At 37.2% G+C, this 72,089-nt stretch overlaps 3 protein-coding genes across 3 annotated transcripts; 1 reads left to right on the forward strand and 2 right to left on the reverse strand.

Annotated features, from left to right (window-relative positions):
* Nucleotides 1-10,150: 10,150 nt before the first annotated feature.
* LOC138898098 (uncharacterized) lies at nucleotides 10,151-11,595 on the reverse strand. The gene is made up of 3 exons (XM_070184135.1): nucleotides 11,125-11,595; nucleotides 10,589-11,020; nucleotides 10,151-10,450 (listed from the first exon to the last, which is right to left on the reverse strand). The coding sequence occupies exons 1-3, from the start codon at nucleotides 11,593-11,595 to the stop codon at nucleotides 10,151-10,153; spliced, it is 1,203 nt and encodes a 400-aa protein (XP_070040236.1).
* Nucleotides 11,596-20,568: 8,973 nt separating this feature from the next.
* Nucleotides 20,569-35,330, forward strand: LOC104095299 (SNARE-interacting protein KEULE). Its single transcript, XM_009601400.4, has 21 exons — nucleotides 20,569-20,961; nucleotides 24,380-24,438; nucleotides 25,098-25,179; nucleotides 26,196-26,274; nucleotides 28,209-28,259; nucleotides 29,008-29,104; nucleotides 29,187-29,219; nucleotides 30,370-30,495; nucleotides 30,565-30,756; nucleotides 30,849-30,932; nucleotides 31,013-31,111; nucleotides 31,192-31,268; nucleotides 31,604-31,700; nucleotides 32,671-32,796; nucleotides 32,870-32,965; nucleotides 33,320-33,439; nucleotides 33,522-33,599; nucleotides 33,930-34,126; nucleotides 34,293-34,383; nucleotides 34,513-34,602; nucleotides 34,958-35,330. The coding sequence occupies exons 1-21, from the start codon at nucleotides 20,889-20,891 to the stop codon at nucleotides 35,009-35,011; spliced, it is 2,001 nt and encodes a 666-aa protein (XP_009599695.1). The 5' UTR covers nucleotides 20,569-20,888; the 3' UTR covers nucleotides 35,012-35,330.
* An 867-nt stretch (nucleotides 35,331-36,197) lies between these two features.
* Nucleotides 36,198-41,322, reverse strand: LOC104095301 (deoxyribodipyrimidine photo-lyase). The gene is made up of 9 exons (XM_009601401.4): nucleotides 40,905-41,322; nucleotides 39,936-40,276; nucleotides 39,614-39,854; nucleotides 38,702-38,859; nucleotides 38,459-38,495; nucleotides 38,142-38,200; nucleotides 37,298-37,379; nucleotides 37,158-37,229; nucleotides 36,198-36,785 (listed from the first exon to the last, which is right to left on the reverse strand). The coding sequence occupies exons 1-9, from the start codon at nucleotides 41,205-41,207 to the stop codon at nucleotides 36,612-36,614; spliced, it is 1,467 nt and encodes a 488-aa protein (XP_009599696.1). The 5' UTR covers nucleotides 41,208-41,322; the 3' UTR covers nucleotides 36,198-36,611.
* Nucleotides 41,323-72,089: the final 30,767 nt, after the last annotated feature.

Below are 72,089 nucleotides of genomic sequence, written 5' to 3' on the forward strand. Positions count from 1 at the left end.
TTGCAATTGTGATCGAAGAAAGGGTGGCTATTTTTGCAACTATGGCCCCTTCTTACTTTCAAGGATAACTTTAGGGCCGTGAGAAGGGCATTATGGTAAAAGTGATTCCCAATTGACAGACACGTCCGTTCTTGCGAGAATAACCCCTCAACAATTTTGAAGATGTTCTAAGGATATTCCGACAGGAACGATTTGGGATTAACCGAAGCTGGATCTGCTTATTTGTTTTTTTGATTAAAAAAAATACTAGACACATTTATTCTCTTTTTTTTTATAGTTATTTTATAAAAATGGGGCCGAACCCTATGAAGGTTGCCTACGTATCTCACATCCGGTGAGAATCAGACCCGCGTAGTTCGTAGATATTTCAGCAAAAGGATGACATTTATTTTTTTGAAAAATTCAGGCTCTTTTTTTTTTGTGGTAAATACTCAGATTTTCGAAAATCGGGTAAATTTTCTCCCTCATATTTTCTTCTTTATGGTTTTCCCTCAATATTTTTATATTTTTATTTTAGAAACCGGTCAACATGCACAAACCAAATCAAACATAATGCACAAGTAGCACATAAGATGCATCAGGATGGTCTTGTAATTTCGGGTACACCTGTCCTAGACGGACCCAACCCCTGTGTTGAGTCCCCAAAGTCAAATGCACATGATGCAAACAAACGTTCCTACTAGGGATCCGGCATGAGGCTATGTTATTCTAGGTTTAAATCCTAAGGAGAGTGTTTTAGACCTGGCTTACCCAAGCGAACAGCTCAAGCCGAGGTGAGGGTAACGTACCGGGAGCACGAAAGTCTACCCGGCCTAGTTACTGATCCAGCCTCGTTCTAATTGGTATAACTTCTAACAGAAAAGTGGGCCACGCGCACGTGTGCACCATAGATTCAGAAGACTCAGAAGGGAGGAGTAAGAAGATAGTTTAATACAATACAAATAATATCAAAGCGGTAAATAAGCGTCAATTAGCACATAAGGCCCAAACACAGTAATAACATCAAACCAATAAATCCAAGTATAGATCACATTACAAGCTCGAATTCTGAACTCTGAACCAAAAGTTCAGGGTTCTTTTCCCCAGCAGAGTCGCAAGAGCTGTCACACCTCCTTTTTCCCGGGGGAATGGTGCCAAAGGAGTTTTTTCAATTTAAGTGACATTAATCGAAATGAGATTATTTATTAGATTCAGAGTCGCCACTTGGGATAATTTCTGGTGTCCCAAGTCACCGGTTTATTTTAAATCCTAAATCGAGGAAATTTGACTCTGTTTTACGGTCCGCGAACACAGAAGACCGGGTAAGGAATTCCGTTAACCCGAGAGAAGGTGTGAGGCACTCTCGGATTCCGTAGTTTTAGCACGGTCGCTTTAATCATACCTGGCTTAATTAAATTATTTAATTACTCATTTTAGAACCTATGTACATTTACCATGTTACCGCTTTTAATTGCTTGATTATTCATAATTATGAAATTATCTTGAAACGAATCACGCGTACGTGTATTCATTTTGTTTGGTGTTTCAAGAATCATGTCATGCGTACGTATACACAATTAATAACATATTATCATTTTTAAGATTGTTTCGCCCAAAATTGCGCGAACGCATACTTTGGTATTAGTTTGGCAAATCATAACTATGTCACTCGGACGTGCACATAATCACGATAATGAATTGATTAACACGTGCCTAAAGCATACTAGCATATTCAGGGTATTTCATTTATTTATGTTTTTAGATCTGAGATATTTATTTGTATTATTACTAGTATAATTTTTTAATTAACGATAACTAAAAATCTAATGATCTTTGAATTTTTATTTTTTTTTAATCTATCACTACGATTGAACTATTTAATATTCTACTATCTCTATTATTTTCTAAATATCTAAAAGTAGAAATTAAGCAAAGAATTAAAATGAACTAACTAAATCATCTTAAAATTAAAACACATACAGAATATCTATTATATTAGAATGAAATCCAACACAAATATCTGCTAATTACTACTTCAACCTTTATTAATGCTTATAATTTGAACAAAAACAAAAAAAAGATCATGTGCAAAATTACATGAATTTCTACATTGAAGGTAAACCAGTTCTTTTATGATGCAAAATTGACCGTCTTTTATTAATCAATCTTACTAGGGCACAAAATTTAATGTCCTAAGTTTTCAAATTTTTTAATTCATCAACATAGAGTTAGACAAATGAAAAGTCTTTAAGAATCAAAGTCTAAAAAAATGACACTAAACTTTCATATACCTTAAGATAATCAACTGTACATTAAAGACAAAAGGCGAAATTGAATCAAAAGAAGACAATATGAACCAAAATATTATCACAAGCTAAACACTAAATAATATTCAAACATTCAAAAACTAAAGAACTGAAATTACAAAAAAAAATCCTTTAAATGGCTCAAGTTCATATTCAAAGTAGGACATATTAAAATATATAAAATAATGATTAGAAGAAAACCTGTAGAATGAAACTTCTTTGAGAATAATAGTAGAAAGCTGATATATGGTTTCAACTCTTAATCTCAAGCAAAGTGACAACAATGAATGTAGATAAAACCACGGTCAGAGCCGAAATCTCTAAAGAAAATCGGAACCCGAATCTCGAACTTAACCTCTACTCGTACTCCATATTTTCTGCCTGATAATTTTTATTGAAAAAAGGATGTAGAACCTTTTCCTTTTACAAAGAATTTCTGCTTTCTCTCAATATTTGTCACTTGGATATTCTTCAAATCCTTTTTTTTGTCCCCCCCTTTTGCTCAGTATCCGTTTTTCTCTTTATAGGGAAGAATATTAGTAGTTTTTTTGTTCCTCCATTTTGAGTAGGGGACGTGGGTTTTTGAAGTAAAGTTGAGGAGTTCAGTTTGTGTGCTAGTGTGGATATGGATATGTGAGGGAGTGGGGGTGAGACGTGTGTGAAGTGGTGTGTGTGTAGGTAGTGATTAGTTAGATTAGGTATAAGTTAATCTTTCGGTTTTTTTGTTTTTTTTTCTTCTTCTTTTTCTTTTTGTTTTTCTATAAAAGATAAAATATAAAGATAAGAAAAACTAACTACCTAATTTTTAGACTAAAATAATATAGGCAAACTAAATATTTACAATATAATTTAAATGAAACCCAAAATATACTAAAGCTAAGCTAACTTATTTATTATAAATCTGATTTAAAGAAATCATATATTTTTTGTAAATTTTCTTTTTCTCTTTAAAACTAGAAATAAAATTTATACTCTAAGAATGTGATTATATTTTGTAGTTTTCTTTTTAGTGAAACCTATTAAGAGTGAGATAAAAGTTTAAAATATTAAAATTAGACTTAAAAGAAATATTTACACTAAAATAGTATAGAATTTGGGTGCGGTCAAAAATTAGGTGTTCACACCGCCCCGAGAAATCACCCATATAATGGAGCCAGCTGTAGTAAGGTCAAATAAGCAAGAATCGAGGACTAATCCCGAAATTACTAAGATGTTCGAAGAACTGACCAAACGAATAGAGTAAGGAAAAAGGAGAATCAAGGTAAACGACAAAAAAGGTGGAAACATATAACTCCAGGGTTGATCAGATCCAGGGGACACCACCGATATTGAAGGGCTTAGATTCCAAAAAATTCGTACAAAAGCCTTTCCCCCCCAAGCGCGGCTCCTAAACCGATCCCAAAGAAATTCTGCATGCCCGAGATTCCTAAATATAATGGAACTACCGACCCCAACGAACACGTCACCTCTTATACATGTGTCATTAAAGGGAATGACCTAGAGGACGATGAAATCGAATTCGTATTATTAAAGAAATTCGGTGAAACCCTGTCAAAGGGAGCAATGATATGGTATCATAAATTACCATCTAATTCTATCGATTCTTTTTCTATGCTTGCAGATTCTTTCGTAAAAGCGCACACCGGGGCCATAAAGGTCGAGACCAGGAAGTCGGACCTGTTCAAGGTAAGACAAAAGGATAATGAGATGCTAAGGGAGTTCGTATCCCGTTTTTAAATGGAACGAATGGATCTGCCACCAGTTACAGACGATTGGGTTGTACATGCTTTCACTCAATGTTTGAACGAACGAAGTTCGACGGCTTCATGGCAGTTGAAGCATAACCTGATCGAGTATCCATCTATTACTTGGGCCGACGTGCATAATCGGTACCAGTCAAAAATTAGAGTCGAAGATGATTAGTCGGGTTCTGAACCCGCTACTAGAAGGGACATCAATCGAGAACAAGGTCTGATCAGGGACCGATACCGACCATATAGTGGAAACCACAGGATCAATGAATCGAGGCGTAACCCCGGACAAGACAATAAAAGGAGTGATCGAGGTCAAGGGTCTCAGGGGCTGATGAATAGAAATGGGTTCGACGGGCCTACCGGACCTAAGGAAGCACCACGGTTATCGGAGTATAACTTCAGCATCGATGCATCCGCCATCGTGTCGGCTATCGGATGCATCAAAGATGCTAAATGGCCTCGACCCATACAAACTGATCCAGCCCATAAGAACCCCAATCAAATGTGCGAATATCATGGCTCTCATGGCCACAGAACGGAAGATTGCAGGCAACTAAGAGAGGAGGTAGCCCGGTTATTCAATAAAGGGCACCTTCGAGAATTTTTAAGTGACATGGCCAAAAACCATTTCAAAAACAGGGATTTCGGTAAACAAAACGAATAGGAAGAACCACAACACATCATCCACATAATCATCGGTGGCGTCGATACCCCTCAGGGGTCAGTGCTTAAACGCATTAAGACATCGGTTATGAGTGAAAAGCGACCTCGAACACAAGATTACGCACCCATAGGAACCTTGTCCTTTAATGATGAAGATGCAGAAAGAATCATGCAACCTCACAACGATGCATTGGTAATATCCGTACTTATGAATAAAACTAAAGTTAAGCGTGTGTTAATTGAACCAGGTAGCTCGGCCAACATTATTAGATCGAAGGTTGTAGAACAGCTCGGTCTATAGGACCAGTCCGTACCCGCGACCCTGGTTCTAAATGGACCATCCAGGAAATGAAGTTTCACGTAATAAAAGGTGACATGAGGTATAACGCCTTTTTGGAAGGCCATGGATCCACAATATGAGAGTTATGCCTTCGAACCTCCACCAGGTTCTTAAATTCCCAACATCGGAGGGAGTCAAAACAGTGTACGGAGAACAACTGGCCGCGATAGAAATGTTTGCCGTCGAAGAAGAAATTCTGATATCCTCACATTCGTCAATAAATGGGTCGGACTCAATTCGGGAATGAGATGCCAAATAGCAATCACAAACGTCAGCTTCAACCCAACTAGAAAATTAGAAGATTAACGAAGATGATGATTAAAGGATCCCTCGATCCTTCGTGGTCCCCGATGATTCCGACGCTACCCAATCAACGATTGAAGAACTGGAGCAAGTCATACTAATCGAGCATTTGCCTGAACGAAAGGTATACATGGGAACAGGATTAACCCCCGAACTCAGGAAAAGGCTTATTCAATTTCTTATCGATAACATAGATTGTTTTGCTTGGTCCCATTTAGATATAGCAGGGATCCCACCGGATATAACGATGCATCGGCTTATCCTGGACCCTAGGTTCAAATCGGTGAAACAAAAGAGAAGACCCCAGTCCGAGGTAAAGCACATATTCATAAAGGACGATGTAACTAAACTTCTTAAAATAGGGTCCATTCGGGAGGTAAAATACCCCCAATGGTTAGCCAATGTAGTTGTAGTCCCTAAAAAAGGGAACAAACTTAGAATGTGTGTAGATTATAAGGATCTAAACAAGGCGTGCCCCAAAGATTCTTTTTCGCTGCCTAACATCGATCGCATGATCGATGCCACAGCCGACCACGAGATCCTTACTTTTCTTGATGCATATTTCGGGTATAATCAAATCCAAATGAACACGGAGGACCGATAAAAAACTTCATATATCACCAAGTATGGAACGTATTGTTATAATATAATGCCCTTCAGGCTAAAAAATGCAGGAGCTACTTACCAATGCCTTGTAAATAAAAGGTAAATCAATGGAAGTTTATATTGATGACATGCTAGTTAAGTCCATGCGCGCGGAGGACTATTTGGCACATTTGCAGGAAACGTTCGAGATTTTAAGGAAATACAGCATGAAACTCAACCCTGAGAAATGTGCTTTCGGGGTCGGTTCAGGCAAGTTCCTTGGCTTCATGGTATCAAATCGGGGGATCGAGATCAACCTTGATAAAATCAAGGCCATCGAAGACATCACCATCATAGAAAATGTAAAAGTCGTACAGAGGCTAACCGGAAGGATAGTTGCCTTAGGCCGATTCATTTCGAAGTCATCATATCGAAGCCACTGATTTTTCTCTCTACTAAAAAAGAAGAGCGATTTCGTGTGGACCCCGAAAACCAACAGGCATTAGAGGAATTGAAGCGATACATATCGAGCACACCGCTGCTTCATACTCCAATGGCAGATGAGAAACTTTATTTGTACTTGGCGGTATCGGAAATAACGGTAAGTGGTGTCCTAATTAGAGAATAGCAAGGTACACAATTTCCCGTTTATTATGTAAGTCGAACCTTAGGGGAAGCGGAAACTAGATATCCACACTTAGAGAAGTTGGCACTTACACTGATAAGCGCCTCTAGAGAGTTAAGACCATACTTTCAATGTCATCCCATATGCGTACTAACCACTTACCCACTTCATAATATTTTGCACAAGCCCAAACTATCAGGCCGATTGGCCAAATGGGTCGTCGAACTCAGTGTGAACGATATCGAATATCAACCCCCGGGTGGCCATCAAGTCTCAAATTTTAGCGGACTTCGTGGCCGATTTCACGCCAACCCTCGTACCCGAAGCTGAAAAGGAACTCATGTTAAAATTGGGTACATTATCGGGGGTATGGACCATTTTCACAGACGGGGCTTCGAACGTGAAGGGGTCCGGGCTAGGCATCGTTTTGAAGCCGCCCACAGGTAGCACTATTAGGCAATCTATCAAAACTACTAGGTTGACTACCAACGAGGCCGAGTATGAGGCCATGATTGCAGGTCTCGAGCTAGCTAAAAGCTTGGGAGCAGAAGTCATTGAAGCCAAGTGTGACTCTTTACTGGTGGTAAATCAAGTGAACAAAACCTTCGAAGTTCGAGATGATAGAATGCAAAAGTATTTGGACAAACTACAGGTAACTTTGCACCATTTCGAAGAATGGACTTTACAGCATGTACCTCGAGAACAAAACAATGAGGCCGATGTACTTGAAAATTTGGGGTCGTCGGTTGTTGAAGATGAGATCGGCTCGGGGTCTGTCGTTCAACTCTCGAGATCCGTGATCGAGGAAGGTCATGCCGAGATAAACTCTACAAGCTTAACATGGGATTGGAGGAATAAGTATATTGAATACTTGAAGAACGGAAAGCTCCCATCGGACCCTCAAAATTCGAGCGCCCTACGAGCCAAAGCTGCTTGATTCACATTGACTGCATATGGGACATTATACCGAAGGTTATTCGATGGACCATTGGCAGAGTGCTTAGGACCAGGAGACACCGACTACATCCTACGTGAGGTTCACGAGGGTACTTGTGGAAATTATTCCGGTGCCGATTCATTAGTCCAAAAAATAATCAGAGCATGATATTATTGGATCGATATGGACAAAGATGCAAAAGAATTTGTTCGAAAATATGTTAAATGTCAAAGGTTTACACCGATGATCCATCAGCCCGGAGAGCAACTTCACTCAGTCCTATCCCCATGGCCATTCATGAAATGGGGAATGGATATCGTCGGCCCCCTGCCATCGGCCCCAGGTAAAGCTAAGTTCATTTTATTTATGACTGATAATTTCTCTAAATGGATTGAAGCACAGGCATTCGAGAAAGTAAGAGAGAAAGAGATTATAGACTTCATCTGGGATCATATCGTATGTCGATTTGGGATACCCGCCGAAATAATGTGTGACAATGAGAAATAATTTATTGGCAGCAAAGTGACAAAATTCCTCGAATACCACAAAATAAAAAGGATATTATCGACACTGTATCACCCTAGTGGGAACGAACAGGCCGAATCAACGAACAAGACTATCATTCAAAACCTAAAGAAAAGGTTGAACGACGCTAAGGGAAAATGGAGAGAAATCCTACCCGAAGTTTTTTAGGCATATCGAACAACATCAAAATCCAGTACGAGGGCAACCCCGGTCTCCTTAGTATATGGCTCTGAAGCCTTGATTCCAGTCGAAGTCGGGGAACCTAGTGCCAAGTATCGCTATACAACAGAAGAGTCAAATCACGAGGCTATGAATGCTAGCCTCGAATTATATGATGAAAAACGAGAAGCTGCTCTCGTCCAATTGGCCGCCCAAAAGCAGTGGATCGAAAGATACTATAATCAAAGAACCAATCTTCACTATTTTAAAATTGGGGACTTAGTGCTAAGAAAAGTCACCCTCAGCACTCAAAATTCAAACGAAGGAAAGCTGGGTCCGAACTGGGAAGGACCGTATCAAGTACTCGAAAACGTCGGTAAAGGATCCTACAAACTCGGTATTATAAACGACGAACAACTACCAAGCAATTGGAACGTGTCACACCTAAAACGATACTACTGCTAAGGTACGACCCTCCTATGTTCGTTTATATTTCGAAACTAACCCTTGCAGGAGTTCAATCAAGAACAAGGATGGATCATTCAACATGAAGTCTTAGGTCTGAAAGCACGCATTGTACTCTTTTTCCCTTAGACCAATTTTATCCCAAATGGGTTTTTCGGCAAGGTTTTTAATGAGGCAACCATTGATCGTGCTAACTTAGAACAATTCAACAGTATTCGAGGCCTGTTTACAATCAACCTCGAATACTGGTAGGGCATTACCCTCAAATATATCAAGTTCGATGCAAGAAAGTTACTGCATAACAGCAAGATTCCGATAGGAAAAATTGTAAGAGCCAAATGGTCAAAACGAACCATGCTCATGTAGATCGCTCGATCCTTGGTACAAAATATAAACACATGTATAACGACATGAAAAGAAACTTCTTTACCCATATCTCATGTCTCACAACCCATCCTCTATTTCATGATCTATTACGCAAATAGGCTCAAGGGCCAATGATTACCCCACAAATCGGGGACTGCCACTCGACCATTAAGCCTACGGGCTACATTACTTCGAGTTCGAATCACTCATTCAACTAATAAAGCCTACGGGCTACATCACTTCGAGTTCGAGCAAGCACTCACTCGACTACTAAGCCTACATGCTAGTCTTATTTTGAGTTCGAGCAAATACTTACTCGACCCTTAAGCCTACGGGCTACATTACTTCGAGTTCGAATCACTCACTCGACTAATAAGCCTACGGGCTACATCACTTCGAGTTCTAGCAATCACTCACTCAACTACTAAGCCTACGGGCTACTCTTATTTCGAGTTCGAGCAAATACTCACTCGACCATTAAGCCTACGGGCTACATTACTTCGAGTTTGAATCACTCACTCGACTAATAAGCCTACGGGCTACATTACTTAGAGTTCGAGCAAGCACTCACTCGACTACTAAGCCTACGGGCTACTCTTATTTCGAGTTCGAGCAAATACTCACTCGACTATTAAGCCTACATGGCTACATTACTTTGAGTTCAAATCACTCACTCGACTAATAAAGCCTACGGGCTACATCACTTTGAGTTCGATCAAGTACCCACTCGACTACTAAGCCTACGGGCTACTCTTATTTCAAGTTCGAGCAAATACTCACTCGACCATTAAGCCTACGGGCTACTCTTATTTTAAGTTCGAGCAAATACTCACTCGACCATTAAGCCTACGGGCTACATTACTTCGAGTTCGAATCACTCACTCGACTAATAAGCCTACGGGCTATATTACTTCGAGTTCGAGCAATCACTCGCTCAGTTATAAAGGCTACAAGGTCCGAATACGATCAAATCTCCTAAAACCCTATGAAAATCTTCATAAGGCGTGAATGAAACAAAATCTTCACGAGGCAGAGAATAAAACAGAGGAAAGTCGTGAAAAGAAAAGATCTTTATATATATACAAGAATGTTTACAATGTTCAAAAAGGACCTTACACAAAAAACCAAAATGAAAACTAAGGGCTAAGTTTCTTGGTTATCTATGGGGGCGGTTTCTTCTCCATCGGGCTCCGCCCCACTCTCGGACCCACTCTTTCTCCCATCATCGCCATCATTATCATCATCATCATCACCATCATCATCATCAGAAGCCAAGTCTTCAACATCGACTTCGAGCTCTTTAACCGTTTTTATCTCTTCGGTGAGATCGAAACCTCGACCATGGATCTCCCCGAGGGTCTCCCTCCGAGATCGGCACTTATAAAGTTCAGCAACCCAATATGCTCGAGTGTTGGAGGTCTCAGCTACCTCTCTTGCTTGTACCTGAGCATCTTGAGCATCAGCCCGATAGAAGGCCACGAATGCATCCGCATCGGCCTTTGCCTTTTCGGCGTCAGATTTGGCCTTGGCAAGTTCAAAGGCCAACCGAGCCTCTAGCTCCTCTATTCTTCTTGCTTAAACCGAGCTTTTTTCCTTCATGCTTTGAAGTTGGTTTTTGGCTGATGATAATTGGGCTCGAGCAGTTTCTTTTTCAGCGGCAAGACGGTCCATGCTATCTTTCCATCCCAAGGTCTCTGCCCTTATCATATCGACCTCCTTACGAAGCTTCCCAATAAACTCAAGCTTCTGCTGCAACTGCGAGATCAAAATATTAGCCACCGCTCCAGAATCGAGCCCATGGGTTTTTAAGATTACCATTACCTGCTCGGTCAGGTCGGTCTGGTCTTGTTGAGCCTTTGCCAATTCGGCTCGGAGGTCCTTGATTTCTTCTTCCCTTTGTCCGAAGAGGAGTCTAAGGGCATTCCTCTCCTCCGTGACCCGTTGAAGATCGGCCTCATACCGACGCAGCTCAGTTCGAGATCGATAACACGCTTCTCGATGAACCGCTGCGGCCTACGAAGAAAGAAGAAAAGAAGTTAGAAAAGAATAGCAAACATGAAAGTGGTATCAACGAAGGGAGTTAGAGCTTACCCGATTTAGAGCTTGTTGCACTTCACAGAAAAGGCCTGGCACATCACTAGGGCAACATCCTCGACACCAGTAAACAAATCATAGAAGGGGTCCTCCCATTCATGAGATCGGTTTATCTCGAGGGCCCCCAAAGCTTGGGCTTCCCGAATTGCCCCTTCGGAAAAGGCAGGAAGATCGGGCGAGTTTCCGATTACTATTGCCCCAAGCGACACGTTTGGGGCGTTCTTCTCAGTTCGGAGAGCTTCAGGATCGGCCTCTTCCGATATACCTACCGTTTGTTGACTTTGGTGGGAAGCATGCTCGATCTCTAATGGTTCGGGGACGCTGCCCGAACCTTTCTCCGATATCTCCTCAGTCCGAGGTTGAGCTTTATAAATCACCATCGATGCAGCTGCCTTGGGGGCATCAATGTTTTTCTTCATTCGGGCCACCAGCACGGACCCATCGTTTTCTTCTTCTTCCTCGTCTTCATCCCTTAGACGCATAACTGATTCCATGGTTAAAGGGATGGTATTCTTTTTCGGCTTATGAGTTATCCTCGCCTTCGGTTTTGGATCTTCGGAAGTAGAGACCCCTTTTCTCTTTATTATCCTTCACCGATTTTAGAACAGAGATCGAAGCCTCTTCCTCGCCGGGCAGGGGCCTCAAAACCGCATCTTTCCCCACACCTACATATAGGAAAATTGATTTAAGTATATGGCAAGCATCTCGTTCGAACTACCAAAGATACTAGAAAAAGGCTTACCATGATTTTTGGCCTCCCATCGGCCCTTTGACAAATCATGCCATGAGCGCTCGGCATATGTGGAGGTCAAAGATAGATCCCGTACCCAATTCTTGAGATCGGGAACTGCACCGGGCATCCAAGGAACTGCTGTATCACAAAAAGGGGATATCGGTGAGAAAGAAAATAAAAGGGGCAAAATAGTAGGAGATAATAAAAGAATTACACTTACGCTTCATGTTCTACTCCTCGGGAAATGGCATCTTTTTATTCGGAAGCACGTTCGAAGTATTCACTCGAATGAACCTGCCCATCCAGCCTCGATCCATGTCCTCGTCTATGCTCGAGAACAGAACCTTGGTAACCTGGTGCTGAAGTTTTATTAACTCGCCTCGAAAAAGGCGAGGGAAGTACAATCGAATGAGATGGTCGAGGGTGAAAGGCATCCCCTCAATTTTGTTCACGAAGTAATGGATCAAAATAATGATCCGCCAAAAAGAAGGATGGATCTGGCCTAGGGTTATTTGGTATTAACGGTAGAAATCATTAATAACAGGGTCGAGGGGACCTAACATGAAAAAGTAAGTATATGCACTTAAAAAACCTTTCGGTTATCGAACACATATACCTCGATACTGGCTCACATCGGCCGGGAACCGACGAGCCTTTGTCGACTTTAAAATCAGAGGTAAGAACACACGCCCCAGGAATGCACTCTTCAGGCCGTGGCTCCACCGGTATTTTGTCGGCGACAGGTTGTGAAGAAGAAGCTTTTTCTTTCTGAGGAATTGTTTTTGATGTTTTCGCCATTTTTGGATTTAAAGATCGAAAATGGAAGGAGGTAACAAAGATTTGGTGTTTTTGAAGAGAGACTTTGCAGTGAAAAATCATAGATAAACTCGGAAGATGCAAGAAAGAACTTTATAAATTTGGAGATTAGAGACGCAAAAGTGGTAAATGGTAAAGAAATGGGCTATTTATAGATTAAGCAACGTCGGTTCAGTATCAACAGTGGCCGACCATCGTCTGACATGCATTAAATGCCTTGAAAAACTAAACCGACGGAACAGCTATCATGTGCGTCATGATCGAGCCCGATGTAAACGTCAACTTATATCTGATCGAGCCGTTGGGAAATCATATCGTTTCTCGCCACATCCTTCCCGAAAAATGAGTGGACTATATGTATATGGTCGAAACTGATTTCGGCCTTCGTACGTCTGATCGAGATGGGAACATAATGAACCGAAAAAAGTCTTCATAATAATGAGATGAGATCCGAAGAAGGCACAAACGAGCTTTAAGTTTCAGGGACAGGTCAAATACTGAGCTCGAACTCATTATCGAACTCAGGTCCAAATCGAACTATAATGAGATATGATGAAATCGAGCTTAATGGTCAGATGCCAAACAATACCGAGCCCAAGTCACTACCGAACCCCGAGTCGGTATCAAGCTCAAACCCGCATCGAGCTCTAAAACTGGAAAACGACCAATACTAAGTCCGATCAAGATCGAGCTCATAGACAAGAGCCGTTACAGCCGCACTAAGGGAGAGAATCTCAGCGAAAATTAGGGAAAACTGATTTATCATGGGTTTCCCACTATGTATTTTTAATTATATCTAAAGTAAGATCCCCCACTATAAAAGGGATGACTATATTTATGTAAAGCAAAAAAGTTTGGCATACATTGTAATTGAGATATCATACACTCCTATATTGAAGAGTTATCCTTTTTTTTATTCATCTTGCTTAATCCATAAATCATCTTCTTGTTGCGTTTTTTCTTTAAAGGGTGTGAATAGGAAATGGAAGAGGCACCTTTTGGATTGCACCTCTCCATCTCACCCTTCCTTTGTCTATAAATTTAGAGGTTTGGCCTCATTTTTAAAAAATGGAAAATCTGAAATCTTCTCCCCTCTTTTCTATATCGTTGCATTATTTTCTAAATAAATATAAGTGTCAAGTGTGATTTGCTATGTTTGTTGAGTTCGCTAAAGTTCTATGATTTGAAGTGCCGCTATCACATAATAGTTATTCCATTCTATCCTGGGAGGAATTAATCTGTATACCTTGGGCAACAATGAGGGAATTAAATTCCTTAAGGCCACACTGTGAATTCAGTGGGCTTGGATTTAATTTTGTTCTTCCTATGCATTTCTGTTTCTCTTTTACTTTACATGATTTTCTGATTTTGAACACAGATTACCAACAAGCTTAAGAAATTTAAACATTTATTTTCTGTGTTTGTCTTAACATTTGACTGTTGAAAACGAGAAAGAGAATTATTATTGCAAAAAGGTGTCTGATCGAGAGCAAAATTTAAGAAATATGTATGTCTACTTTGTCGAAACAAAGGAACGAGTTGGTCCAGAAAATATGGGACTCAGGTGTTAGGTGGTCATTATATTGTCTTGAATGATGGAGGCATCATCAAAGAAAGTTGGGAATTGCAAACAAGAAAATCTCGTCTGTTTCTCCCTTTGGTCTTTTGACTATTATGAAAATTAATATGAAGGAATCTACAACAGAGAGTGGCAACTGGCATGAAGCCAAAGAGAAATGTTCTACAAGGAGGTATGAGTTGGTTACTTTCCCATTAAGACTGAATGTTATTTACTGGAAATAGATAGTCTTGTGGCACGATCGAAGTAAATACAACAATCTGCGTATTTACAAAAGCAATTGCCCGATAATATGGTGAAAGAGTACGTTGTTCCAGAAGTACAAATAAAAGGGTGCATTTGCATAATTGCATCATTCGCTATTGTCACGATGTTTCAATGTGTTCGCTTCAGCGATGAATTAATATGAGCATGCAGTGGCATCAATATCGGGTTATATATTCTTTACCATATTCATTATTTAATTTACTATCCATTATGACTTATGAAATTAATTTTCTATAAATATTGGATAGATGTGCTTATATGATGATCTCAAAGTATATCCGGTTTGCATGCTAGGATTCGGAATAACATATTATTGAAAGAAAATTGTTATTCCGTTTTTCAAATAAAATTGATTTTCTGCATATACTATATAGTTGGTTAGCATGCATAAATTATGTAAAATATTAATTTCAATGTCGTAAGATATGAATTAGGCTTACTTTGATACTTGAAAGTATTCTTGAGATCTTGAATGTAATATATGTAAATATGTACATATATGTATTTGATTAGAGTAAGAGATCAAACTGTTTAAATATTATAATGGTTTAGTTGGAAAACCATTCGAAGAGATAAAATCCTCGTGATTTTCTACTCTTATTTTGGAAACCAAAATATTCGTTATTTTCTACTCCTGCTTCGAGTTAAAATGTGCGTGATTTTTTACTCGTTTGTTGAGATTAAAGTCTTCTTGACTTTCTACTCATTTGTCGAAAATTAAAGTCTAAATGACTTTATACTCGTTTTGGAGATTAAAATCTTAGTGATTTTCTACTCTGATTTATTATTCGGTTTGAAGATTAAAAACTTCACCGTTTATTAAATTTGATTGTGTCACATATACTCGGTTTGAAGATTAAAAAATTTCACCGTTTATTAGATCTAGTTGTATCAGATGTTACTCGATTTGAAGATTAAAAACTCCACCGTTTATTAATTTTGAATGTGTTAGATTGGTCTGAAGATTAAAAACTTCACCATTTATTAATTCTGGCACTGTCGTGACACAAACAACAGTTCTTGTGGTTGGCTCTACGACGTAATAGAGGCGGCGAATATGAATCTCATTTTGAAGAAATATGGTTGGAATATGGAATTATTCACCAAACGACAGCCCCTTAGTCACCGCAATATAATGAAATTGTGGAAAAAAAATAAATATAGAACATTAAATAAAATGATGAATGCTTTGTTGATAAGTTCTGGTTTACCCCATAACTTGTGGGGGGAAGGTTATTCTTACAGATAACCGCATACTCAGTCGAGTTTCCCTTTGCAAGACGCAATTCATTCCATATGAAAAATGGAATGGAAGGAAGCCCAACTTAAATATTTTAAAGTGTGGGGATGCTTAGCTAAAGTGCGAGTTCCTAAACCCAAAAAGATAAAGATCGGACCGAAAATTATTGATTGCGGTTTCATAGGATATGCAACAAATAGTAAGACATATCATTTTCTGGTTCATAAATAAGAAAATCCCAACATTCACATTAATACGGTAATCGAATCAGATAATGCTGAATTCTTTGAGAATATTTAGCCGTATAAAAAGGAATGTGAGTTGTCTAGTAAAATATCTAAGCGACCCTGGGAAGAAGAAAATGAAAGTACACCTAATGAGGTGAATCCAAGACGTAGTAAACGTCAAAAGACAACTATTTTCTTTTGACCAGATTTTCTGATATTCTTGTTGGAAAGTGAGCCTCAAACATTTAAAGAAGAAATGTCTTGCTCGAAAGCACAATGTTAGAAAGAAGTAGTGAATAGTAAGATAGAACTCATATTAAGTAATCATACTTGGGAATTGGTTGATCTTCCTCTAGGAAATAAATTTTTTGGTTCTAAATGGATTTTCAGAAGGAAAATGAAAGTTGATGGTACTATTGACAAATATAAGGCAAGATTGATTGCCAAAGGATTAAGACAACGAGAAGGTCTTGATTACTTTGACACATACTCACCCGTAACGAGAATTACATCTATTCGGATGGTAATAGCGTTAGCCACCATGTATGGCCTTGAAATCCATCAGATGGACGTAAAAGATAGCCTTCTTAAATAGAGATTTGGAGGAAGAAGTTTATATGGAACAACCTGAAGGGTTCGTGGTTCCTAGAAAAGAAAGAAGGTATGTCGACTTGTTAAGTCACTTTACAGACTAAAACAAATACTCAAACAATGGTATGCGAAATTTGACTAGAAAATATTGTCAAATGGTTTCAAACTAGTGTATTTACATTAAGAATACTCTAAATTATGTAGTCATTATTTATTTATATATGGATTATATGTTGATAGAAAAGGCACATGAAACATGTGAAATGTGGGGGCATTTAGCTTATGCATAACAAAAGCTAATGCTAGACGGGATGTATATATTATCTAGAAGAATTAGATGATATGATTCTTCGAACCCCACGAATCCTTAGGGATATTGATACGGTATCGATGAATTTATTAATTGTTCAGTCTTAGTGATGACTAGTAATGAAACTACAAATTCAAAAGTTGTTTACGTGCTATTCCAGAAATAATTTGTTCTTTCTTGAACATTTATAATGTTTAGCTCTTTATGAAAGGGAGTCACCTGAAAGGCTGTGACTTTTCATGAAAAGTGCATTTATATATTTTGTATAAACATGATCATTCATAAACGAATGTATTAATACGTTGGTCTATAATGAGGTTAACCAACTGATGAACATGACCAAAATCCATTGCAAGTTGGATTTGTTTCATGAATGGAGGTGCTATAATTTGCATATCATATAGGCATATGAATAAATAACATACAAATGCTTGAAAATGGATGAGTGATTGATAAATGTGTTATATATTAAACGGTTGTGGCCACAACTGATGCCAATCATTACAGTTGTTGTTATAATATACTATTATTACATTAAGTGTAGTTAATAATTTGATATGGAATCGAAAGTCGAGACGTATTAGTTTACGACATAAGAAAATTTACATTGAACTTTCATGTCAATGAAACGAGTTTTGAGGTATTTGAAATATATTCCAAATTATGCTTTGCACTACAATAAGTATCCCGCGATAATAGAGGGGCATAGTGATGCAAATTAGATCACCGGTTCAACCGATTCTAAACAGTCGGTAGAGAAGCAATGTCTTGGAAATCGTCCAAACAACTGTGTATTGACCGCTCTACAGTGGAGGCTAAGTTTATAGCCTTAGATAAGGCCGGTGAAGAAGCTGAATGGCTCCGGAATTTCTTGGAAGATATTTAATTTTGGCCCAAACCTTTGGCACCTATATGTATATATTGCGATAGTCAAGCGGCAATAGGCAGGGCAAGGAGCCTTATGTATAACGGAAAATCTCGTCACATTCGACGGAGACATAATACCGTTAGACAACTATTCTCTAGTGATGTTATCACGATTGACTACGGAAAGTTAAGAGATAACATGTCGGATCCACTTATAAAAGGCCTATTTAGAGAGACAGTTGAAAGATCATCGAAAGGAATGGGGCTAAGGCCTAAGACAAGTCATCATGGCGGTAACTCTACCTAGCAGACTGGAGATCCCAAGAGATAGGTTCAAAGAGATCAAACAAAGTTATGAATGACGGTTCAACATTGTCAAATAACTCAACACATTCTCGTGATGAAGACAATGTTCAGAAATCAAGGTAAAACATTAAGGCTTTTTGATGAGTCAATAAAGCTTAAAGCTTTTTAATGATTTGCTAAGTCTGGCAGGATATGACCAGGTAGTGTGTCTATAGGATTACACGTTTAGAAATCACCTATGTGAGTGTGAAGTGTAAGTCGCTTTAAGGGGAATGAAAGTAAAGGCCCATTCTTTAAGCACTCATAAAATCAGACGGTATTCATGGCTGAAACGAACACAACCGTGAGAACCAAAGACGATTAAGGATTGATTGTGTGACATATGGTTGTCTAGGTATACACCAAAGCTCGACGGTTCAAAGATATCAAATCTACCGATTGACCGAGTATATCCGACATAAGTTCACTACGGAAAGTTCAAAGGAAAACCTACTTATCCAGATGTGATTAATCCTTATTTGCAAATCACACAGTATTTTCATGCATGTTGTTTTCCCATATGTCCATTCCCCATTTATGTGGGGGATTGTTGCGTTTTTTCTTTAAAGGGTGTGAATGAGAAATGGAAGAGGCACCTTTTGGATTGCACCTCTCCATCTCACCCTTCCTTTGTCTATAAATTTAGATGTTTGGCCTCATTTTAAAAAAATGGAAAATCTGAAATCTTCTCCCCTCCTTTTAACATCGTTGCATTATTTTCTAAATAAATATAAGTGTCAAGTGTGATTTGCTCTGTTTGTTGAGTTCGCTGAAGTTTTGTGATTTGAAGTGCCTCTATCACAGAATAGTTATTCCGTTCTATCCTGGGAGGAATTAATCCGTATACCTTAGGCAACAGTGAGGGGATTAAATTCCTTAAGGACACACTGTGAATTCAGTGGGCTCGGATTTAATTTTGTTCTTCCTATGCATTTCTGTTTCTCTTTTACTTTACATGATTTTCTGATTTTGAATACAGATTACCAACACTTCTTTCCAACTTTGCTTATTTTTCGTTCTCTACGGTCAACACTCGATATTTTCTATTTACTCTTAAGATTTGTGTCAAGTTATACCACATACCCTTAGAACTACGTACAAATTCAACTTTATCCGTTTTTTTTGATAAACAAGTCTCTTTTTGGAAGTAAAGTTGGTGGCCAAATTATTACCCATTTTTTCTTTTTAAATGATTGTGTGATAAATCCCATACTAATCCTTAAGGAGTAGTTGATATAGTCGCGATCATGCATGGTGGTTTCACCAAATGTAATACATGAACTTCAATTTGTATTACTCGTCCTTCTAGGTTGTCGTTCGACCAACGTGCTTTTAAGCTCGTATCATTCGAAACGAAACTAGAATTTGAAGTTTATAGATTCGGAAATACAGTTCGTTTAAATAACCGATTTTTGAATTAACAATTCATATATATAGTGATTTCTTAAGACAAATAAAAGATTTAGATTAAAGTTACTGATTTTGTCGAATCTATAACTCAAATGCTAGCTCCATCCTTGCATATCATCCTTGAATATCATGAAGATTAATCAAAGATTTTTCGTATTAAAAGATACGATTTTAACAGCCTTCACCTCTAATATTGACATACACAAATGATTCTAATGTTCCAGAATTAGGAAGAAACTTAACCGCGTCTACAACTTAACCGCGTGCATAATTTTCTTAATATGGCATTGTTTCTGAAACAATCAAAGCCAGGTGTTTAACCGTAATTCTCCAGACTTTCCTAATCGGGTCTTAGCTACATATTCCTGGCAGTTTCCTTTGTGAACATCTTTTTTGTTCCCTATCAAAACAAAGCTCCGTATGACTTCCGCTGAAAGACATTTAAAAAATATAGTATATCTTTATAGATCATGTAAAAACTAATATGTCACATTTTCTTATAGTTAACCTTTTAAAAATAATACTCTAATATATTCGTTTAAATAGGAATAAACTTATTACTATTTGGAGAGTCAAAGAATATTTTATTTGATCATATTTTGTGTAAATAGTTTATAAATATTTTAAATTATTAATTATTATGATTTATAGTACTTTTTATATAGTTTTTAAATATATAAATTTTATTTTTAAAGAAACCTAAATAATTTATATCCGAATTTATGCTGAGAATTAGTCAATTTAACCTTGAAAAGGTTCAAACAAAGTGAAACAAAAGGACTAGTATAATAAAATTCCTTTGGTTCTTTAAATGGAAGTTTCACTTTATTTTTTTTTTTTATGATACTATTATTATTTTGGAGTCAAACATTATTTTTTTGATTTTTTTTAAACACTTGTTGAATTTGTCTATTCTAACAAATGAAGAATTTAAGTACTTATTATGTAATTTTCAAATATGTTAAAGATTAGGAAATAATTTGAGGTGAGACTACAAATTAGATAATTTGACCTCGTATTTTAATCCACTTAATTCTTTTCGAAACGGCGTGATAATATGGGTACGGACCTTTGGACGGCGGCTACATACCCGTTCCACCCGGTTCAACCTCCCGACAATGTGAAATTCGGGTCATAGTCATAGCGTCGGAGACAATTCAACTTTGGGGCTTTCAACAGTCAACGTTCGAAATTTACCTCATATTACGACTCAACCCCTTTCTCTCTCTCTCTCTCTCTCTCTCTCTCTTTCTTGATTGTTAAACCACTGAGAATTTCAAATTCGATCACAAGTCACAACGATCTGTTAAATTGATCAATTATTAAAGCTCACAAAGAGAGAGAGATACATACACATAATTGAAAACTTTTAATTGAAACTATTGTCGGTGAAAATTAAAAAATGTCGATGTCTGATTCCGATACATCGTCGCAGGGCAGCGATTACAAGTACTTCCGGCAAGTTTCCCGTGACAGTGAGTATTTTATTTTCATAATTTGCTTAATTTTAATTTGCTCAACTTTTTGCTTCCAAATGATATGATTTCAGCCTAATTTGGTGCTACTTTAAGGGTATTAATGATCAAAATTGTAGTTGAATAGAAATGCTTCATCTTGATCCAGTCTCGTAAATTGTGGTGTGAGGATTTTTAATTACTCCAGCTCCTGTTGAAATCTGTAACATATATTTGTGTAGCTACTAATGATTCTTTAAGACAAATTGTAATTATCCTTAAATTTTTAAGACAAATAATTTACCATTAGTGTAATGAAATGTGCTCGAATAAAGCGGAATGGACTAGTTCAGGATTGAGGCATAGTTTGTTGAATGATTGGATGCTTAATTTTTTATTAATTTGCTTACGTTCATTTGAGAATTAGTGTTTGGTGATCTAATTAAAGAAGTCATTGATTCTTTTTTCGTTTTGTGGAAGATAAAATGTATAAGATGGATTGGAGTGAAAATGAGTCCTCAGGATAGTATGTTATATTCATTATTAGTGACCTAAAATTAGGCTCATCTCATTATTCTCATGTGTTTAAACCCAGCAGCAGACAAAAGCTTTCTATTTAAGTGGAGAAGGGTAGAGGGTAGGGCCTATTATCCACCGAGTTTCGAATTGTGCATCACTATAAGAAAAAGTTAGAATCTTTGTTATTATCTAACATGATTGCCTTGAAGTTTTGTGGTGATGTAAGATTTTCTTACTGCTTCTAGGTGGTAGTATAATAAAATTGGTGGCAGAGGTTTATGGTGTTGGATTTGAGTGCTGCAGCTTATTGAAAATAAATTGTTGCATAATATTGTGGGAAGCATATGAACCTCAGGATATTTGGTGCTGAGTCTCCCTTTCTGGCAAATGGTTAAGAGTTTTCTTCTTCATGTGTAAATTCCCTTAAATGACTAGACAACTGTTGCGGCTTTTATCTTCCACTATGTCGAGCATCATATACTGTAGCTTACTTGGTTGTTTACCGTACTAACAACGTGAGAATGAAATTATACTCTCTGTTCTAGTGTAAACTCAGAAAATAAGGCTTTTATCTTCCACTATGTCGAGCATCATCTACTGTAGCTTACTTGGTTGTTTACTGTACTAACAACGTGAGAATGAAATTATACCCTCTGTTCTAGTGTAAACTCAGAAAATATTCTGGTGGGAGGTGGCAGGTATCGCGTGGAATTAGTCGAGGTGCACGCAAGCTGGCCCAGACACCACGGTTATTAGAAAAAAAAAGAATATCAAACTTTGACTATTGACTCAAAGAGTCAGGAAAAATCCAAAAACTGTTACATACTATCCTAATGTGTTTCCTTTGCATCAGAAGTAAAAGTTCTGTAAGCATTTAAACTTGACAAAAGAAATGTTCTTACCCTTCCCTTCAACACACCTCCTGCTTGTTTCAAGCCACACAGTCTAGATGATACACATGGGAATAGTCTTCCAAATCTATTTGCATCTGCTATCCACCCTATGTCCTTCCCAACATTATAGAAGTTGCTTGACATCTTGTGGCATTACCCATCTTACTCCAAACAGGTTGAGAAATAGAGACGTAATCTGCCAAGTGTAGCTGCAATATAACAATAAATGGCTGTAATTCTCTGAAGAACTACTGCAAAAAAAAGCATCTGTTACATAGTGAAATACCCCTCTTCAATTTATCTTGAGTAAAACTTCTCCCTTGCTGCTACCAAAGCAAAACATGAAACTTTAGGTGGAACATAGATTTACAAATCAATTTCCAAGCCCCGATCACCCTCCTGCTTTAGGAATCAGTTATAGTGACTACTAACAGAAAAAGATTCAGACTTGCTGGCCAACCAAATCTGGGAATATCTCTTATTTTCATCTAGCACCATGTTGCAAAATTGTCAGAAAAATCTAGAATTTGAAGTTAGAGTTAGTCAAGGTCAGAGTTGGCTTGAATAGGTTCTAGAGGTGGCTCTGCTAGGATTGCATTTGGTTTCAAGCATCTAGAAAACTTGAAGTCAACGAGTGTGGAGTCTTATTACTGCCAACAATCAAATGTCACTTCTTAGCACTCGTTGGCTAGAGGCGGAGGGCAAGAGTAATGGCACTAAAACCATAGACAAGACTTAAAATGGACTTGTGACTAGTGTTTTTTCCCCTGTTTAGTGGTGAGATAGATAGATGAGTCAAATGACTGCCTAGCAATGGCAGGAGCTCAAACTCCATCGGTCTAAAGCTAGGAGCAAACAAATAGTTGCTAGATATAATGAGGTTATGACGTGAGGATGCTCATTTAAGGAGCTGAAAATCATTGAACAACTTGTTTTGCCAAGAAAAGAATAAGGAAGGCTTTTGTGGCAACCATTGAACAATCATTCAGTCAATCAACTAGCCTCGGTTTCAAACTAGTTCGAGTCGATTATATGAATTCTATATATCCATTTCACTCAGTTGAACACCTTGCTTAATTGTTTTGCCAATGTTGCACTAATATTATAAGGGAATATAGTAGATTGTCACTCTAGGAATAGACAAATGAGGTTTCTCTAGTGACAAGAAGTCTCTACTTCCGATTAACATGCTGGGAGTTCGAGTCAACGAGGAAGCAAAGAGGGAAGGACCACTGTTGACTCCTGCGGGTGAGGGTTGGGAGAATGAGGTTTTACCATATAAAAGAAAGATTGACACCCAAGGAGTAAATGGAAAAGCTTTGCAACTAAAGTGTGAAGAAGTAGCTACAATGTTGATACGCATCTTAACCTTAATTGTCTGCGCCTATCACAACGACCTCCCTGTTTGTTTCCCTGTTTAGCTAAGCACTCTGGCTGAATGTGTAATTTCTTGTTCAAGTTCCCTTTTCATCTGGAAGAATATTACATTGAATATGTTGCTAAAAAACAAGAATTATTGAAATATGACTAAGCTTTAGATGAGTGGCTCTAAGAGGAATTTGTCAGTGTTCAGTTGGAATATGTATTATATTTTTAATTTTTTTTTGGATCAATTATGATGTTTATAATAGGTCATTGCAAGATGAGAAACTAATGAACTTAGTTTGTAAATTGCAATAATGGGAAAAAGGTTCTTACTTTTAGAGTTTTACTTGCTTCTTTCCGCCATGATTTCATGTCAGCGTGTTGCTAATTAATGCACCTCAGGATCTGCTATAGATCTCCATCCAGTTAATTTTTTCCTACTATTTCTACAGATAGAGCCTCAAGTTGCACTAATGCAGCCTTGTCCTGTTCTTATGAGAAATACATGATAAATTATGTGTTTCTAGTAATTAATGATGATCTCAAGTTCTGCCTTAAGAATCTTATTTCTTCCTCACTTATTTTCACTTGCAATGAAGTGTATTCGTCTAATATTCTGTTTGTATCAACCTATTCCATCCACTTCCTTCTATATTTTGTAGGATTACTATATGAAATGCTCAGGTCAGCCAAGTCAAAAGACTCAAAATCAGCATGGAAGGTACAGCGACTACAATCTGTTTCATAATTTGGAGAAATGCTTCCATTTATGAAATTTTGTACTGCAAATTATGTGATATTAAATGAAAATCTTGTTCCCTATCAATTCAAATGCTGTAAATTTTAAAACTCCTAGCTTTATGACACTGGACTAATCATGTTATTGTTAGTATTCTTTAGGAACAATTTTTCGGAAAAATATTAGGAACTTTGTCTTATGTGTAAGATTTCATAGATCTCATTTATGGTACAAATTGTACTCTTCTGCCATCACACACCCGCCGACACAATTTGCTGTCTTTGAGGTTAGAAATGATATTTGTTGCATTTCACATGCTGCTACTGTTGCATTTATGATGTGATCACCATTACTTCAACCTTTTTTCTCTTTTGGGAATTATAGCATTTTAGTTAGTTCACGCCTCAGATATTTATATAAATGGACTCAGGTTTCGTCCTGGGGTTTTTCAACTTCGTGCTTTGGTTGGTGCTTGTCATATATCGTAGTTATAAATAATGTAAAAAGTCTATATACCAATTCATGCCAAGGTTATGCCCCCACTTTTGTCGAAGTGGCTGGAAATACTTCTATTAAATTACCAAAGACTACAGGTTGATGAAACTCATAGACAGCTTATTGATTGATCCTCTATCCTGCAGGTACTCATCATGGACAAACTAACCGTTAAAATAATGTCATACTCATGCAAGATGGCAGATATCACAGAGGAAGGAGTTTCATGTAAGTATTAAAAGACCAGTCTAATGGATATTCATTTTTACTTCTGTCTTGATTTGCTGATGAATCAAGTACTGATGGTTGTGTATTGTTATCAAAAAAAAAATGAGGCTATCAAAAAAGTACTGATGGTTGTGTAAAAGTTTACCGTATCAGAACAAAAAAGAATAAATTTGTCTATAAGTTTAACATGATTTCAGATGTGAGACATACTTGTGTATTTTGTGTATACACTTGCACATACGAAAGTTAAGTTTACATGTCCAAATTGAATAGATGGCTCTCGACATGTAGTTAAATATGCAAATTGTTTTGTTTTCTCCTGGGTTTATGTGGTCTTAAAAGTTTCACTGGAAGGTATATAAGATCATGCTGGTAGCGTCACAGAATGAAGTAAAGAGCATAAATGATGTTGGTAGTGTCATGTAGCGGGTGATATCCCTATTACAGTTATAATCTTACCCTCTTCAATTCAACCTATTCACCTTTATGTTACTGAATAGGATGTAGTGTTTTTACTCCTTTTTTCTCTTGTGCCCTTGTATTTTAGCAAGCTATGTTTTCCAGTTTAGCATATATAAAGGTGCAAAATTACCTTATTCATGACATTTCTGCGGATTATTATCTTTTCCTCTGAAGGTGTAGGTGCAATCTATATTCTTTTACTGGTTGCCTTGTGGTTTTGTCCCGTTTCTGTTAAAGATTGTCAAACCTAAAATTGGGCCGGAGAAACATGTATTAATGCCTGAGGAAAATATAAAACAAAGTCATATTGCTATAGAATATAGCAGCTAACAAAAATTTCATGAGACAAACACCATAGCATGTTCCGATCCTGTGGTTTGTCTGTTACTATTGTCTATTGGTAGATGATTTTTAATGAAAATTGGTCTTGAATAAGTGAATTAGCATGTGCTGTCTGCTGGGTCTTCAGTGCGAAGGTGTGGGGTTCTGCAAATTCAGTGTCTACCTCTCTTGTATGATACTGAATTTGATCTTTAAAAGCATTTTTTCTGCAGTGGTTGAAGACATATACAAGCGACGGCAGCCGCTCCCCTCGATGGATGCTATATACTTCATCCAACCAACAAAAGAAAAGTACTGAATGCTCCCCTTATAATTTCTTTTTTTTGCCTACCTTATATAGTTCAATCTTTCATATCCTCTACCATTTTTAGGTTTATGTTTCTATGTTGCAAATTAAGTTCTTTTCATTTTGTACCCTCAGTGCACTTGATTTGCACCACCTCATGGATAGATTTTTAGAAGAAAATAAAATGGAAGGGGGCAAAAAGCATGTACTGACAGTGCAACTCAAAGAACTCAGGATTTTGAGAAAAAAGGAAGATATTAAGTAGTCATAAAACTATAAAAGGATAGAGTGCAAATCACAAAAAAGAAACAACATTAGGTTGCAAAATGCTGCAAACGAGCATTTTTTTTTTGTTAATTGTGGGTGCTTAAATATTTATGGAATACGTTGATTACATTTGTTGGGTTGATCGTCACACCTTCATTTTGGAATCTTTATATTTGACACAATGTAATCATCAATGTTAATTTTTTACAAATTCCACAAATTATTTAGAATTCGAATTACTGAACTATTCGGAGTTGAACTCTTGTAGTGTTTTCCTATTTACAAATGTACTTTGACCAATATGATATACCAATAAAATTAGCATTTATAATCCTGTCCAGTCAAATGATGTCACATAAAATTCGGATGGAGGGAGTAACCTTTTACACTTTGATTATGACTGTTGAGGACTTGTACCAACAACAACAACAACCCAGTATAATTCCACAAGTGGGATCTTGGGAGGGTAGTGTATACGCAGACCTTACCCCTACCCTGGGGTAGAGAAGTTGTTTCCGATAGACCCTCGACACAAGAAGATGAAATGCGACACTAGAATAGTAACAACAATATAACCAGAAAGATAGTACCTGCGAGCTAAGAATGGAAAAGCAATATCAATAATCAGTGCAGTGACAAGGTCCTAGAAAATAGTACGAGCACAACATGTACCACTAGCATACTAAAACACGACACTGACCGACTAGACTTACACACGGAACGGAATAGAAAAACACTCAACTACCTACTAACCTTCAACCTTAATACTCTCCCTCCGTACCTTCCTATCAAGGGACATGTCCTCGGTGAGCTGGAATCGCGCCATGTCTTGCCTGATCACCTCTCCCCAATACTTCTTAGGCCGCCCTCTACCTCTTTCTCATACCCGTTAGAGCCAACCGCTCACACCTCCTATGAATGAATACCATTTGTTGAGGACTTATACCATTTGTTCTAATATGAATGAATACGCTCTTAGTAAATCTTTTCTACTTCAGTTCTTTTTGACAAGTAAGGTAAACTTTTATAGATGTATGACCAGCAACAAGAGTGTGTTGGGGGATGTAATCAGTTACAAGCTTCTATTCTACTTTCGGTTTTGGTATCCATCACCATAATATATGACGATAGAAGTTAAATTGGGGTCACTAAGAACTTTTGAGGTTGCAGCATGTTAAGTATGTGATAATTTTTGTTTTATTATCATGTACTTTTTACCCTTATCGCGGAGGAGTATGGCTTTGTATCTTATCTGTGAATATTTTTCTTTCTTCTTTTGTTTTTTATCTCTTCCTTTTGATATGCAATCTTGTCTATGAACGTCATTTAAAGGTAATCTTGTCTTTGAATTTGCTTTGCATATAAGTTATCATGCAGAGTATAGAGAGACACACAGATATTGCGAGCAATTAGTTTAATCACTCTTATCGCAAGCTCCATTTGTAATAGAGGTTTTACCATTCTGTTTTGGTTCTTCTCCAAGGGTGATCTACAAATTTGTGTGACGCTAGTTGTAGAACTTCTGTTGATAAGTGTTGTTATTACCATGCTAGTCCTTCTGTACTTTTTACTAATATCAGTCTTGCTGTTGATCTATACTTAAATATGTAGAGGTAGCTTCTCTGTCTTTACACATACAGAACTTGTCATTAACCTTTTCTTTTGTTTGCAGTGTTGTGATGTTTCTATCTGACATGGCTGGTAAATCACCTTTGTACAGAAAGTACGTCCTGAAATATCTTACTCTTGAGTTCCATTCTGAAAGCCTTTTGTCTTGGGCATATATTTTTACTAACAGCTGTGCACTAGTTTGTTAACTTCCGTTGATAGAAATAATGAATTATTGCTATAAATGCACTACTCATATAATTGAAAGAAAGAATTTACTTGACATCCTTTTTGATGGGGAAAAAGATACTACGTATAGGCGGAGGACATTTTGAGAGAAGAATAGGCTGCCCCGAGTATATGTTGATAAAACGTTTTATCACTTAACCCCGTATGTCCAATCTCTCTGCGGGACTCTCTTATATCTAGGAGCTTTTGTCTAGACTAGTAAGATTCTATCAAGACCGCCCTATGCAGTAATTAACTTAAAGATAGATTTGTTCTTTGTGAAATTTCACGTTGTTTTTTACTGAATGCACTATAACATAGTGCAGATACAGTCCCACCTAAATGCAACTTGTGCGAGAAGACAGCTGTTTAATAAGTTACCCGCACCGCATTTAGACCTCTGTCCTTTTTTGATAATGAGACCACATATGGATATTCATGGTATGAGAAGCCGGCTGTTTATCTCAACCTGGTCTATTCTCTATATCTTAAAGCCTGATTGTCAATTCCTTAGCTTCCCTTTCTAAAGATGGAGGGAAACTTTAATATCTTAGATGTTAGAATCTGATTTGCTTTTGTTATTTTTTCTCCTTTCTCTCTCTCTCATCCTCTACTCTTCTTTATTTCATTTTCAGGGCATTTGTCTTCTTTAGTTCACCTATTGCTAAAGAGTTGGTTAATTACATAAAGAGGGATTCAAGTGTTCTGTCTCGCATTGGTGCCTTGAGAGAAGTTATCATCCTTCTTTTGTGAATAATTTTACTTCTTATTGTTTTAATTGGTCACAGTTCTTATTGAGGGTTTTGTTATGCAGATGAACTTGGAGTATTTTGCTAATGATATCCAGGTATGTGATGATGCATCAGTCAGAACATGAATTTTGTGATACTCTGCTTTGATTCCCGTGCTTAACTAGATAATGTAAGTTCTGGGGGGCTTTCCTTTGTTATCACTGATGCTGCGAGAAACCGAGGATCATATTGTAATATAGCAAACTTCTTGACTGTTACTTCCTATGGTAAGAAGGTATTTCAATGCAACAGCTTTAAATATGGCATATTTTTGCCAGCAGATTTTTCCCTGGGGGCTGTATAGAATACTGATCTATGACGTTACAAAATGGGTTGATCCTTTTTCTTGATATTTTTCGAAGAACCAGAGTTAAATAACATCATGCCCAGTTGGATGTCATACCTGAATTTTGCTTTTCCTTCATATTTAGAGAAAGAACGTGATAATAAAGGAACTTTATGTAGTTTATCAATTCCTCTCTTCCTTCCGTGGTGTATGCATGTGAAAGGAAAAAAGAACATGATAGGTCCAATTATTCATTTGATATCCTGATGATATCCCCTTGGCTCTCAAGCACTTTTATCCTCTTCCATGCAGTTATTACACGTATGAATTATCACCTAGTCTGTAGCTTTTTAACCGAGAAATCCTCAAGGCCCAGCTGGCGTATAGCTTGTAACTCGGGTGATAATGAGCCCATGGTAGGGTTCGAACTCGTGACATGTGTCTAACCTAGACATTAAGCTACTGTTACAATTGAACCAAAGCCCTGGGACTCAGTCTGGAGCTTTTTCCTAACTCATTATTTTTTATCCACTTTTAGTTCTTTCGCAGTGAAGGCACACCCATATTTGATTGAGTGAAATCTTTTCTTAGCTCTCATTTCTTACTTTCCATGGCTCACCCAGTTAACAACTTAAAATGATTCGACATGAAAACAAAAGTTACATTGTTTTATATATCTAGAGTTTAACAACTGTGTTCTAGTTGTCAGTTCCAGGATTTTCAAAGCTTCTTACTTAATCTTTTGTCGCTAATCTGAATGAGAAATGAGATTATAGGGGGGGAAGGTGGCCCTTCAGCAATGCATTGTCTAGGAAATTCTTTTGTATAATTTACTAATTTGGTCCTATAGTTGATAAACCATCTCTCTTAGACTTTGTAATCGATCTATCACTTCCTTACACGTGCATGTTACCCTATAGTGTTTTACCACCGATAATGAGAGGGCGCTTGAAGAACTTTATGGAGATGATGAAGGTTCTCGAAAGGGTGATTTGTGTTTGAATGTGATGGCCAACCGTATTGCTACAGTTTTTGCTTCATTACGGGTAAGCATTTAGACCTTGATCTGGAGCTTCCGAGCATAGAGACGCCCTTGCTAAAATTAATTTCTACAGGAATTTCCTTATGTGCGCTACCGCACTGCGAAATCGCTTGATCCTACTACCATGACAACCTTTCGGGATTTAATTCCTACAAAGCTTGCAGCTGCTGTTTGGAATTCTCTTACTAAGTACAAATCTACTCTTCCTCACTTTCCGCAGACAGAAACATGCGAGTTGCTTATTCTGGATAGATCAGTAGACCAGGTTTTAGTTGATGTTGTTTCCTCCATTCTCATGGTAATCTTGTCTATTTTTCATTTTCTTGACATGCTTCTCTATCACCCTTTGTGTTACAGATTGCTCCCATTATACATGAGTGGACATATGATGCGATGTGCCATGACTTGTTAAACATGGAGGGAAATAAATATGTGCATGAGGTGAGTTGTGCCTTCTGAGTCTCTATAATGGGAAATGCTGTTGAATCTACCTAAAGAGTGACATTTTACTGTAAGGCTAGGTTCCTGGCAAAGCAGGTGGCCCTCCTGAGAAGAAAGAGGTTCTTTTGGAGGATCATGATCCTATTTGGTTAGAGCTCCGCCATGCACACATTGCAGATGTAGGTCTTGTGCATAACTAGCTTTTAAATCTGGAATAGGATGTGTTTATGCTATCTCTAACCAGTAATTGGTTTGTCAGGCTAGTGAGAGGTTGCATGAGAAGATGACAAACTTTGTGTCAAAGAATAAAGCTGCTCAAATGCATCAAGGTTCAAGGTCAGTCGCAATTACGCAGTTTATGAGATCTTTTCTGAACTTTCTCAATTTAATGCGTCTGGGAAAATGCTTTGTCATGATACAAATAAAAAATCTATGCAATCTGCAAGAAGTGATATCTGGGATGTAAGTATCTAGGATTCTATTTGATTCGGACAATGGGTGACCTGAGAGTATATGAGATGCTGTAGCAATCTAAATCGAAAACTTTATGTTTACAAGTTGGACACCTGTTAGGCTATCTTCATCTACTAGAAAACGTCTTATCCATTTATTCTTTAGATTCTAACTCTGATAGGTTATGTTGCTTACTCCACTTTTTCTCGAAATTGTAGAGACGGCGGTCAATTATCTACACGGGATTTGCAAAAGATGGTTCAGGCTTTACCTCAATACAGTGAACAAATTGAGAAGCTCTCCCTCCATGTTGATGTGAGTCTTCTGAAAATTTCACTCGGTGGTTAGAATTTTTTAAGTATGAAATTTGATGCTTTATCTGCACTTTTGAATGTAAAGCAACTAAAGATGCTATAAGAGACAATTTTTATGTAATTCATTAAGCCTTATTGTGAACTGCTGTAGGCTCTTGCTCTGTGTAATTTTATCATCTAAATTTTTAGAAATTGTTTATGAAAGACTACAGGCATTTGGGATTCTATGCTAACATGTTTCATCTAATCCAATTTTCCTTATTATTTTTCCAACTATATTAACATTACTCTACTTATATAAAATGCAAGTCAAATTAAGTCAATTTGCATGCCTAGTCAAAGCTATCTTAAACAACATAAAAAATGGAGGTGAAATATATTTGATCAACATCTATTATCCCTAAGAGTGCAAGACGAGTTGATTCTGTCTTCCAGTCAATTTTTATTCTTATTCCTCTAAGATGCTAGTCAGATTTACTCACTTCTTATACCTACTCAACCTCTGTTGTATTAGATAGAGAGGAAGACATATATAAGAAACACATCCAGATACTATTAACAAGTGTCGGAAAAATGATGGCATCTTCTGATAAATCGTTGCCACATCTTATCCAGAAAAAAGAAAAAGAAAAGTTAAATGCACATGAACAGGTTGCTGCAATGATCCATTTACCCTTGCAAGTATTAAAACACACTGTATTTTCCAGTGCTTCACTTGAGCTAGCACATTATTCTGTGTGATCTATGAGTTTATCTTTGGTGAGGAAAGTTTCATTGTGATGGTGACTGGTCAGGGGACGTTCTGAGTAGCTGTAGAGTAATTCTTTGATTTTATGTGTGCTGGTGGAATAACCTTTAATAGGTCATTCCGCACATATTAATTTAGAGTTTGTGGATATGGTGGATAAAATCTTTTATTGAAGACGTCTTCAGTGTGTTGTGATGACCATGCCTTTTTTCCCCTAATCCAGATTGCTGGGAAGCTAAACAGAATTATTAGGGAGTCAAGTCTAAAAGAAATTGGACAATTAGAGCAGAACCTTGTTTTCGGAGACGCAGGAACTAAGGATCTGATCAATTTCCTGAGGGTTAATCAGGTAGAGATGGTATAGGTTGTTAGACCTCCATAATGTAGATCTGTTTATCTGAGCAATTAGCTTTGGTCTGCAGGATGTGACACGGGAAAACAAGTTACGCTTAATGATGATTTATGCAGCTGTTCATCCTGAGAAGCTTGAAAGTGACAAACTCTCCAAGTTAATGGAGGTTGGTGATTTATGTTGTATCTCTAATATCTTATTTCGGATAAGTATATCACCATATGTTGGAGATTCTTTTATTCTTGGGTGAACTACTAACAGCTTGAAAACCTAAATAAAGTGGTCGCTACTGCATGTTATGGTCTTCTCAGCGGTCCAAAACACAATTTTGCTGTTTGATTTGAATTCTCATCTATCGGCATTGTTTAATTCTGATTCCTTTTCATGTTAACTTGTGTCTTGTGGAACTGCATTGACTATTTGATTTTACTTTAATACTATTCTGAATGGTTGACAACACTGCTCTAATTCTATGGTGACTATTTTGTACATATGAGCATTCACATTCTTATCCCTTTAGTTGGCGAGATTGCCCCAAGATGACATGAATGCTGTGTACAATATGAGATTGCTGGAGGGATCATCGGATAATAAGAAAAGCTCACTAGGACCTTTCTCTCTCAAGTTTGACGTTCACAAGGTACACGATTGGCTGTGAAATGGTTTTCATTTATGATGAGCTCCTACTGATGTAGATTTCCTTGTTCTATTTTTTATGACAGAAGAAGCACGCTGCTAGAAAAGACCGTACCGATGAAGCAGCAACATGGCAATTGTCTCGTTTTTACCCAATGATAGAGGTAGGCGACATGGGGTGTAAACACCATATCTATGAATGGCTGATTCTGACTATGTTTGGTCGTCATTGTTCTAGATGTAAAGCCAAATATGTCAATAGGCTTGACAATTCAGGTCGCTTCCACATTCCTCTCCCCTCACAATCCCCCCCACCTCCACCCCCACCCATCCACCACCACCACCACCAAAACCAACAAAAAAAGGGACAAAGAACAAAGTTCAGTGGACATGACTATTAGCTCCCACAGTTAGAAGAAAATCTAATATCAGGGTCCAGAGTCACTGCTTTGTGTTGGTTGAGATAACTGATCAAAGCTTTTCTTATCTTGCAGGAACTTGTTGAAAAACTCAGTAAAGGGGAACTACCAAAGAATGATTATCCCTGCATGAATGATCCAAGTCCAACTTTTCATGGGACCTCTCAGTCTGCATCAGTACAAGCAAATCAAGTTCCAACACCTCATTCAATGAGATCGAGAAGGACGGCTACGTGGGCCCGCCCTCGAAATTCTGATGATGGTTATTCAAGGTACATCTTATTGCACCTGACCATTATACGTCATGATATCATTTGTGCCAACACTAGGCAATTATTGAAAGGAAGTGCTGGTTTTCCCTTTCCACTGCACATTTGCCCACTCGCGAATCTTGCACCTGAGGGGATTAGCAGTCTGAATTCTTTCATTTTCTTGTAGTGATTCAATTCTGAGGCATGCATCAAGTGATTTCAAGAAAATGGGTCAACGTATTTTTGTATTTATAGTTGGTGGGGCTACACGATCAGAGGTATTATTTTCTCAAACTTTACACTTTCTGTGTTAGGCTCATATTTGGTTTTCTTGGTAGGGTTTTAATGTTTTAAGATTAAATGTGACATGCGTTAATCTTAAAGTTATTTCCTTCTATGGTTTTCAGTTGCGGGCTTGTCATAAGTTAACTACGAAGCTGAAGAGAGAAGTAGTTCTAGGTTCATCGAGCCTCGATGACCCTCCACAATTCATTACGGTATGACACTCCATCTGCTTCCTCCCACACTGCTAATTGTTGGTTTCTGTAAAAATGGAAGGCGATCGCGTCGAGTATCTTCGATAAGACCTGTCCTTTCCTGAGTCTTGTTTTACATTTTTCTTGCGTACCTGCTTCTCTTGCATTATTTTGGACCACAAATAGCATTTGTAGAAAAGCTGGAGACACGTGAATCTCTGGACTCCATGATTTGTTAATTGGAGCACTAGTTGTAGTGCCCAACTTATCGTACCCTTTCAAGTTCTATATGTTGGGTTTCCGATAATGCAGTATCAGGGTTGAAGTTTAAGATATAAATGCTCACACTGACTTTTGATGGTTGATTTTGTTGCAGAAATTAAAGCTCTTGACTGCAGATGAACTCTCGTTGGATGATTTGCAGATCTAGAAATGAATTGCTGGTGGAGATTGCAAGCAAATTCTCTTAGTTCCGAGGCTATCTTTCCAATTGTAATCATACCAAACTACGTTGATTCATTTCCATTTTTGACGTCTTCTGGTAGATGTCTGGCACGCTGAAGGGTAATGCAGAGTTGCGGGAGCATTCAGATTCCCTAGAATGTTATGCCACAAGTTATGCTTTATCTATGAGCCAAAAAAAAGAGGGATTTTTGGGTGTGTTGTATCATTTTTATAGGTCCCATTCAAGACTGCATTGTGTGTATAATGTCATTTCTGTTAATATAGAGGGCCATTTGGAAGAAAAATGCTACTATAATTTGGTGTTTCTTTTTTCACCTCTTTTCCGCACAGAATTTAGACATTTAGAGAGTAATAAAATGAAGATTTCCTAATTCAAAGAACCAAGAAACTTCTTAAATGTGTAGTAGACATTACTACTTAGTAACAACAACTACAACGACGCATTAGTCCTAAACAAGTAGGGGTAAGCAGAACTTTTCATAAGTGGTGTTGATATTTAAAAAAGTGAAAGTAAACAAATATTTATATAACGACATCATATTAACAAAACATATTATAATAATAAAATGCAATTCGAGTATATTACTATAAGTCTATTCAGAGTATTCACTTTCTGAAATTTATTTATAATAACTTCATTAGAAATAATATCAATTTTTTAATAAGGCACCAAATAACCATTCAAAAAATCAACAACCATTTGATTCAGTAAATTAGTACTATTACTCAACTTTATCGTCGAGAAAGAAAAAAGTAGCAAGGTCACTTATAATGGAAACACAAGCAACATGCCCAATTTTCAGAATTTGCAAATTCTAGAGAATGAGTAGTTTTTTTAGAATAGGGTTTTAAGTTGGCTAAAAGGTATTTTAGCGGAACTTTTTGTCCATTGGATGGTGCTCAAAATTTGGTAACGTTCACAAGCTGCTAAAGATTCGAACTCATGACCCCTCGTCTGAGGCATGCACTTAACAGGCAAGCTGAAGGGCAAGTTGTTCCTAGTGTTGTCCTTTTACGCCTTTTTGTATCATATCTTGTATTTACATATTAATTAGATACATATATTTATTAAAAATTTCCGACGACTTCGACCAAGGTGCATCCACCCCTGGGTCAGCGAAGTCGCCACTAGTAGTAAGTAATCATAAAAATTGCATACAAGACTAAAACTAGTACGTATTATTTTTTCCAAGTAACAAAAAAGTGGAGTGCATCGTCAAATAGTACAATGACAACAACAACAAACCCAGTGTAAACAAAAAAGTGGAGTGAATTGTCAAATAGTACAATGACAACAACAAACCCACTGTAATCTCACAAATGGGGTCTGGGGAAGGTAGAGTGTACGCATACCTTGTCTCTGCCTTTAAAAAGACAGAGAGATTGTTTCCGGCAGACCCTCGCTCGGGAAGGAAAAAGGGAAAGGGAAATATTACAATGACGTACATTATATTTTGCCAAACAATCCATGATTTTAATGTAAGTTTTCGCCCTTGGGGATATAATAGTTCCTTCAAATCAGTAGTTAGTATCCATAAAATAACAGGTTTGGGGAGCTCAAAATGCTAACTACGCAGTTCCTTTGCCTTGTTGTCGAAATATACTTCTGCTTTTCTTTTCTTGCTTTCACCTACTAGTCTTTTAACGTATGAAATATATCCATCCACATTGAATTTCCTCTTGCAACCTGCATAGTTCATGTACCGTATTTTCCCAAATACGGGACGCTCTCTCCAACCCTAAAGGCCAAACATGAAATGTCTCAGTTCAGTTACTTAATTGAAGCAAACAAAATGTGATACAAAGTAGTTTCACAAATGTTACAAACTTATTCTCCTCATACCCGGACCACACAAGCAGTTGACTACCCACCACTCCCACCGGTTAACTACGAGCGTTATTATTGGGTTGATAAGTAATTATCAATGTTGGTAACACTTTGTATTTAGATTTTGCAAAGCTTCATTTGATGTGTACACTGAGTGTAAGTAAGTATTTTCCTAGAGGTAATCACATGTTATTATTTGGATAAGAGCGTGATCAGTAATAAAGAAAATAACTCATTTAGTTTAATGCGACATTGAAGGGATTGAGCATGATGCACTAAGAACCTGGTCGTGTAGGCCACATATTGACCACATGCATCCAACATAACCACTAGGATCCCTTCCATCTATATGATACTGCAAAGAAGAAGATTCAGATCAGAACTCTACTACATCTCCAAATGCAATCACTGTTGGCATATTACCTTGTCATTCAAATATATTGTGATAGCCAGAGCTTCTTCCGGTCCACTTGTCCATTCAAGTATCTTTTTAGCCCAATACATCCTGCATAAAAATTCGCAATCTGGAACTCAACAAAAAGCAATAACTTTGTTCATCTTTTTCCCTTTTCTGGTTTTGGCCAAAGAAGCTGAACAAACGAGAATTTAAGCACTTAGTCTTGATAAAAGAAGAAAGTTATTGAGAAAAGTAGCAGACAGTAAAATCACAGAATGAAAGACTGCAGAGAAGAGCAGAGAGTAGAATCACAGAACAGAAAAATAGTAGAAGATCCCAATCTCTTGGTGAATCAAAAAGTGTGTAGCCATAAAACATTTAACTGCATGAAAACAACATGCTAATATAAGCTGGCTTGTTCTATACAATTATGCACCAGTTTTTATCCTTATTAATGTTAGCAAGAGAAGTGAGAAACACCAAGAAATGGAAAACCCCTGCTATGTTAGCTGATAAGATCTATTCATCAAATTACCTTTTCATTTCGCTTCCTTTTTAGTTTTCAGATAGAAACGTACATCTCTTTTTTCTTTTGGCTGATAAGATCAGTTTCTGTAATTAACTTGTGCTTCTTCTATCAAAATAGAAATCTAGTTAATCCAGACAAGGTTCTCTTCCATATAACTTCATATGGAATTATACTATATTTCCTAAACATGTTCTAAACAGGCTGGAAAACCAAACAGATACAATACAAGAAACAAGCATAATTAAGTGAAGGAGAAGACCAGATAACATATCAGGGTGGAATAACTTGTCATGAATTCAACTAGCAGGATCAAGACATAAATGCCCAGCAGCACTACTTGCCTCATAAAACCATGCATTTTCCCATAATGAACCATCTCTAACTGAGAAGCATTCCAAAGCTGAACCCAAAAAGAACAATTAATCAATTGACAAGCTGGAAACATAGTAGAATGCATAGTAACTGAAACATTAAAAAGAAGACCATGTCGCTGCAAGATGTGAGGAGGATTCTGCTAGAAGCCCAAAAGCAACAGATGAAATAGCAATGCCATGCTAAGATCTTCAAATCAGATTGGTAACTCTTTCCTCACTACATAATATTATCACTCTTTTGGCACTGCTTGTTAATGTAAAAATAAGATGAAAAGGTAATTTACAGGGTCTGCAGTTTGTGCCTTCTCCAATTGCTCTCGCCTGCAAAAGACCATATTCACTTCCAACTTCAATACCATGTAAAAGTAGTAACTAGCATCTTACGACAAGCTTTTTGTTTCATCTTCAAACAAACTCTTATCAATTTAAGAATCGAAGAACATATAGTTAAGAAGCTTCTTCTTCTTCTTCTTCTTCTTCTTGCTTACTCTATCTACTGAAAAAGCAAAAGAAAGCATTTTACTCACGTGTATATATGTTCACGCTTATCAGATGCATGTTCCATCAAGGTTTTGCGTGCCCATTCCCATGCACCCAGTAATGAATCATATCGAGGCTGGTAGTAGCAGAAATTATCAGCAAGCTCTCTGCGCACAATCAATTCCTCCAGAAATGTGTCAACTGCCTGCATAAGCAATAATTAACCAAATAAGCTTCACATCAGGACCCTGATAATGGATACTCAATCTTGAGGCAATATGAAACTTAATAAAAAGAGAGCAACTACTAAAAGTTCCAAATATGTTTGAAATACTCGCACTGCACAATGGCAGAGCTTATCTTAAAGTCAATGAGCCAACTGTAACTAAAGCCATGTTTGGTTGTGGTGTAAAGAGGAGGAAGAGTGGAAGTACATGTGGACCGGCAAAGTTCATTTGCAGCATTTGATAAGAAAGTAAAAGATGAGATAAAGTGGAGAGAAGGAGTACCCCTCCACAGCTCCCTCCAATACTGGAATGAAGGGAGGGAACAATACCACTTTAATTAATTTTGAGATGACGTGGAGAGGAGTAGTATCCCTCCACAACTCCCCCCAAAACTGGAACAAAGTGAGGACAATGCCACTTTAATTTTAAGATGAAGTGGAGAAAGGAGTATCCCTCCACAACTCACACAAAACTGGAACGAAGGGAGGAACAATGCTACCTTAGGTTTCTGTCCAACCATACCAAAGAAATGGGGGAAAAATCATCAACACTTCACCTATGTAAAGCAAAATGCCCAATTTTCTTTCCTTTACCCCCACAATTCCGTCCTGGAACAAAATGTACCGCAACAGGAGGCAAGTAATTCGCGACTAATTCTATAGACTGAAGAAAGCATTTCATAGTAAGCAAAATTATAGCACAGACATAGATAGATGGATATGGTTCCACAACCTGGGTATAAAGTTTCCGAACTTTGCTTGCTTCTAAAGCACATCGCTGTGCTGACATCTGCCCAAAGTGCAAATAAGGAGAGAGACCAGAAAGTGCTTGGGGTTTCAGAGGGTTGTTCCGGTCTGTTGAATAATTCTTCAACCTAACTGTCAGGAACCCATTTTTACTTCCCATAAGCACTTCCAATGCAGCATCTTCACCTGGTTCACACCATTCAAGTTCAGGAACTTCTGCTCCTTTCCTGGTGCACTGGTCAATTTATAGCATTTGTGGGCCAAAAATAAAAGTTAACTACATTGTTAGACCAGAGAGAAAATCTGACCTTACGACATCGGCAATTAGTTTTGGCCAATCTATTGGAGGGTTTGAAGACGACCACTTTATCTTGGGAGGCCCTATTGCAGGTAATTCGATTAGATACTCAAGAAGCAGCTTATTTATTTTACCCCGTATGGTTTTAGCACTGTATTCTAATTTATTTGATGCCACCCAAACAGGAACAACATTGTGCGCATCAACCTCGTGTACTGTTACCGATTCACTCACACTCTCACAAACTTTTTCTTTCCAGCTCCTCACATCCCTCAAAGGTGAGAAATCCGTTACTAGAAGAGAAGCTCCACATTCTTTCAGAAAATTGGGAATTGTGTCTACAGCTTCTCCCTGTTCAAGATAAACCATTGTATAATGAGCTTAAAAAAGATTTCTAATAAGCAAGGACAAAAGAACATATGCAAAATGTAGCATAATAAATATCAATCTAATGGTTATCTTCCGTGTTTCGGTACAAAATCATGGGCAAATTAAAAGTTAGAAGCATATGCATATATGCAATGGAGCAGCGGAAAAGATAATGAAACACAACATGATGTTTGATCATAACTAATCAATCAATTAATGGATCAACTACTCTCAATCTCAAACTAGCTGGATTCAGCTCTACGAATTTTCAATATCCATTCTGCTGTATTCGTGCTCATTTCATTCTAATGCTAATACTCATAGGAGTTCTCTAAATCTAGAAATGATCCGTAACTCAATTTATCCATGGCGTTCAAAATAAACAAGTGAAACGAACAATTTTTAAATACATTTCTACTTTACGGATAATTAAGTTAGTACTTCTTTTTTCTTAAAACATGTTTTACACTATATATGTGTTAGCGACAATTTCAGCTGCTGATTAACTAAAAACATGCTACTAAAGAAGAATTTAAGCTGTAAACACGCACAAGATAAATAATAAGTATACCTAAATATGAAAAGATATAAAGAATAACAAATCTTTTACCTGAAATAGAAAAAAGGGAATTTGAAGAGTACTTTCGAGGTTGCTATGAAGTTTTTGAAGGCCTCTAAGCATAAACCCTAATTGTCTAGCTTTTGCACCTAAGAACTGATCGAACAAATTGAAAGCAATAGCTACTGGTACATTTGCTTTGTTAGCCTCATCAACGGCGTGGATTAATGCCCAGTTATCTCTTATCCGTTGATCTCTGAACATCCAGTACACTACCGGTCCAACCAACGGTCCTGATCCTTGCTTCAGAACCCGGATCCGACCCGACTGAACGACAGGGATCGGAGATGCCATGGGAGAAACACGGCCAAACAACAACTGTGCTAACGTGCGCCGGACTGAGTAGGTTAAAGAGTTTTCGTGTGAACCATTGGTGAGCTTCGTGTTTTGGGTTTCGTACAGCTGAGAGTTAATGGAGGGAAATAAGAAACCGTTAACGGTTGTGGTATTTGAATGGGACACGTAATTCATTCTGATTAGTTGAATTTGTTGGGTATTTCGGCCTTTATGATTTTGGGCCGACAGAATTGAGTACAGCTTTATAAATGGGTGAAGTGCAGCATAGCCACTTTTATGCCCGCTCTTTAAAATATATTTATAATTTATAATATATTTAAAGATTAGTCAATTTACTCAAACTTCATGACTAAGTATCCTGAATTTGATAATTCAGGACTTAGTGTCCTGAATTTTTGAGCTGCTAATTTGAAATTCAGGACTAAGTATCCTGAATTTCTCAACTACTAATTTAAAATTCAGGACATAAGATTTGAACTTCTGAACACAATTTTCGAATTTTGGGACAAAGTGTCCTGAAGTTTAAATTTTGAGGTTTAAATTCTAGGACGTCGTATCCTAAAGTTTGAGTAAAATTGGCTAATCTTTAAATATATTGTAAAGTGTGAATATATTTTAAACAACATGCTTAAAAGTGGCTACCTGCTATCATTTCCACTTTATTATCCATTAGCACGAGCCCAAGGCAATGAACGTCTGCCATATATGGTATGGTAGGAGTAGCCCAATACAAGGCTAATGCGTAATAAATAGAAGAATTAACCTAAATAGCCGTCCTCCCAATCACTTAAACTAAAAATAGTCGGCGGATGTATAATATAAGTATAATTTAGTATTATACGTGTATAATTATATATAATTAATATATAAACTATGTAGAAGGCTAAAAAAAGTAAATAATGAATTTGGCTGGCTATTTGTGTAAAGATTCCTAATACATATCACTTTTAGCCCGCCGCTAAAACTATTTACATTCGTTAGCCACAAAAGTGTATAAAATTTGTATATTTTTTTTGTATATAACATACAGAAATATACAATTACTATACAAAAAATATATATTTTTCGATTATTATTTTAAGAGCGGCTATATAGTAACATTTTTCCGTAAACTTTTCTTGGTTATTAGTAGGGAAATGGGTGCTTTGGTATTGGTGGTGTCAAGGCACGTAAATAACTCGTTATAATTCTCTTATTTTGATCATTACACTAAAAAGAGGAGAATAAAGAAGTATGGTGTTTAGAACTTTGATGGAATTAAAATATACTGTAGGCGTCAATTTGTTTGTGACACCTTGTAAGTTGAGTGTCTACACAGGAAAGAGAGAATTTCTTTATAACGTACATTAAAAGATTCAAGTTAATTGCGAAGAGATTTTATAAGATGGTTGAATGGTTTAATAAATGAGGTCAATATCACTATATGGAGTGGTAGCAAATTTCACGTGAAAATAGCAAGGGCTTGCTAAATTACTAATCGAAAAAGAGTCAATGTTTGCAAAGTCATTAAAAATAGTCATTATTTTAGTTGGAACACGAAAAGTTCCAACATAATATGCTGGATTATGTTGTTCATGTGTATAAACTTCTAACATATTATGTTGGAACTCCAACACATTATGCTGGAATCTCATATGTAAAAAATTCGAATTCCAGCATATTATGTCCGATTTTTTTCAAATTTTTAGGGTATTTTTGTTCAAATTTTATCTTTACATGAAAAAATGGTTAAATTTCGATTACTTTGAAACTGTGACTATTTTTCGATCCCAGTTGTAAATCAGGCTATTTCTATTTTTTTTTCCCCCCAAAATTTCACGAGACTAAAATGATGAAAGTGGAGCAAGCTTTGGTTCAGATTCAAGGAATGCATAATCATGCCCGTGACGTAATAAAATTTCCTCAATATTCCTCTCCCAAAATTGACAAGGACAGAAACAATACTAAGAACATGTTATTTTATGTCATCTCCCCAATGATAATTAGCTGAAGTCCTACTTGCGTTATCACAACTTTCTTCAGCAATTCCTTAGCACAGCAGCTTATATTTATTTAACAGAAACCAATGGACTTTACAAGATACAGTCAAGGATAAAAGTTATTTGTTTAAAGTACATAAGAATATTATAAAGTACAATTTTAGTAATGTTTTTTTAAACTAATTATTTTGAAATTTTGAATCAAATTTCTTAAATATTAAACTTTTAAATAAGATAGGAGAAAAGGGTATATGTTTTACGTACTTTCTAAATAAATGGTACTTAAAACATTTGCTACATATTTCTTAGCATAGCCGAATGCTTTATTGTCTTTTCTTTCTTTACATGCACCCTTACTCACATCAAACCGAGCAAATATTACAATTAAAGTTTAAAGTTAGAACACCTATAATTAAATGATAAATATTTATATAATTTTTTTATTATTATTATTATATGATTTGATATAAACATTAAATACAAATAATTTTTTTTAAGAAGTAGCGGGTTGACAACTTGACATTTCAAAAGCTTAGTATTGGTTAAGTGTTTGACATGAATGTTGGCAATAAAAAACCACGTTTCAATTAGTTGAAGCAAATGATGAAGGCCAAAAGCTCTATACTCTTTTTTCCTTTCTTAGCGCTCAATCAACCATTATTTGGTTATGACTCTTTTGAAGTTCTTCTGTATCTAATATATTTGTTTTTATTCAAGAACCCATCAATACATGTAAAAGCGTAAAGATTGATCAACTCCCGAACTATTTGGTATTTATTTCATTCAATATTCTCCCTCTTCATATTACTTTTAAATTTTTAAATAGCTAATTAATCTTGAGGACTTCACTTATTCAGTAACATTATGGTCAAATACATTGTCACATTTAAATACTATAGCAAAAGTAGGCTGCTAAGGGAAATAATTAATGTGGACCTATAGACATAAAATACAGCCAACATCTTTTGTGGTAAGCAACCCACTAAATCTTGGAATTATACACCGCCAAATCTCCTTTAAATATCTTCTTGATGAAAAGGACAATTATTTCCGTCACATAATGATGTAGTTTGGCCTCCTACATTTCTTGTTGTAACTTGTACGTACAAGTTTGCATATTCAATTGATTGTCACACCACATATTTAAATGTAATGTAATGACATCAATAAAAGTTTAGTATAGATTATTAAGTGTCTCTGTTTTCCGAGACAGATAATTAAATTTCCACCAACAAAACAATCGTAAATCAGTATCATGTGAGATTGTCCGACTTTTCTTTGGTTATTTATTTCTTGAGTTCCAGAAATATCTCTTGGAGTGATTTTTAATAGTCACTAATCCCATTTACTCTGGCACTATTTCTGTATTGAAAGAGAGAATTTCTTTGGCTATGTTTTGTCAAATATCTTTGTCAAAGTAATGAATTCATTTTTAAATGTATAAATTTTCCTTAAAAGCTTAAGAAATCAATGTTTGAAATATTTACACCAAAAATTAATTGCATCCGTCTTTGTACATCAATTTTTGTCGTCTTTTGGAAGAGAGTATAGACATTTATGATAGAAAACGACAAAATGGTCTCTAATGTTTGAGTAGGTTTTAAATAGCCCTTTAAATATATTCTTGAGCAGTTCTGACCCTTTATATTTTTCAAAATTGAGCACTTTTGGTCATATTAAACATTTAACAAATTCTAACTGTTAAATTTAATGAAGTGACAAAAAAATCTGTGTCTATTGCTTACTTGGTTGAATATAATTTAGTTTGACCAAAAAGAAAATTATGGGAAAAAATTTAACCAGAAACACCAAGAAAGACCCTTCAAAATCCAAATCACAGAAATTGTAGCATTAAAAAATGTACCAAACACCAAAAATAGCAACAACAAAAAAAATTACCCTTAAAGAAAATGGTATCATACACTAGAATCGATGAAATAGCAAAAACTACAAAATTACTCCAAATATGAATTCCCATTAAATCTTCTTTTTCACGATTGTAGTCGTTAGATCTAACAACTAAAGTTTATTAAATATTTTTGATAGAGACCAAAAATACTCTCTTTTAACAAGCTTAAAAGACCAAAGTTGCTTCTGTATCTTATTAGGAGACTATTTTAGACCTATCCAAATATAAGGGACCATTTTTATTTTTTTCTCTTTGAACACATTCTCGATGTTTAACTAAACCAAAAGAAAATTGCGCACCACTATAAATTATTGGCCTCATGTTAGTATTCTACGTGCACAATTATGCACCTATACATAATTTAATAAAATAACAATCTAATCAAAGTATGACTAAGCCAGGAAAAGTGGGAAAAAAGTAATTTTAAACCCAAGAATAATGGGTAATCCATTTAAATTATTATACTTATGGATTTACCCAAAAAAAGTTAGCAAAAGTGGATCCTCATTTGCCAACCTATATATCATTAAATTAATGCTACACCTACATATGTAAGCATTGAATTGTTAGATAAAACGCTTGAAAAATGTGCACCAGCAAGCAAAAGCTGTCTTACACCAGAAAAGAAACAAATTTAGTGGATATTTGGACATAAGATTTGTATAATTTCGCAAAACAATAAAGTTATCTTTGGACATGAATTTATATAAGTGGTTTGAAGTGAAAATTTTGAAAAACTGATTTTGGAGTTTTTAAAATTTTAAAAAATTTTAAAATTCAACTTCAACTAAAATTTGAATTTTTTATGGCCAAAAACTAATTTCGAAAAAGATGTAAAAAGTTTCCGAAAAAAGCGAAATATTTTTTATGGCCAAACGGGTTAGAATTTTCGAACATCAATTTAACAAAACATGATTAATGTATAATCTAGAACGTGGAGTGGGGTATAATTAGCAGTTGGAAACAAAAGGGAACGACGATTTAATTAAGTGTATTAATTACAGTAATGATAGCAACTTAGACGGAAATTAGTGAAGGCAATAGTAGTAATAATTTGGTCTGTTGTTTGTGAAAGCTGTGTTCTAACTAAACTGTAATAGAACTACCAGTACACCATGTTCCTCTATGAGTATGTTTCCCAACGATCCACCCTTTTTCTTCCTTTCGTACGTGGCATATGTAGTTGAGGATCTAAGATTTTAAATTTATGAATACTCGTTGATAAAGGTTATAAAAGAAGAGGAAAAATAAATTTAGTTATAATGAGTGATCACTCAATATTTATCTGATTTTTTTTTATAATTGTCTATGTAAATCTATTTAATTATTTTATAATTGTCTATGTAAATCTACTGGCCACATGCATGTATCGATGATGTAATTTCAATTGAATCTCGCGCAATTGCGCATGATGTATTGAAAAGATATATATATATATATATATATATATATATAAACAGCAAGAATCGAAGATGGCTAATTAACCGTAATTGTCATAATTTATCACAATTTGTCACGATATTATGAATTTGAATCATGCTTTTCAATCTTGAAATAAAAATAATGTTGCTTCTATTTTCCTCAATTTGTCATCAGCAACTTCCAAAATCCCTCACTGTTGTTTGAGCGATTGAATCAAAGATCTCTCGTTAAAGAGACTCTATTAATGTAAAAGTGAATGTTATCACTAGCTATTGACGCGCATAGGGCAAATGACGATGACTACTTGATGAGTGGAATATAAAATCATAACATAAAGTACATAAATTATATATATATATATATATATATATATATATATATATATATATTTTACAACTATTGTATATTGTTAGTGATACTACTTAATGAGTGAAATTGAATATGACTTTTATTCGTTTTCCTTTTTCTTTTCCTATAGCAAATGCACAACAAGCCCTTCTCTAGTATCTTGAAAGGATAAAAATCTCAAAATCATAAACTTTAAATTCTGACTTTACATCTAATCTAATCTCTACTTTATAGAGAAAAAAAAGCTTGAGAATTTGTATTATTACTACTCTTACAAGGGAATTAGGTCGACTAATATTAATATATATAGAGTCTGTTTTGATTGGCTTATTTTAAGTGCTTTTGAGCCAAAATAACTTTGTCACTTTGTAGTGTTTGGATAAAGTAAAAAAGTACTTTTAAGCACTTATTTTTAAGCTAAAAAGACAAAAATAAGCCAAAAGCCAAAAGTTAAAATTCCTAACTTATGACTTTTGGCTTAAAAGTCAGTTAAAACAAGTCCATCCAAACGGGCTCATAGAACGAAAAACATAACTAGGCAAAATTATAGAAAATATTTCACTGATGTAACAACATTAGGTCTTTTACACATAAGGCAAGAAAATATTTATATTCCTAGCCAAAATTCTTTAAACATTGTACCTTAAATCACGCATCATTCATAGTATGAGTTACCTACTTCTCCTTATTTAAGATAATTAGTCCTTAGTGTAAGACAATCTTCATATTTGTAACTGTTGTATTCCATATATTCCATATGCCATCTATTATTATATAAAGAGATGAGAAGCAACTAATATGAAGCAAACAAATAAAATATCTCGTATACTTCTTAGTGCCATTGTATAGGGTGAAATATGATATGACACGTGGTCGTCTAAAGAGAGCACACATGGAACCCAAGACGGGATGGTCGAAGACCGAACGCAGCCATTCCGCTTGTCACCTTAAAGGATAACATTCATAAAGGTGTGTTAAATGCTCTATGCCCGATAGCATTTAATAGGGAATATTCTACAACTTTAAGAGCGACGGTTCATTACAGAGAATTTGGCATTTATGCTCACCGTTACGTCTTCATCAATGACCCTCATAATTGACATTAAAGGAGGGCACAATCCTAAGACATTCTTCCCTAGACATAGCTATAAATAGTGTGCTCAGTTATCATTGTAAAGGATACGATTTTTCTGGCTAAACATATACTACAATCTATATAAAGCTTAATACAATCTTACTTTCTTACTTTTTGATCTCATCATTGTTGTGCCCGAAAATCTTGTTCCCGGAACTGCCATCTCTGCTATTTCGTCTACATTTCAAGGCTAAGTATTGTACATTTCTTTAATTATTACATTATTTCAGGATCAAATTAGTTCAGTTGTCTAGAAATCACGTACAAATTCAACTGTACTATTTTATAATTAAACAGTTTGGCGTCTACCGTGGGGCCTAGACAACCGTGTAATTAAATTGATCCTTGCCTTTTTTACTAACGCGATTTGATTATTTTGTCCTAGAAAGATTCATAAAAAATGGCAGATAACTCCGTTAACATGCACAACCCTGAAATTCGAGGGGATCAAGATCATTACGAGGATTCAATCAGTGACACTCGCAATGAGGGAAATGACGTCGCGCCGATGCATGACAGGCAAAACCCTTGACAGGTTCGAGAGACAACTCCCGATGATGCTGATGAGGAGCATGTAGTGGATGCGGTGAGGATCATGCAGGAGCAATAGGCAATCATTCTAGACAATCTCACGTGGCAGGATCAAGTTATGACAGAACTAAAGCAGGCGCTATCAGGGGCTCTGGATAATGCAAACAGGCGAGATCCAATTCCTCCAGGTGTTCCCGCAAATCAAACGATGCATAGGTCGACAATAATACTCAAAGGGCGAAGTTGGCTCCGACGGGGCAGGGGGAGCAGATCCGGTCTCAACAACGAGAGCGAACCATTCAAGAATGAACTTTTACGGTTTATGAGGGAAGTAATTGCCCGCATAGACCAAATCACGTACACGCCGCCAATATTGAAAGTCCCAGACTCGAAGAAGTATACTCAATTGACGTACAAGCCGAGCGCGGTACCACAAATAATCCCGAAGTAGTTCAGAATGCCCTAAATGCCAAAGTATGACGAGACTTGAGACCCACATGAGCATATTTCCACCTACACAATGGCAGTAAAAGAAAATAATCTAGCTCCTCACGTAATTGAATCTGTGTTGCTAAAGAAATTTGGAGAAACTCTCACGAGGGGAGCCCTAACAAGGTATTCATTGTTACCCGAGCATTCCATAGATTCCTTTGAGATGTTCGCATATTCTTTCATCAAAGCTCATGTCGGTGCCAGAAAATTACAATCCCGGAAAGCCGACATATTCAGGATCGCGCAGGGAGACTCTAAATTACTACGAGAATTCGTTACCCGATTCCAAAAAGAAAGAATATTGCCGGTTGTCCCGGATGAATGGGCAGCTGAAGCATTGACCAAAGGATTGAATCCGAGAAGTTCAGACGCTTCCTAGAAGTTGAAGGAGAGCTTGCTTGAGTTTCAAGCAACAACTTGGGCAAATGTCCACAACTGGTACGAGTCAAAGATAAGTGTCGAAGATGACCAGTTCGATTCCACGTCATCGGACAAAGGACGACAGAAGATCAAAGAAATATCAAAGGATGACTAAGACGCGGATAGACGGACTTTGAGGGTCCCATTTTTTCCCTACTAGCGGACCAAAGGCCATGGCAGAAACTTCCGGCAGCAAACAAGTTCATCCCTAACAATGGGACCGATCGTGGTCGAAACAATAAGTCACTCCAGGATAGGGAGACGTCGGGGTCTCGGGATATTTCTTACCCCAAGTTATCGGAATATAACTTCAATGTCAGTATAATGGAGTTGGTGTCAGCCGTGAGAAATATTAAAGATGCACAATTCTCAAGGCCTATGAGATCCGATTACGACTAGAGGGATCCCAACTTATGGTGTGAATACCATGGGACGAATGGCCACCGAACAGGGGAATGTCGGCACCTCTGGGAGGAGATGGTAACACTATTGAAGAATGGTCACCTTAGAGAATTTTTGAGTGACCGAGCTAAGAATAACTATGGTCGTAACAGAGACAATGCAAAACTTCCGAAAACAGGAGAAGAACCCCCACGCCTAACGATCAATATGATCTTCGGGGGGGAATGAGATTAACAGGGTCACCTTTTTGGCAGCGAAGAAGACAAAAGTATTAATAACTCATAGTAAAAGACTTCGGGACGACGATATCACTTTCACGGAAGAGGACGCAGACGGATTGATGTTACCATACAACGATGCGCTGGTAATTTCTTTAAATGTGTTAGATTTTAAGATTAAACGTGTTCTAGTGGATCCAGGAAGTTTGGCTAATATCATACAATAGAGAGTATTGTAGCAAGGTAAACTCACCGGAAGCATTATTCCGGCAACAAAACTCTTCGTTGGATTCAACTTTGCGAGCGTGACGATCTGGGGAGAGATTTTGCTGCTCACAAACACTGAAGGAGTAATGAAAACAACTCTTTTCGAAGTAGTAGATGGTAACATATGATACAACATCATCCTAGGAAGACCATTGTAGATGAAAGTTGTAACCTCAACATATCACCAATTGTTGAAGTTTCCAACGCCCGAAGGAATCAAGCAGATAAGAGGTGATCAACCGGTAACAAGGGAGATGAATGCAATCTTGGTTTCTAGTAGCAAAGGGAAGGAACGCATAACATAGCAATTATAGGAACCGACACCTGTTCTCGAACTAGAAGGAGTTAGCCCGGGAACGGAGTCATCAGAACAATATCAGGTGCCAAGATATTTCCATGTTCCAGAGGAGACTGACGCAACGAAGTCCACGGCGGAGGAACTGGAGCAAGTTGCATTGTTCGAGGAATTCCTAGAAAGAAATTTCCATTTGGGGACAGGACTACACCCGGAGCTCAGGTCTGGTTTTGTTGAATTCCTTAAATTTAATGTCGATTGTTTTGCATGGTCGCACGAGGATATGATAAGTATCCCGATGGAAATAGCCTTGCACAAGCTGAGTTTAGATCCCAACGTACCTCCTGTAAGGCAGAAGAGCCCTATTGCCGTGGCTAGGAATAAATTCATCAAAGAAGAGGTAACCCGCTTGCTTAAAGTCGGTTTGGTCCGTGAGGTACGATATCCGGACTGGCTAGCCAATGTAGTAGCTGTTCCTACAGACTTTAAAGATCTTAATAAGGTGTCACGCCCCAAAACTGAGGAGCGCGACCGGTGCTCAACCGAGTGAACCCGGCTCAGCAAGCCTGTTACATTTCATTCTACCCAAATTCACTCGTGAATAAAGAGGAGATGTACTCTGTTAATCAAATACTGAAGAGATTTCATTAACCGCTTCCATTTCATTCCCATTAACAACATCATTCAATATTTTCAAAATAGTACAAGTTTATATATTTCATGAAAAATATGTTTCCAAATACCAACAGTTCCAATCCAATTTCCAACATCAAATACTATCCACAACCTGTCTACGGAGCCTCTAAGTACAACTGAAGAGTAATATGAAAATGCCAGCAACAAGGCCCCGGCTATACCTCAACCACAAAGTACATGAGAAACAAAAGATACATAACCCCGGAATGAAGTGGGGCTCACCAAATCAGCTGAAAGGAGTGTACTGCTATAACTGATCAATGCCACCTACTGTAGAACCACCTACATCCATTAAAGATACAGCGCCCCCGGCAAAAGGGACGTTAGTACTGTCGAATAGCACTAGTATATATAGCTAGAAATCCTCTTTCAAAATAGAATGCCCATATGATATATACGTGAAACACATAATATAATATAATTGAAACAACATGTACAAACAAGGACAACAAAAGGGGCACCTATTGTCTGCATTAATAATGTGTCTCATTAGACCGTTCTTAGTGTTCACATATCATATTATACACTTATGCGTTTCATAGACAGTCCATAGTGTTTATTCATACCGTACATCTATACCTCTTATACACAATGCACATATGCGTTTCATAGACCGTCCACAGGATTTCATATCACAATGGATTTCATAACACAATGTACCTATGCGTTGATAGACCGTCCACAGGATTTCATAACACACTGTACCTATGCGTTTCATAGACTGTCCACAAGATTTAATAACACAATGTACCTATGTGTTTCATAAAACGTCCACAGGATTTCATAACATAATATACCTATGCATTTCATAGACTGTCCATAGGGTTTCATAACACAATATACCTATGCGTTTCATAGACCGTCCATAGGGTTTCATATCACAATATACCTATGCGTTCATAGATCGTCTATAGGATTTCATAACACAATATACCTATGCGTTTCATAGACCGTCCATAGGGTTTCATAACACATTGGAATTAAAAGTATAAATACGTACATCTCATAACCTTTCACACCACATATCACCTAATCCGTACTTTCAACCACTTACAACATTATTTTTTCATTGGCTCTTTTGGCCATACATATGATTCTTTATTCAAGGCGCAATGGCCGTATTTCATATTCCACACTTTCATTTCTTCCCTTTCATAGATCATCATCATAATTATCAACAAGTAAAATATTTCAAAAATCACAACTTTAAATTCATTAGTAATGAAGGCTTTAAACACAATTGATTTCTTTCCAATAAATGGAGTAGAATGATTGGCAATCGAAGTACAAGTTAAATTCATATACAATTTCCACTCACGAGTATGTAAGGACGCAAAACACATTGAAAATTACTTACAAAGTATAGCATTAGCTAAAACAACCACATATGGGGATCACTTGAGTTCATAAACTTTTAGCCAATTATATTGTCGAAGTCAATTTTGGAATAGTTGAGTCAAAGCTCATTTCATAATCTTTCTCACATTATTTCATTTCATTGGCACCATTAGTCACAAGTATAACTTTCACTCTTGGCACGTTGTCCACACTTTATATTCCTAATTTACTGATTTCACTTCCTACCATCTTTATAGGTTATCAACAATAAGACATTCCCAATCAAGAGTCTTAAGAATATTGAGATTTTCTCACAAAATTTAGCATACTAGCTTTCATTTGAAATACGATTCAAGCCACCACATTTTAATACGCAACCCATACTTTAAAACTCACATAAACATTATGGAATTCAATTTCAAGAGATAAAGTTTAGCCAATATACCTCAATTGAGCTTTCCTTAAATTACTACAACGTTCCGAAAATTCTAACAATCCCAATTTATTTGAGACATAACAAAATTGAACCATAATTAGGAAGATATTCATGGTCTCAACTCATTTGAGTATTTTATCAAACACTAAGCGTGGATTAAGGTTCAAGGTCCTTTTATGGAGGATTCCATCATCCCACAATCCAATCTTTACCATTTTTAGCTCAATAATCTTTCTACACCCTTTGATAACACATGCATGTTAAATAAACAACCCTCTTGCCCAGAAATTATCTTGCTTATTATCCATTTCTAGATAAAATTCGAAATTGAGGGTTAGGGTGTAGAATATTACCTCTAGGACGAAGACCTAGGGAGTTTCCCTCCTTAATCTTCTAAAACTTGAGCAAGAATTGAAGAATCAATTATTGAGGAACACCTTCTCACTCTAGGGCACTCTCTCACACTCTAAAATATCATATTATACCTCAAAAATAACCCAAAGAGTGTATTTAACGAAATAGGGTCGGGTTTTAAAAACCCAAAAATGAAGCTCCGGAACAGGTTTTACGGTCGCATATGCGACCGCATAACGGTTATGCAGACCGCATATCGGTCGCATAATTGGTGTCCAAAATGACCAAAAATCTACCTGAGTCTGTGGTCACTATGCGGTCCGTATAACTGTTCTGCGATCGCATAGTACACCGCATAACAGTTATGCGGTCGCATAGTCGACCGCATAATTGTTTTCAACTGACCCAATTAACTGCCTCACTCTGCGGCCATTATGCGGTCCGCAGAGTGATTCTGCGGTCGCATAATGGACCGCAGAAATGCAGGTAATCCTAGTCCGGCACCATGAAATATTATTTTCTTTGCAAATTTTACCGGGCTTTACACTTAAGTTCTTCAAAATTTTCTAGGGTGTTACATAAGGCGTGCCCGAAATACTCATTCCCACTGCCAAATATCGATCAAATGATTGATGTCACGGCCGGGATGAGTTGATGAGTTTCTTCGATGCTTATTCCGGGTACAACCAAATCAAGATGAACCTGGGAGATCAGGAAAAAACTTCGTTTTAACGAATTTCAGTACATATTGTTACAATGTAATGCCCTTCGGGTTGAAAAAATGATGGAGCCACTTATCAACGACTCGCAAATAAGATGTTCAAAAAGTAAATAGGAAAGACTATGCAAGTTTATATAGACGATAATAAAGGTGACCATCTTAAACATTTGCAAGAAACATTCGACATCCTGAGGAAGCTTAACATGAAACTTAATCCCGAGAAGTGCGCGTTAGGGGTCAGTTCTGGTAAGGGGAATTGAGGTAAACCCCTACAAAATCAAGTCCATAGAGTATATCCTGAATCAATTGTCGAATGTATAGGACGTCCAAAGTCATACAAGAAGATTAGCAGCTTTGAGAAGGTTCATTTCCCAGTCATCGAAAAAATGTTACTGCTTCTTCACACTGCTAAAAAAGAAGAATTTCGAATAGACATCGGAGTGCCAGCAGGCTCTGAAGGATCTGAAGAAGGACTTATCGAGCCCTCCATTACTCTCAAAACCAAAAAAAGGTAGAACATTGCTAGTCTATCTCGCGGTTTCAGAAGTTGCGGTAAGTACGATTTTAGTCCGGGAGGACGAAGGTACACAATTTTCCATTTATTACGTTTGCAAAATTTTAACGGGAGTAGAAACTCGCTGCCCACATTTGAAAAAACTGGCCTTGGCTCTCGTAGTCGCCGCTCAGAAGTTAAGGCCCTACTTTCTGTGTCACCCGATAGCTGTGGTGACTACTTTTCCTTTGCAAAACATCCTCCATAAACCCGAGTTCTCGGGCAGATTGGCCAAATGGGTCGTCGAAATGACTGAGTTCGACATAGAGTACAAACCAAGGACTGCAATTAAGTCGCAAGTCTTGGCTGACTTCGTGGCCGATTTCAGTCCAGGACTGCTATCTCTAGCAACCAAGGAAGCAGTAATGGTGTCGGAATCAACATCGGGGGGTTGGACCTTATTTAAGGATGAAGCTTCCAACATAAATGGATTTGGACTCAGAATAGTCTTAATCACACCTTCGGGGGAAACCCTAAGGCAAACCATCAGAAAATAATGAAGCAGAGTATGAAGCTTTGATTGCAGGGCTCGAATTGGCCCGAGGACTTGATTTAGAGGTTATCCAAATAAAATGTGACTTGCAACTGGTGGTAAATCAAGTCTACGGGATCTTTAATACCAAAAAAAGAAGGTATGCAACAATACATGGTAAAGGTCCAGGCTCTTTTGGCGCAATTCCAAGAGTGGTCAATTACTCACATCCCGATGGAGGATAACACAGAAGCGGATGCATTAGCAAACTTAGGATCATTGATGGAAATAAAAGAATCGGAATCCAGGACGATAGTACAACTGATGAGCTCAGTTCTGGATACAGATGGTTATTATGAGGTAAATTCGACTAGTCTGGTCTGAGATTGGAAAAATGAAATTATCAACTATCTCGAGGATAGGAAGTTTCCAGAAGACCCCAAAGCATCATGGGCGTTACGCGCCAAAGCTGCACGTTATAGCTTCAAGAGAGGCCAATTATATAGAAAATCTTTCCAAGGCCCGTTGGCCCGATGCGTAGGAGCATCAGAAGCTCATTAAGTTATGAGAGAAGTCCATGAAGAGATTTGCGGCAATCACTCGGGCGCAGATTCATTGGTGCTGAAGTTGGTACGAGCAGGATATTGTTGGCCTCACATGGAACAAGACGCCAAAGAGTACGAAAATGTGATAAGTGCCAACGCTACGCACCATTAGTACACCAACTAGCAGAACCCTTACATTCGGTTCTGTCTTAATGGGCGTTCATGAAATAGGGGATGGACATCATCAGACCGGTTCCACCGGCTCCCGAAAAGGTAAGATTTCTTTTAATTTTGACTGACTATTTTTCTAAATGGGTGGAGGCATGTCCTTATCAGAAGATCGGAGAACGCGAAGTGGTCGATTTCCTATGGGAAAATATAATTTGTAGGTTTGGAATACCAAAAAAGATAGCATGTGACAATGGGCCACAGTTTATCGGTGCAAAAGTTACAAAATTCCTCGAAGATTTGAAGATAAAGAGGACCACATCTTCTCATTATCATCTGAACGCAAACGGTCAGGCGAAGTCGACAAACAAAGTGATTATTCAAAAACTCAAGAAAAGGTTGGAAGCAGTCAAAGGCAAATGGCCCGAAGAATTGCCCAGAAGAGATTTGCCCAGCAAATGGCAAATTTCCCGAAGAATGGGCCTACCGAACAATGGCCAAATCGAGTACATAAGAGACTCATTTTTCCATTGTATACGACGCTGAAGCCATAATGCCGGTAGAAGTAGGTGAGCCCACTTTGAGATATTTTCGGGCAGATGAAGAATCAAGTAACGAAGCGATGTTAATCAACTTGAAATTGCTCGAGGAATGCATGGACTTGGCACATGTAAGAATGGTAGCTCAAAAAATCAGACAATGGAGCGATATTATAATTGAAGAACCAACTTCCGTTATTTCAAAGTAGGAGACTTAGTTCTGAAGAAAGTAACCCAAAATACCCAGGAGCTCAAAGCGGGGAAGCTAGGTCAAATGTGGGAAGGTCCCTACCGGATTTCAGCTATCACTGGGAAGGGTTCATACAAGTTGGAGAACCAGAATGAAGAAAAGTTGCCGAGAAACTGGAACGTGGCACAACTCAAAAGATATTATTAGTGATGAACATTATTCAAGAGAAAAGTATGTGCTGCACTCTTTTTTCCTTCGTTCAATTTTTGTCCCAATTGGGGTTTTCTGGCAAGGTTTGTAATGAGGCAACAACAGAGATCATACTACGAAGACCGCAACAATAAGACCTTTGATAGCAAGGCAAACAAGCAAGTTTACACTCAGGGACGGTTAGATAATCTTTGGTTCAATAGAAAATTCCCACTGGGAAGTTAAGTTTGCTACCGAATAAGGTTATCCAACCATTCACGAGCACAAACCTCTAGAGGGTTGTTATATATTCCTTGGCTCGATAGCATAAATTACTGAGGGGAAGTAAAGTTGTGTTACCAAGTTGAGGATCATCTAGCAATTCATTAGTGGAATCTTCGAAGATACAAGACTTCTAGTGTTCCAATTCGCACTCTTCGCATTCGAACACTGGGGGGAATGGTATGAGGATATGGCAACAACGACTGCCACATCACCGGTGAACGAAAATGCAGAAACTAAACACATCATCGGGACTGGGGACTGCGCAGCCAGCCCCGTAGAAATAAGTTGTACAAGATAGCCACAAGTAATGACAATTTCTTTTTAGTATAGCAAATGCTTATGCATCTTTTTGAAAATAGAAGGAATAAAATGAAATCCTTTTGTTTTATCTTGTTTCTTGTCTAAACGATGAAAAAACTTTGTCATTTGAAAGTTAAACAAGTACTTCAAATGTTAGTATCGTAATGAACAGGAGACGTCCTCTTCAAGAACACTATAAACATAATAGGGCCATCTCTTATAAAAACCCTCACGTTAAAGGGTTGGTTCCAGAAGAATCTTTGCCCGGAATAAAAAATTCCTTCGGGGAAAAAAACACCTGAAGCCACATATGAAAAGGACGCAAAAACTAAACTTGCGTAAATACTTATAAAAATCCTCACGTTCAAGGATTGGTTTCGAAAGAATCTATATCGGGGATCAAAAATGCCTTCGGAGAAAAATACAGCCGAAGCCACATATGAAAAGGACGCAAAAAGTAAACTTGCGCAAATACTTATAAAAATCCTCGTGTTAAAGGGTTGGTTCTGGAAGAATCTATACCAGGAATCAAAAATGCCTACGGGGAAAAATACACCCAAAGCCACATATGAAAAGGACGCAAAAAGTAAACTTGCGCAAATACTTATAGAAACCCTCACGAAAAAGGAATAATGCTCAGAACCAAAGTGCTTCGAGGAAAACACATTCAAGACTACACATAGTAAAGCGCAAATAGGAAAATGTGTGCAGAACTCTCGAGCAAATGCAGAGACTAAAGACTTGCATGATTATTCAAATGAAAATAAAACTCAAATGATACTTGAGCTAAAATATATCTTTAATTAAAAGAACGTGCCAAAACAGTAAAAGTTAAAAATGCGAAAAGAAAAGAAAAGCTAAAGTGTAGCGCCTCCAGAACCAGGAGGAAGAGAAGTGTCCGCATTCCCAAGAGAAGTAGGTGGGTCCATCGATGGCTCGACATTTTCCCTAGTTTGATCTTCAGTATCGTCACTTTCCAATCCTTCTTCAGTTTCCGAAAACTCTAAACCGGAACCAGAAGAACCAAGGGCATCAAACTGCGCCGGGAGCCCATTTTTAGCAGCTAACTCAAGCTCTCGGGCCTTAGCAATTTCGACCTTAAAGTCGATGATACAAGTTTTGGCCTCCTCCAAGGTTTTTCTCATCATGTTGTACATAGGAAAGTTGCTCGGCGCTTAATTTCTTCTTTGAGTTGAGTAACCTCGACAGAAAGGCTTTCCCGGGCGGACCTAGCAGATTTGAGGCTGGCGTCAAGGTCGCGGACAGTTGAACTAAAGAGCCTATTATGCTCGATAGTTTTGTTATACTTCTCTTCTAGCTGGGCGTGTTTAGCCCTCACAGCAACAAGTTTTTGGCAGTAGCAGCCTCGCGCTCGGTTGCAGCAAGAACGACTTCCTGGACTTCAGCCCATTTGGGCTTAGCTTTATCAAAACAAACCCTTAGCGGGCCAATTACATGGCTAAGGTTACCACTTATTGCTCGCTTTGCTGCAAGCGAGCCTCCAAAACAACGACCTTAGTAGTTTTGCTTTCCAGTTCCGAGAGGCGGAGAACAGTTTGGTCTCATTCCCCCAAAACTTGATTCCGTTCGAAATATAGAATGCATTCATACAAAAAGTAGAAGAAGTAATGAAGTATGAAAAGAACACACCGCTGCGGCGTTGTGCATGGCATTGTTCAACAAGCACTCTCCCGAGAGTGCCTAAATGTCACGACCCAAAATACAACTAGTCGTGATGGCACCTAACACAACCCGCTAGGTAAGCCAGTTATCAACTATCCAATTCCAATGAAATTTAATAAGACAAATAAGTAAAAGAAATATCTAAATCTTATACATTCCCCAAGGACTGTTAGTACAAATCATGAGCTTCTAAGATTAGAATTTACAAAGCTAGTATGAAATAAATACACCATATGTTCGAAATATACATAAACGGATCTTTATAAATCTAAGGCTACTATGAACAAGAGGCAGCTACAACTGGAACGCAGGTACATCTTCAAATCCAGCTCCCGTCAGCCTCCGCAACATCAATATCCAACATCTGCACGCAAGGTACAGAAGTGTAGTATGAGTACAACCGACTCCATGTACTCAATAATTAACAAACATAACCTTAGGTTGAAAGTAGTGACGAGCTTGCACCAAGGTCATATTCCAACTCCAATAACCAACAACAATTCATAACAACATAAAGCAAATAATAAAAGAAGTAACTCAAAGAATAAATGCTCAGCTAAATCATGATTTCTAAAAATAGTTCTGCCTTTCAAGTGTATCAGTGAAAATCCCAAGTCGTTTACCAAAGTTGCCAAAAATATAAGTAAGTTTGAAAACAATAATTCTCCCAAAAATCCTTTCAACAATAAATAAGATGTTTTATTTTCTTTCCAGATAGCCAGTGAAAACATGCATCACTATGCCGTATGCCAATATGTGTGAGAAGTCACGAATGACGTGATACCATACAGCATGAGAAAAATACATCTCTATGTCTGTATGTCATGTGTGCATGTCAATGCAATGTATCTCAGATATGAACTCATTTACTCACACTCTCAGAGTACCCAATCTTACTGTCTCACACATTCCACTCATCATGCTCAATCACTCGATACTGTATATGACCAATTCGGCCCAGGGAAGATCCATCCCGGAATATACACATTGACTAATCATCAGTCACTCAGCATCGAGTAGGCCCAATCCATCCCGTGGGGAAGATTCATCCCCAGGTATAAATGCTTCGGACAAGATCCATGTCCAGGAAAGATCCATCCCTCAATATAAATCAACCGCATTCACTGGGGGTGTGTGTGTGTGCAGACTCTGGAGGGGCTCCTTTAGCCCAAGCGCTATCATAAATCAGTATAACCGCCGCGGCGTGCAGCCCGGTCCCATAATGTCACTCATAATCAGGCCCTTGTCCTCACCCAGTCATCAATCTCTCCAGTCTCTCTCTCGCGGGCTCATAATGTCATGAAACTAGTCCGAAAATGATGATATGATGTATCACTAAATAGCAACAGATACTGAGATGTGATATGCAATGAAGGAATATGACTGAGTATGAAATTTCAATTTAAACAAATAATTCAACATCAATATGACCTCTGTGGGTCTCAATAATACTAGCATATAGCCTTAGCATGATTTTTAACACGATTCTTAGCTCAATTTCTTTAACACATAAAACTACATAGATAATGCCAAGATTATTTTACTCATCGATTCCACGGAACTAATTACATCACAATTTCTATAGTGCACGCCCACACGCCCGTCACCTAGCATGTGTGTCACCTCCAAAAAATTCACATAATATGTATAATCAGGGTTCATAGCCTCAGCTCCAAGATTTGAAGAGTTACTTACCTCGAACAAGACGAATCCAATGTCGAGCAAGCGAAACAATGCTTCAGAAATTCCATTCTGTGCGTATCAACTTCCGAATGGCTCGAATCTAGTCACAATTAATTGATTCAGTCCACTCAAATTATAGGAATTAATTCCATATCAAAATACTAATATTTTCCCTCAAAATCCGAAATTACATTAAAAATATTGCCAGTAGGGACCACATTTCGGAATCTGACAAAACTCATAAAATCCCACAACCCATCCAATTACAAGTTCAACCATACTAATTTTACTCAAATCCGACTCCGAATTAGTGTTCAAATCTCGAAAAAACATTTTATGAAATTGTAGAAAATTCCTCCGATTTCTCTTGAAAATCAATAATCTAACGCCGAAAACAAAGATTAACTCATGAAATATAATCACAAGGGAGTCAATAACACTTACCCCAAGTTGTGTGGAAACATTCCTCTCCAAAATTGCCCAAACCGAGCTCCAAAATTCGAAAATGGCTAAAAATAGCGAAACTCTGAACTTAAAGGTGTTCTGACTAGTGTTTCGCATTTGCGGTCGCATTGTCGATCCATAGCCATAACCACGGATATAACCACAGAATTTCTTACAAGACCCAAATCTCACAGTTACATACTGTATAAGTTTGAACAAGCTGCATCGAGCCATAGCCATAACCACAGACATAATCACCTATCATATTTTACAACTCGCATGCTTGTAGCACTATTCCTGATCACAGTAACTACTCCAATACCAATACGGTACTGGTATTAAACCTCATATCAATAAAACCCTATTCCAAGACCTTCGTACGCTGCTGATAATGAAAGAAACACAGCGAAATCTCATGACCCCTTATCAGATCAACAAGTCATGGAGCTCTCTCGCCCCAACCAGAACCATAATCACTTTCTAAGCCGAATTTCAATATTATCCTCCCGAATATACTGTAATCGAACCTGATAGTACTCACTCTAGGTCCAATGACCTTATATTATTAAACACAACTATCCTACAGACATACCACTCCTATATAACTCAGGCCACAACTATGCAATCCGTGTACCCAAAAATGGAAAATGTCTCAAGGAAGAGAACCATATTGCAAGTTCAACAAGCACCATCACAACTGCAATGCTATAAGCTCCTCATATTTAGTAGAACTAAGACACACGAATCTAACAACGGTAACTATCTCTTCTAGAGTTCACATTAATGTCATGACCCAATTTAGGATCATGACCGACACTTGAGAGCAAGTGCCCCCAAGTAAGCCTCATCGGTATTTTACAGCAAATCGGACAGAGTTTTCCCTATTTTAAGACTATCCAACCAACCAATATTCACCCAAATAAGTCACAATCTTCATCAACTAACCAAAATGAATTTTCACCAACATTACCATTACCAACATAATAATACAAAATCCATCTCAAAATATGGAGAGAAAGTGCAATACTAGTAACTAGTCCAATATAACGAATGAATCATCATGAAACCAATAAGAATGACTATGGAGCGACTCTAAGAGTTCAAAAAAAAGACAATAACAATAAATAAACTCTTCGCCCACGCGAACAAGTGCGGGGCTCACTAGGAACTAGCAACTCGTGTACTCTAATTAACGAAATCCTCGCTCACGTCATCTAGTGTCTCTGTAAAAAAAATAGCGGGGAGTGAGTCGCTAGCTAAGTGAGTAATAACACTTAACCACAACCGTTTTTAATCGGGGACAAGTCAGAAAACATGCCCTCTCATGCATGTTTAATAATAATCAGAAACTATCATAAAAATAAAATGCCCTCTCATAACGATAAATATAATCAGTCTATTCATGTGTTTATTGTAACTGAAATCAATTTAACAAATCGGTAATAAACTCGGTAAACATTGTGTCGTAGTAAATCTTTATGTTTGGGAGGTTTCCAAGGAAGGATCATGTAATTTGTATCACTGTGTGGACCCCTTCATAAAAGAAGTCAAATATAACTGTAGGTCCCTACTCGAGGGAAAACTGTAATTATATGCTAGTTCTACCTTTCCACTAGCTAGGGTTATAACTATACTCGGTAATCGGTAAATACAAGATAGTAGAGACAAACATCGAAATATCTTCCTTTCTTATTCTAAGCTGATGATGACCAGATTAAAGATTAATTGCTCCTTGTAAATGATCAAGCAAGTTATCTATACAAAACAATAGGTACTTATTATGTGTTGTTGTCTTATTTAATTATTTGTAGTTGATGTACATTCTTAAGGACTTATCCTCCTATTTTGTTTTTCAAACAATATTGGTATACCCAATGGCGCAACACTCAATATTATAAAATCCGTGTCCAATAGGTCTCACAATTTTTCATTAGCTCTCTCAACTTCGTTAGTGTCATATGATATGGTTTACGTGTCATGTGACAAATCAATACGGAAGTCTATTTCTCATATTGGAGGTAGTCCTGGTAAATCTTTAGGAATACATTGGAGAATCTCTTACTATGATACTTTTATTTTTTTCAAATTAAGTTTCACATATCTTGGATCTCTTTATGGAAGTTACGAGACTCTAATCAATCTTATTCAATAATTGTAGAGCCTTCTTAAATGATATAACCTCGACTATCACTGGGATATGATTTTTTTAAAATTTTTTTTTAACAATTAGGTTTGCTAGATATGTCAGTCTAACTACCTTCGCATGGTAATAAAAGGTAATGTAATAAGATAATAACCAATCACACATATAAGCACGTCAAAATAAACAAGGGCAAGTACAATTTGGCTAGATAGGGTATCATCTCTCTCAACTTGAATCTGATAAGCTTAATACAAAGTTTCAACTGTAGAGATTCTTCCATAAAAGTGACAACTTTTAAAGGATCTCATAATATCTCAAGATGTTATTTATCTAAGTCTTAGTCCTGTATAAGAAAAATAAATTCTTACAACGAGATTTCCTAGTCTCTACCTTCTTAAATGAATTCTTAGTTGCATGAAAGTCACATCCATTTCTTAAATTATTATTTTTCTAGCAAGTCAACTTCCACATAATAGGTTAGAGTCTTCGTATATGAGAGTATTGCTTTGTTTGTTTTTAATCTTTTTTTTTTTGCCTTTTCTTATCTTTTTATTATATTATTATATTATTATTTGGCTAAAGACCTATATATCCTTATAAAGAAAGCGGAGTATTACAATTAACTTCAACTGCACGGTTTGGTCATAGGCCTCCAGTTCCAGCATATCATACATGAGTAATTAAACACGTACATACGTATGTGATAGTGAAATAAGATTCTCATGTAGTGTAGGCATGTGCAAAGTTTGCTATCACAACTTAAATCGGCAAGTTAACGCAGAAATAGTAACTACCAAGCTTTCTCAAGGAATTAGCCTCTTTATAACCTCAAGCATAGCCGAGATAGTTCTCCACAAAGGTACGAATACGAGAAACGTTATAACTTTATGCTTAACAGTCAACTCTAGGCATATCATAGCCTAAGAATTCTTTCGAGTATGAATACTTGCCCCGATACCCGCACATGGGCTCAAACTTCACATATATGCACACTCATAACACGTAGCTATCACAATTAATTAACGTAACTAGTGCCTCCATTAGGTTTAAATAAAACACTCACCTCAAAGAGGTCGCAACCCTGAACAATATGCTTCAGAGAACTCCTAGTATCCAATTTCATAGAATACATGAACCACTGTAATTGATCCCAACTCCAGCATCGACTAACTAACATATCTTTCATGCACGATCATCCTACGAGGAAAACTTTCATAATTCTTTTGTGCCACATTGCAATAATTTTATCACGACCCAAACCGATGGGAGGCGACGGGCACCCGGTACCTTACTCAACCGAGTACCAACGTAATGTATCGTTCGTATCATACTATCATAGGTAAATGAGACGGAGATGCTGTCGTGAGATAAGTAGAATAAAACATGAAGAAATACTCAATATAGGGTGACCCAACTTGATATACCGACTTATACATATGACGTACTGGCCTATAAGGCCATACCAGTATCTGTATACATGATATCTGTCTACAAGCCTCTAAGAGTACATAAATATCATAAAGGTGGGGACAGAGCCCCACCATACCAATCAATACATATTCAAATCATACTGACCAAATAGGCAACTCCGGAGTAAGTGGAGTGCACAAACACCTTCTTCTGAGATGATAGCCTACTAGGAGAACTCTCAACCTGTCTATCGGGACCTGCGGGCATGAAACACAGCATCCCCAGGCAAAAGGGACGTCAGTACAAATAATGTACCGAGTATGTAAGGAATAAAAATCAGTAAACAATGGACATGAGAGAAACATGGAGTAAAAGACTCAACATGTATGTCTGAATTAGATCTGTGAATCATTTATATTTACAATGCCATGCATATGCGTATAAATGTCATACCATGCATAGGTATATGCGTTCATAACATCATCAAGCCTCTGAGGGCATCCCATCATATCATCTCGGCCACTGTGGGCAAAATCATCAACGTATACCAGCTGATCATGTGGTGGTGCGTATATAACGCCGTAACCTTTTCTCATATCCCATATACATATAATATACGCGTATATAATGCCATTTGGTCATGGGTCAATGTACATGTATAAATGCGTGAAATGCATAAGAAATACGTTAATAAGATTTTCTCGGAATGTCATAAAATCAATATGCCTTTCGGATAAACTTTACCAAATACGTATTTTTCTGAGACCAATGAACATAGGATATAATAATAATTCACATTGGGAATCAAGAATATAGACACCCCTAGTATTTCTATGAATAGAGTCATTTATGAAAGTTGCGTATTTTGCTCGTTTCGTTTGTATCATTTGGATCATGCCAAACGAAAGACGGGATAGCCTTAACATATCAGTATGATCTCTTCCTTATTACTCAACCAAGATCAACACAACTTCTTTCATCTACAACAAGTGAAATGATATTGCCGTTAACATATAATGTCACACCATCGTATTTGGCTAGTCGTATGGCTTAAGAAAACTCGGACAGCAACTCCTCTATTTTTAATACATCCCAAAGACCACTAAGGGTCATCAACAGCCCAACAACAACTATAACCAAAAATATAATTAATAACAATATAATCCAATATGAGTTTCTCCGATTATCTTAACAACCAAATTGAGCGGCAAACTCGTTTTTACTCACAACAAGATATAAATTAAATCTAAATATTATTCCATAAATTAGTTTATAACCTTCAGAACATCATACTTATATGTACTATATTATTTCTAGTTCGAAACATCCACAAAATGCCTTCCAAAACAGCCTCATACATCCAATACCTTAATTTTTATCGTCAATCACTTGTTTTTCATCTTTTCTTCTTCAATAAACTTAATTAACAAATAGAAAAGCTTAACAATAGCAGCCACAACATTATCAAATTATTTCTTACAATTTCCAGCCACCACAAACCATCTAATTAGCCACAAAACAGTCCAACCAAAGACAACTACATCCCATGTTCTTTCAAGTGCTATCTTATGGTTTCTCACTCAAACAACACAACCAACACAAGATTAACCTTAGGCACAGTCAAAGAGATATTGTACATACCTTGGAAAGTAGCTATAACTCAAAACCCTGTCTCAACTTAGCTCACAATAGCCCTCAATCACACCACAACATCATAGAAGCATCCTCTTGTAGTCTTTAACAACTTTGATGATGATTTGAGTTGATTTCTCTTGAGTTTGGTTCTTGAGATCTTTGGATATGTTAGGGAGGGTTTTGGAGAGCTGTTAGATGAAATGTGGGTGAAAACTGACCCACAATGAGTCTGAAACATCTTAAAAAACACGTAAGGTCGACGGTCGTCTCAAGTGGGTCCCAACTGAACTACTTGCGCAGTCTCACAAAAATATGGATATCTCACTAGTCCGATGTCGTATCAACAAATGGTTTAATGCGTTCAAAACGAGACTTGTAGGCCTTCAATTTGGTATATAATATGTCCCAAAATGACCTCATATAGCATACGAAATATATTTCTCAAAAAGCTCTGATACAAGAAAAATCCTTAGTCGGTTCTTTTTTCGCAACTTAAAAAATTCAATTTTTCCCAAACTTTAAATATTATATCCAAATGTCATATATAGTTATATCATAACTTTAAACTCATTTAAATCATGATTAACAAGTATCATATTCATTACGTCACCTTGGGATGTACATGGTGTAACAATCTTCCCCCCCCCCCAGAAACATTTGTCCTCGAATGTTAAACTCCCAGAAATCTATAGAAATTTTGGCAGAGTCTCCTATGTAACGGTACTACTACCAACCTAAAGGCTGTGATGTCTCAGTCTTATCCTCCTACGGAAGTGGAAACAAGTGAGGATACCTAGTCTTTATTTCTTCTTCATCTTCCCAAGTCATCTCCTCCACATTATTATTAATCCAAAGTACTTTAACTGAAGCTACATTCTTAGTTCTTAATCTTTGAACTTGTCTATCTAGTATAGAAATGGGAGCTTCCGCATATGATTGTTGCTCTGTAACCTGAACATCGTCAACTAGAATGACTTTAGAGGGATCTCTAATACACCTACGTAGTATAGACACATGAAATGCTGGATGTACAAACTCCAATTTGGAAGGCAAGTCTAACTCATATGCTACATGGCCTACTCTGCATATGATCTTATAAGGTCCAATGTACCGAGGGCTAAGCTTTTCTTTCTTACCGAATCTCATAACGCCTTTAATCAGTGATACCTTTAGGAGTACCCAGTCATCTACCTGAAACTCCAAGTCTCATTGTCGATTATCTGCATAGGACTTCTGACGACTCTGAGTTGCTAATAGCCTTTCCTGTATAAGCTTAATCTTCTCAACTGCCTGTTGTACCAACTCTGGTCCTACTAACTTAGTTTCCCCAACGTCGAACCATCCTATAGAAGACCTACACTTTCGTCCGTAAAGAGCTTCGTATGGAGCCATATGAATGCTTGAATGATAGATATTATTATATGCGAACTCAATAAGTGGAAGATGATCATCCCAGCTACCACTGAAGTCCATCACACAATCCCGTAGCATATCCTCCAGTGTATGAATTATACGTTTAGCCTGATCGTCTATCTGGGGATGAAATAATGTACTAAAACTTATCTGAGTCCCCAATCCTTTTCGGAAGGACCTCCAGCAATTAGCTGTAAACTGAGCACCTCTATCTGAGATAATAGATATAGGGATACCATGAAGTCGTACTAATGTAAAGCCTTGCATAATCCTCTGCTGAATAAGTAGTCATGACAGGAAGAAAATGGGTTGATTTTTTAAGTCTATCGACAATAACCCATATAGAATCGAACTTACGTTGGGTACGAGGTAAGCCTATGATGAAATCCATATTAATCACTTCCCATTTCCTAGTCGGAATCTCTATAGCCTATAATAATCCACCGGGTTTCTGATGCTCAATCTTAACCTGCTGACAATTTGGGCACTGAGAAAATTCCTTCTTCATTTTGTCCCACCAGTATATTCCCCTAATATCATGATACATCTTCGTAGCTCCTGGATAAATAAAATAATGAGAATAGTGAGTTTCTCCCATAACCTGCTAGCGCAACCCTGCCACATTAGAACACACAATCAACCTCGATATCTGAGGACTCCATCTCCTGTAATTTCAAATGATGTATTCTCTTTTTTAGGGGATGTTTCTCTGTAATGAGCTAGCACCGGATCCTCGTACTGGTGTTCCTTCACTTCAGTTACTAAAGAGGATGTTGTCGTGTCCTGAATAGTAACTCCAGTATCACCTGAGTCCAGTAATCAAACTCCAAGACTAGCTAGCTGATGAATCTCATGGGCTATACCACACTTATCTGGCTGTAAATATGACAGGCTACCCATAGATCTACGACTGAGGGCGTCGACTACTACATTCGCCTTCCCCGAATGGTATAAAATATCAACGTCGTAGCCTTTCAGTAGCTCCAACCATCTCCTTTGGAATAAATCCAATTCCTTTTGCTTGAAGATATATTGAAGGCTCTTATGATCTGTATAGATATCAACATGAATGCCATACAAATAGTGCATCCACATCTTTAGTGCATGAATCATCGCGGCTAACTCTAAATCGTGGGTCGGGTAATTCTTCTCGTGCTTTCTTAGTTATCTTTAAATATAAGCAATTATTTTTCATGGTCGTTCTTCTACTTGTTTCATAAATACATGGCTTATCTCATTGCCCACATATATTGGAATTTCCTGTAACTCATATGATCTCAAATATCATCTTTTGATTTTTGTTTTCCGTTCATTAGCCACGATAGGTGCCACTTTCTTATGGAGTGCATACAATATTTTTGTGAGACTGTTGTTACAAGACCATTTCTTCCTTATGTCACTATACTTAAGTTGAAGCCTTCTTCCTTATTCCTTCAGCTATTCTTTCTTTGTAGTACTTAAGAGAGACCCTTTGACTTCTGTAAAGCTGCGAGCTTATTATATCGTATAACCGAAAGAATTTTTTTGATGTTCTTACTCATCTATAATTATCCTTAATTACTTACCTCCAAGCCCTTGTGCTCGTAAGGTTGATTCTGAACTGAAATTGTTGACTGTCTTCTTAGTGGCACCATTTTTTTCTTAAGACTTATATGGTACCTTTAACAACCCCAACTCCTATCTGAATATTTCTCAAGGATTACGATGTCATCATATTTGCGAGACTGAATTCCCTATGTTGGGTTTCACTATGTTTATCTTGCACAACCTGCTGATTTGTCTGTATCCTCTTGTTTAGCCAAGGCTAAGCTCTTCCTGAATCGACTACTAACTACACGTTAGTCCATTCTCATATCTATATTCTGCGTAATCTCCCTTGGGTTATATCCTTTGTCTAAACTTAACCCGCACACTGGCTTCTTATGTATCCAATATTCATTTGCTCTTATTTATCAATAACATCTAGTGATGGAACCTTTACTGCCTCTCCCCGTCGTCATGCTTACATAATGTTCTGGAGTCGTATCATATCTGTAGGATCTTAATAAATTCAGTCTCACTCCTTTCACCTTTCTACCGCATTCTTTCTTTACTATTCCATAGTTACCTGCACCACATAACTCCAACTTAATACCATATCATACCATCTTCCCCCTTTAAGGGAGTACTAACATTTATTGCTATGAAGATTTACCTATAAATGTTTCACTTCTTCATATTTGACATCTTTTCACATCTTCTCGGACTCTTACTTGCCTTGCGGTAACCCTTCTGTACCAGGGATAACTAAATTTCTTACGCATGAAGGCGACACCTAGTGTAACTGGCACACTTAGTCCCTTAAGCTTAACTATGCTCACAACTCTTGTTTTAGGGAAACGTCTTCCTGAATGGTCTTTAAAAGTTACTCTTCTGTTGTCCATTCAATTATTGCCCGGAACGCGATCTCTGAAATTCTCACGATGTCAACTATTATTAAATCCTTCGGTCCCGAATTCATGTTCAGTTTATCTTATTCACTAGCCCATACTAATTTCTATTACTCCGGGGTCTAACTTTTCCTTCTGGTAATCACGTATGAGTCACCAACTCATTTATCAAAATGGGGACATGACTTTATGGCTTATACTCTTTTATTTCTTCAAGGCATGTAACTTTTTGTCTTTTCCTTCACTTGACTGTAGAATCTGTAGTCCTGTCATATTTTGATTTACCGTTATCATCCATTTATCACATCTTACTCATAATGCTTCATTTACTTTCTTCTTATTCTCCTACTAATATTTCTGTCTATCACCTTATTATGAAAACTTCTTCAAAACATTCTTTCACTTTTAGCCCCCCTTGATTCAACTCACTGACTCTTCAGGTCACCTAAATCTCTCTCTTTACTAGGGACGAGAGCCATACAAAGGTAAATATTTATCCCTTCTAGGATTCCAATGCCAATCTTCTGAAATTTTTGAACATTCTAGTATTCATATCTGATTGTACTATTCTAGAGTGCACCATCTAGATGTCTCACAAGGAGAACCATTACCACGTTTGCAATATCCATCGGAATTGTGAGCTAATGATAACAATCCATCAACAATTTTGGATTACTCTAACCCCAGTTGGTTGCTGATATCTCATCCTTCTCTTCAATTATATTTGTTAGCTCCCACAGGGCATAACTGAAATGGGTATTATAAAGTGAATATATCTTTGTTATTGTTGAAAATAACTCATAATGCTTATATTTCTATGCCTGAATTATAAATACAGATAATCTTCACTAACTGCGTACCTCGAATCCTTCTTCACCTAGCTTCTTTTACTTGTTAAAACTTGTATCTACCTTCTGATTCTCTCGTTGCTTTTTACCATAGGGGAAGATAGATATTCATGCCTTAGGGCTCCTTATCAAGAGGCTCACACGTTGTAGTACATACAAATCTACTGAAGGCCTTACATTTACTCATCATAAGTATGACGTAAAATCGAGTTCCTCTGACTCAACTCTTCCACAGCCACATTCAATCTCTTACCAACTGTCTTTCTGGATCTAAATGTCGTTCTTTAACGAATAAAATAGAATTTAGGAATTTAAATTTCTTATAACTGAGCTCTACCACACGATCTAGAGTAAGAAGAAAGAGTGACAGTCCTAAATACCTTGTAGCCTCCTGTTGATAAGTATGGTGCACAACACACCCATAAACAAGACTCTATTGGACAGAACTGCTCTGATACCACTTTTGTCATAACCCAAACCGATGGGAGGCGACAGGCACCCGGTACCTTACTCAACCGAGTATCAACGTAATGTATCTTTCGTATCTTACTATCATAGGTAAATGAGCCGGAGAGGTTGTCGTGAGATAAATAGAATAAAACATGAGGAAATACTCAATATAGGGTAACCCAACTTGATATACCGACTTATACATATGACATACTGGCCTATAAGTCCATACCAGTATCCGTATACATGACATCTGTCTACAAGCCTCTAAGAGTACATAAATATCATAAAGGTGGGGACAGAGCCCCATCATACCAATCAATAAGTATTCAAATCATACTGACCAAATAGAAAACTCCGAAGCAAGTGGAGTGCACAAACACCTTCTATTGAGATGATCGCCTACTAGGAGAACTCTCAACCTATCTATCGGGACCTGCGGGCATGAAACACAGCGTCTCCAGGCAAAAGGGATGTCAGTACAAATAATGTACCGAGTATGCAAGGAATGAAAATCAGTAAACAATGGACATGAGA

Source organism: Nicotiana tomentosiformis, chromosome 8, assembly GCF_000390325.3.
Source record: "Nicotiana tomentosiformis chromosome 8, ASM39032v3, whole genome shotgun sequence".
NCBI lineage: Eukaryota > Viridiplantae > Streptophyta > Magnoliopsida > Solanales > Solanaceae > Nicotiana > Nicotiana tomentosiformis.

What these genes read in the sequence shown, in the direction of transcription:
- LOC138898098 (XM_070184135.1), bottom strand. Translation starts at nt 11,595, where the DNA reads ATGGAATCAGTTATGCGTCTAAGGGATGAAGACGAGGAAGAAGAAGAA. An exon ending in TGATGTGCCAGGCCTTTTCT is followed by an intron (nt 11,021 to 11,124) that starts GTGAAGTGCAAC and finishes CTTTCTTCGTAG; the next exon opens with GCCGCAGCGGTTCATCGAGA. An exon ending in GCATGAAGGAAAAAAGCTCG is followed by an intron (nt 10,451 to 10,588) that starts GTTTAAGCAAGA and finishes CAAGATGCTCAG; the next exon opens with GTACAAGCAAGAGAGGTAGC.
- LOC104095299 (XM_009601400.4), top strand. Translation starts at nt 20,889, where the DNA reads ATGTCGATGTCTGATTCCGATACATCGTCGCAGGGCAGCGATTACAAG. An exon ending in GTTTTTACCCAATGATAGAG is followed by an intron (nt 33,600 to 33,929) that starts GTAGGCGACATG and finishes CTTATCTTGCAG; the next exon opens with GAACTTGTTGAAAAACTCAG. An exon ending in ACCCTCCACAATTCATTACG is followed by an intron (nt 34,603 to 34,957) that starts GTATGACACTCC and finishes ATTTTGTTGCAG; the next exon opens with AAATTAAAGCTCTTGACTGC.
- LOC104095301 (XM_009601401.4), bottom strand. Translation starts at nt 41,207, where the DNA reads ATGGCATCTCCGATCCCTGTCGTTCAGTCGGGTCGGATCCGGGTTCTG. An exon ending in CAATATATTTGAATGACAAG is followed by an intron (nt 37,230 to 37,297) that starts GTAATATGCCAA and finishes TCTTCTTTGCAG; the next exon opens with TATCATATAGATGGAAGGGA. An exon ending in TATGTGGCCTACACGACCAG is followed by an intron (nt 36,786 to 37,157) that starts GTTCTTAGTGCA and finishes TTTGGCCTTTAG; the next exon opens with GGTTGGAGAGAGCGTCCCGT.